Source organism: Heloderma suspectum, chromosome 5 (genome assembly GCF_057233095.1).
Source record: "Heloderma suspectum isolate Gila_16-S chromosome 5, 16-S_ref, whole genome shotgun sequence".
NCBI lineage: Eukaryota > Metazoa > Chordata > Lepidosauria > Squamata > Helodermatidae > Heloderma > Heloderma suspectum.
Genome location: NC_139462.1, coordinates 89,658,270 through 89,730,358, shown reverse-complemented (window position 1 = coordinate 89,730,358; position 72,089 = coordinate 89,658,270). Strand labels below are relative to the sequence as shown.

The 72,089-nt window shown below is 46.4% G+C and overlaps 1 long non-coding RNA gene across 1 annotated transcript; it reads left to right on the top strand.

Moving 5' to 3' along the window:
• The first annotated feature begins 29,326 nt into the window (after nucleotides 1-29,326).
• On the top strand, nucleotides 29,327-50,029 carry LOC146344107 (uncharacterized). Its single transcript, XR_014792582.1, has 4 exons — nucleotides 29,327-29,630; nucleotides 30,813-30,999; nucleotides 43,447-43,536; nucleotides 46,717-50,029. It is a non-coding gene; the product is annotated as an uncharacterized LOC146344107 (long non-coding RNA).
• Nucleotides 50,030-72,089: the final 22,060 nt, after the last annotated feature.

The following is a 72,089-nucleotide window of genomic DNA, read 5'->3' as shown; positions in this document are numbered from 1 at the left end:
TTCTGCCAGTTCCTTTATTACTCTAGGGTGCAGTTCATCTGGCCCTGGAGATTTGAACTCATTCAAAGTAATTAGGTGTTCCTTGACCATATTCCTATCGATCTCAAGCTACAATCCTGCCCCTTCAGCCTGTATTTCGCCTTTGCCAGGGGGGTCATAGACCCTCGTTTGGGAGAAGACCGAGCCAAAGTAGGAATTGAGCACTTCTGCCTTTTCTTTGTCATCTGTTATCATTTTGCCATCCTTATTTAATAGATGAACCACCATTTCTTTCCTCTGCCTTTTATTATGCACATAGCTGAAGAAAGCCTTTTTGTTGCTTTTAGCATTCCTTGCTAACCTCAGCTCGTTCTCAGCTTTAGCCTTCCTAACGCCATCCCTGCAATTCTGTGCTACCTGCCTGCACTCTTCCTTTGTTGCTTGGCCTTCTTTCCACTTCCTATGTGTGTCCTTTTTTGTTTTCAGGTCATCTCTAAGCTTTTTGTGAAGCCACATTGGCTTCTTCTGTTGTCTTCCACCTTTTCTTCTTGTTGAAATTGTTTGTAATTGTGCCTTGAGAATTTCCTTTTTTAAACACTCCCACCCATCTTGGACTCCTTTTCTCATTAGAGTCACTTGCCATGGGACCTTACTTATCATTGTTCTGTGTTTATTAAAATCAGCTTTCCTAAAATCCAGGGTACATGTTTGACTGCACTTCTCTTTTGCTTCCCTTAGAACCAAGAACTCAAGTATAACATGGTCGCTTTCCCCCAAAGTTCCTGCAACTGTTACTTTATCCACTAAGTCATCTTTGTTGGTTAGGATCAAGTCAAGGATAGCCAATCCTCTAGTTCCGTCCTCTACTTTCTGTAGGAGGAAGTTATCTGCCATACAAGTCAGGAATTTCCTGGAGGGGCCATGTTTTGTAGAATTTGTCTCCCAACAAATATTGGGGAAATTGAAGTCCCCCATTACTACTACATCCTGCTTCCTTGAAACATTGGCTATTTGCTTTTCAAAAGTTTCATCCTCGTCTTCTCCTTGATTGGGTGGCCGGTAGTAGACTCTGACCACCATGTTCCTTTTATTCTTTGCTCCATTTATTTTGATCTAGATGCTCTTGATGGGGCTACCAAGCTCATCCTCCTGTATTTCTGTGCAGAGATATGTATTTTTAACATATAGTGCCACCCTACCTCCCTGTCTGTTTCTCCTGTTCTTTTTGAAGAAGTTATATCCTTCAATTGCTGTATTCCAGTCATGAGAGTCATCCCACCAAGTCTCAGTTACACCTATCAAGTCATAATTTCCCCTTTGTATTATGAGTTCAAGTTCATTCTGTTTGTTTCCCATATTCTAGGCATTAGTATATAGACATGGAAGACGATGTGCTTCATGGTCTGGCTTTCTTCCTACATGTTTGTGAAGACTATTATTGGGCACTATTAGAGCTGTTCTCTCTGTTGCGGTGCATGAGCCTTCATCCATTGTTACCCCCAACTTTACATTTCGCTTCCCTGTAGGATTCAGTTTAAAGCTATCCTGATGAAGTTCTTCATGCTGTGGCCAAACACATTCTTCCCATCTCTTGTGAGGTACAATCCGTCCCTTGCCAACAGCCCATCTTCCATGAAGTATAGCCCGTGATCCCAGAATCCAAATCTCCTGCTCCAGCACTACCTTTGTAGCCAGTCATTCACCCGGAGTATTTTTCTTTCCCTTTCTATCCCTCTTCTGACTACTGGAAGGATGGATGAGAAAATTATCTGGGCCCCAAAGTTTTTGAGTTTCCTTCCCAAAGCTTCAAAGTCGGACGTGATTTCTTCGTAGCTCCTCTTGGCAGTATCATTTGTTCCCACATGGATGAGAAGAAAGGGATACCTGTCAGTGGGCTTTATGCGTGCAAGCAACCTTGCAGTCATGTCCCTAATCCGTCCTCTCGGGAGACAACATACCTGGCAAGTCCATGTGCCTTTGTAACGTACTTATGTTGCAATCCTATCCAGGCTTACTCTCAGGTCAATCTTTTTGAACATACAGGGACATATCTATACATCTATACACATCTACTCAGTTAATGGCTTGTGTTTTGTTTTTTAGTTTGCATTCTTATTTTTTTCAGAACACTGTAATCATAAATTGCCTTTTTGAACCAGAGACATTCAATGATAAAAAAATTCATGTGAGTTCAAGACCAAGTTAATGCTACCTTACACTGGCTTAAGGTCCACAAAGGCAAGATATGAGAAACTAAGGCCTTACCAGATGTATCACGTCATCAGTGATGCTGTTGTGTAATGTGACAAAGTATACTGTTTACAAGCAACAAATAGGTGTTATCAACTCACAGGAGGATTCCTCCAGCAATACAATAAGGCTCATATGCTTCATAAGGCAATACAGAACCAGGGTGGCATGGCCAGCAAAAGTTGGTATGTCTTTGTGTCAGACTGATTGTTAGGATTTTCTGCTTGAGGAAACCCCTCCACAAAGAATCAGGACTAGGATGGAAAATGAGCAAGGCTATAATATTTTCCATTTCCATGTGTGCAAGTTAAGTAGCATTCATGGAGGCCAGCCTGGCTGGTCTCACAGCCATTTCTCCTCACTCATAAGAGTGGCACAAGGCAACTACATGCTACATCTTGGAGTGCAGAAAGTGATGAAGTACGTTTTGGATGCAATCCTATACATGTTTAGACATGAAAAATCCTACAACTCCCAGGGCTGGCCCTAACATTAGACAGAGTGAGGTGGCTTCCTGAGGTGCAGATGCTAGGGCATGGAAAGTTGTGTTGGAGGATAGAGCTGTTTGTGCTACAAGCCCCCTAATATGGTGCCCCCTAAGTTAGCCCATGGTGGATGATGCTGATCCACTGCCAGTGTTGAAGTAAATTTCTCTCGCTAGTCCAGTCCAGTTGGGGAAATCAGCAAAACTAGAGCTTGTTGAGGTTCTCCAAATTTCATCATGAAGCTCAATTGAACTCATGTCTGTCAAATTCCAAGGTTGTTGTTTTGTGTGTGTGAAAATCATGAAATACCTGGGTTTGTACTTGTCTTGGGTGCACATCCAAAAGTATGCAATCTTTTCCCATTTATTAAAGCATGTTTGTGTGCACTTCTTTAAAAGTATGCATTTTTTTCATATGTATTTTTCTAATGTATGCCTTTTTCAAACACATCCCCCCCACACACACACACACCATCCCTCGGAGCAGTACTGCAAGCCTGGCAATGTATGAGTTTTGACTACCAATTGTGTGCACATTTGGGAGGTGTGAACAGAGTAAAGTCTGGTCATAAACAAATTGAAACAAACTTCTCATACATATATACATGTGGAGAGGGATGCCATATTGTTCTTTGGCTCAAGGAGCAAAATGCCTTGGGACAGCCCTGGTAATAATGTATGGTTACACTTAAGAGTGGTGCAAGCATCACCTCATATCTGAATCTCTGCCATTAGTCCACCTCATTTAGTATTGTCAACCTCAACTGGTGGCAGGCATTTTCTAAGGCCAAGGATTTGTCTTGCCTTGCAAAATGAGTTCCTTTTCACGAAAATGCCTAGGACTGAATGAGGGAACTTCTGCATACGAAGCAGAGTTATGCCTCCTTCTCCTTAGGGGAACGGTTCTCCTTGAAGAGCCCAAGGGATTATTTCAGCAGAGCACAGCTGAGCGCATTCTCATCCCTGTGGCGATACTTCATAGTAAACAGATTTATTATATCTCATTTTGTCCTTTTTGTCCTATTATGCAGTATATGCCATGAGTATCAGAAACCAGAAGAACCTCAATGAATTTCCTCATGGTTAGCTTTGAAATCCCAGCTAACATACACAACACATCCAAATGTTAAAATAAAGCATACTTATTCATTGTCAGACAAGATATATCTTACGCTGAGCTAATCAAGTAAATAGAAAATTATCTGTTTCTTGCCCTGCCTAGCAATTTATATAAAGATTCCTATAAGAAATGAGATATAGATGTATAACAATATAGCAACACAAGACTTAATATAAATAGCAATAATAATTCGATGTGTTCAGATTAGATCAAAGAACAATGCAATGTTTGGGAAACAGTCATGCATCAATACAGTAAGATTTATCATCATCTTAAAGAAACATGAATTTTGAAGAGTTCCTCCTGATACAAATAGAATTTAGTATTCTGTTTATAAAGCTTCAGCTGCCTTGGTTTCTGTGTGAATGTTTAGATTTACAAAATCCTAGACTGTCTTTAGCAGCAATGCAGAATTTATTACATGGACTGCAGAACATTTTATTTGTTTTCATTTGGGTTTCACTAGATTGGGCTTTCTAGATTCTACGATATCCCCAAGGGGTCAAGGGTGACTGGAGGGACCAAGTTTTTTACCATGGTTTTCCAGATATCAGCATTCCTTACAGATGTAGTTTGCATGCACAATTATCATTCTTATAGCAACTCTAACCTCTGTAAATGATTTTGTGCTGCATGCAAACACCAACAGTATTAATCAAAGTGACAGATACACTTCCCCGACGTTCCAATTCCATTTTTAAAAGAAATGTCACTTCTGTGTTTTTTTAATGTAATTTTAAAAGTCAGAGAGATGTACATACAAGTCTTGCTTAAAGGGTAAGATGACTCGGCCTCTGTATGTAGAAGAGACACTAGTGATCAGAGGATCCTTCTCTCTCTCTCTCTCTCTCTCTCTCCTTCTTACTCAGAGGGAGGACTGGCTTTCAGGCTCTAGAGATGGAATATGCATCCCCTGTACAAATTTTCTACATAACTCCCACCATAATACTGAAACCATTTTTCCATGTGGATTACCCCCACCAAGATGTGAATAGTTAACTTCCTCCAACACTCCCCAGGAAAGTAGAACAAATAGTTACAATAGGCCTGTTCAGTCGTGCATGGAAAGAGGGTGGTGAGGGTAACTGCAGGGGGGGGTGTTAGCGAAACCACAACATGTGCACCCATCACATGACTAGGAACCACATGCTATGACGTGGTTTCCATAACCACCCCCCTCTGTAGTTACCTTAACCATCCTCCACCCACTGCCGCTAGTGATCCAGCGACCCTCGTGCTGTGAAAATGTGTGCACTGCCCACTCCATCTGTCGCAACGCACTGGCAACCACAGAGAAAGTCCACAGTGGCTTCAGTGCTGCCAGAACACTCCAGGCTGCTGTCTTTATGGTCACAGCACAGAAACCACCTGGAGCCTATTTTAACCACTGGGGAGCATGACAGATGTAATGGTCCTTAACCCTGCTGCACAGGGATGGTTAGCCATGGTGGTTTCACCATTTCAGAAAAAGAGTTAGTGGGTTTTTCTCCCCCATATGGCATGCTAAGCCACTGTGGTTTGCACAAATTTCCTAACCATCATTGGCTTTGCATGACTTCTGAACAGGCCCAATGTGATTAGGAGAGTCCATATGGCAAGAGCTTTTAAACCAGGGCTGGGCAACACCAGATGTTTTGGCCCACAACTCCCAACTGCACTAGCCAGTATAGCCAATGGTATAGCCAATGGTGAGGGATGATGGGAGTTGCAGGCCAAAACATCTGGAGGGCCACAAGTTGGTTGCCCTCCCCTGGTTTGAACATTACAGTGGGGACACTGGCGTCATCACCCTGTGGCAAGAGTAGCATGCACACCAGCTCAGTGCTATGTGCTACAACATTAATATTCCATTTTCTGCTGATGATTGGTCAGTGGACAGACAATATGAAAGGATGAGCCCACCAGGTAGAGCTCTGTGAGATAAAGAGACCTTCCCACTCCCAATTATGCTAAAAAGTTCAAATGTTAAAAAATGCTTGTGACATCACTGCAAATAGTTCTTTCAAACAACAAGCCAACAGTTAACTGCTTTTCAGCAACCCATGGTAGGAAGGTGTTTTTCCTTAACTTTCTGCTTATTTCCATTGTGATGAAAGGTAGCAAGGCTTATTCTTGATGGTCCATAGCAGCATCCTTCAAGGCTGTTGTTTGGCCTGGCCAGTGGTGTGGCAGTCCACCCCAGGCTATGGCATGGTTGTACTGCAATCCTTGTTCAGTCAGAGGTCTGGCCCACAATCTTTTGCTGCCTGAGGAAAAGGAGAAGACGGTGCCCCCTCTTTCCATGTACATAAGCTGACCAGACTGGCAGTTGAATATTACTTCAACACTGGCAACAAGATAGTGTCCATCACTATACCTGACGTCAGCAGGGTAACTTAGGGAACACAGGACAGGTTGCATGGCATGCACAGCTCTGACCTCCAACACCTTGCCACCTCACCCTGCCTAATGGAGGGGTGCAGAAACTCAGGCCCAGGGCCAAATTTGGCCCTCTGGGGTTCCCTATATGGGCATGCCCCTTTCCCCTGGCCATATCCCCTTCCCCCTGACCACAATTGTTGGGTGGTTTCCCACTTTTGTCCAGTGTTTCCCCATTCTCAAAGGTTGAAACATCTCTCCTGAGGCTTAGTTATTGGTAGTAAAACTTTAAGTTAAAATATGCTGGTATTTTGGGGGCCACCCGTTTTGCCTTGGGCCCTGCCCACCACTTGAATCCAGCCCCAGAGAGCTTCTCAAAAATGTAATTCAGCCCTCAGGCTGAAAAAGGCTCAGCACCTCTGGCCTAACAATAGGCCTGGCCCTGGTGTGAGCTGTGACTGTGAAAGTTTGCATCCTAGCCAGACTCACTGGAAGTCCTATCTGGACTGGTTAGCATTTTTCCTTCTAGGTGCAATTCAAAGTGCTGGTGTTGACTTCTGAACTCCTAAACAGCCTGAGCCCAGGGTATCTGAGGGCGAAGCTCCTCCCATATGCCCCCTTGTCCCTTAAGATTGTCAGATGAACCGCTTTGTCTGCACCCATGATCAGAGGTTCAGGGTGCAGCAACTAGATTTCCATGCTATTTATAGGACAGCCTGAGTAGAAGTCCATACAAAAGCATACAAGTCCATACAAAAGCATTAAGAAAAATAAAATTACAAATAACATGTAGCGCTCTTATAAATAACATTGTTTTGTATCCCTCTAAGCTCCATGGCCCCTTCATGGATCACTGGCTTGTTGTGGAGAAGGGGCTTGCATAACTCAGTGAAGCCATCAGCTATGCCGTGCAGGGCCACCCAAGACGGACAGGTCATGGTGGAGAGTTCTGACAAAATGTGGTCCACTGGAGAAGGAAATGGCAACCCACTCCAGTATTCTTGCCAAGAAAACCCCATGGAACGTATCACAAGGCTAAAAGAGATGACGCCGGAAGATAAGCCCCTTAGGTCGGAAGGTGTCCAATATACTACTGGGGAAGAGCAGAGGGAATTTCCAAGTAGCGCCAGCAACCTGGCGTGAAGTCCCGAGGTGCTCCTGTGAGGATGGCCTCCGAATGTACGTTGAAGTCCCCCAACACCAGTAAGTTAGGGGACTGTACACGCACATCAGAGACCACCTCAAGCACCTCGGCCAGGGAGTCAGTCGTGCAGCGGGGTGGATGGTACACGAGCAGAATCCCCAGATTGCCCTTCGGGCCCAACCTCCAGTACATGCACTCAACAACCTTGGTCTCCCGGAGAGGGGGTCTGGTGAAGACCAAGGACTCTCGGTAGATAACAGCCACTCCCCCTCCCCGATCCCCAGCCCTCGGCTGCTGTGCATACGAAAATCCAGCTGGACACATGGCTGCAAGGGTTGGAGCAGCAGCCTCTGCCAGCCAGGTCTCCGTAATACATGCCAGGTCTGCACCCTCATCCAGGATCATGTCATGGATGAGGGAGGTTTTCTGGGTAACAGACCTGGCATTGCAGAGCAGCAAACCAAGGCCAGAAGATGGGGTCACGCCTCCCCCAGTCATCCTTTGGCTCTGGACAGGCCCGGAGCAGGGGACAGATACTACACATCTCTCCCTTGTTCCCCTTACCTGGCATGGCCTGCCCCTAGCGCTCCGCCAGCGCCTGCCGCCCAGCCTCGGTATGTTCTGGCCCCCAACACTCCCCCCACTGCCTCCATCAGGTGGACACATGCCCCCTCGCTCCCGCCTATCAGGCAGGCTACCCACCCCTAAAACCACAACAAAATCCCCCAGGAAAAATAAAACACACACACACACACACACACCAATTAAAAATCCCCTTAAAAATAATGCCAGGGCAGAGTCCACAGGGAAGGCCAGGTGGTGGTAGTGGCAGCGGCGGTAGCGGCGGCGGCAGCAGCAGCAGCCGTCGCCGCAGGCCCAGCAGCAGCAGGCGCGCCTCTTCCCCGGTGATGGTGGTGGCCTCTCCTGCAGGCTCTGGCTCTCCCAGGCCACCTCAGCCAGCCAGCTTATGTCGCCCCTCCAGGGAGGGCAGGTGGAGCAGCACAGCTGGCTTAGTACCTGGGGGCCTGGTCCTGCAGGGACTGGTGGTCTGCCAGGCAGAAGTCTCCAGGGAAGGCCTGGTGGTGGTGGTGGTAGTGGTGGTGGTGGCGGCGGCGGCGGCAGCAGCAGCAGGCCCAGCAGCAGCAGGCCCGCCTCTTCCCCAGTGGTGGTGGTGGCCTGTCCTGCAGGCCCTGGCTCTCCCAAGCCACCTCAGCCAGCCAGCTTTAGGGATGGTGGAGAATTTCTCCCCGAAACTTCGGGGGGCCGAGCGCCAATGTGTTCGGCCCCCCGAACAAGTTTAGGGGAGAAATTCTCTGCACCCCCCTGCCCCCCCCAGGACGGGACCTACCTTTGCCGAATGTCCCTCCCGGCGGCGGGTCCGGCCGGCGGTTCGGCGGGTGTTCGTGCAGGGCGGGAGCGGCAGCCGGTCTTTCGACTGGCTGCCGCCGCTGCCATTCCAATCAAAGAAAAAAAAAAAACCCGTGATAGGCGACGTGACGATTAACGTAGCCTATCATGGCTAGATTTGCAAAGTCAGCCATGATAGGCTATGTGAATCGTCATGTAGCCTTTCACGGGTGACTTAAAAAAAAAAAACGCATTGCCTTTTTGCGTTGCCCTTATTTTCGCCGTAGTCTACGTAAAGATTTACGTAGACTACAGCGACCAAATAAGGAACGGGAATGGCGGCTCCCTATGGGGGCCGCCATTATCCGTACACACTTTTTTTAAAAAAAATAAAAGTCACCCGTGATAGGCTACGTGATGATTCACGTAGCCTATCACGGCTGACTTTGCAAATCTAGCCGTTATAGGCTACGTGAATCATCACGTAGCCTATCAGGGGGTGTTTTTTTTTTCTTTCATGGCAATGGCGGCGGCGGCAGCCGGTCGAAAGAGCGGCTGCCGCTCCCGCCTCGCTCGAACACCCGCCGAACCGCCGGCCGGACCAGCCACCGGGAGGGACATTCGGTGAAGGTAAGTCTCGTCCCGGGGGGGGTGCGGGGTGTGGGGGGGGTGCGGAGGATTTCTCCCCGAAACTTGTTCGGGGGGCCGAACATGTTGGCGCTCGGCCCCCCGAAGTTTCGGGGAGAAATTCTCCGCCATCCCTAACGTAGACTATGGCGAAAATAAGGGCAACGCTATTTGCGTTGCTCTTATTTTCACCGTAGTCTACATAAAGATTTTCGTAGACTACAGCTACCAAATAAGGAACGTGAATGGCGGCTCCCTATGGGGCCACCATTCGCGTACGCGTTTTTTTTTTTTAAAGTCACCCGTGATAGGCTACATGACGATTAACGTAGCCTATCATGGCTAGATCTGCAAAGTCAGCCATGATAGGCTACGTTAATCGTCATGTAGCTTATCACGGGGGCGTTTTTTTTTTTTAAACTTTGGAGTTCGCGGCCGGGCGAGGCGAGGCGCCTCCTCCCCTGCCTGAATTTCAGCCGGGAGAGGCGGGAATCCTCCCCCCCGGCCTGAATTTTGGCCGGGCGAGGCGGGAAGCCTCCCCCCCGGCCTGAACTTCGCGGGGGGAGCAGCGAAGCGCCTCTCCCCCACCACGAACAAGCTTCGACGACAGGTAAGGGACTTTCGTCCACCCCTAGCCAGCTTATGTAGCCCCTCCAGGGAGGGCAGGTGGAGCAGCACAGCTGGCTCGGTACCTGGGGGCCTGGTCCTGCAGGGACTGGCGGTCTGCCAGGCAGACGTCTCCAGGGAAGGCCTGGAGGTGGTGGCAGTGGCAGCGGTGGCGGCAGCAGCAGCAGGCCCAACAGCAGCAGGCCCGCCTCTTCCCTGGTGGTGGTGGTGGCCTCTCCTGCAGGCCCTGGCTCTCTATTCTATAAATCTATTCCTCACCTCCACTGTATATCCATTAGGGATATGATTTAGGTCATACCTGAATGGTTTGGTGGTTTTCCCTACATTCTTCAATTTAAGCTGAAATTTTGCGATAAGAAGCTCATGATCTGAGCTACAGTCAGCTCCAGGTCTTGTTTTTACTGACTGTATAGAGCTTCTCCATCTTTGGCTGCAAAGGACATATTCAATCTGATTTTGATATTGACCATCTGGTGATGTCCATGTGTAGAGTCGCCTCTTGTGCTGTTGGAAAAGAGTGTTTGCTATGATCAGTGTGTTCTCTTGGCAAAACTCTATTAGCCTTTGTCCTGCTTCATTTTGTACACCAAGGCCATGCTTGCCTGTTATCCTGGTGATTTCTTGACTTCCTACTTTAGCATTCCAATCCCCTATGATGAAGAGGACATCTTTTTTTGGTGTTAGTTCTAGAAGGTGTTGTAGCTCTTCATAGAACCAATAAACCTCAGCTTCTTCGGCCTCAGTGCTTGGGGCATAGGCTTGAATTACTGTGATGTTGAATGGTTTGCCTTGGGTTCTTACTGAGATCATTCTATCATTTTTGAGATTGTACCCCAGTACTGCTTTTCCCACCCTTTTGTTGACTATGGGTGCTACTCCATTTCTTCTAAGGGATTCTTGCCCACAGTAGTAGATATGATGGTCACCTGAATTAAATTCGCCCATGCCTGTCCATTTTAGTTCACTGATTCTGAAGATGTTGATGTTCAGTCTTGCCATCTCATGTTTGACCACCTCCAGCTTACCTTGATTCATTGATCTGACATTCCAGGTTCCTAAACAATATTGTTCTTTACAGCATTGGACTTTCTTTTCACCATCAGACATATCCACAGCTGAGTGCCCTTTCGACTTTGGCCCAGCCGCTTCACTCTTTCTGGCGCTACATGGAAATACTCTCTCCTCTTGCCCAGTAGTATATTGGACACCTTCTGACCTGAGGGATTCATCTTCCAGCCTCATATATTTTAGCCTTGTGATACGTTCCATGGGGTTTTCTTGGCAAGAATACTGGAGTGGGTTGCCATTTCCTTCTCCAGTGGACCGCATTTTGTCAGAAGAAGTCTCCACCATGACCTGTCCATCTTGGGTGGCCCTGTACAGCATAGCTTATAGCTTCACTGAGTTACACGAGCCCCTGCGCCACAACAAGGCAGTGATCCATGAAGGGGTGATTCCTTCTATCACCATGTAAAATGTTGTGTTCCATTACCAGGAACACAAAATAATTTGCTTTTTAAAAATAAATACATTCCCAGGGGTTGGTCTTTCGAACCTGACTCAGAAGTCCAGTGGTCATTTCTGACACAAATTAGCATCTACCTATTGGACTGTGAGCATCTACTTGGTATCTATGACTGTCCCGAGAAACCAGATGATCCCACGCTTTTGAAGGGGAATGTGACTTCATGTTCCAGGATCTTATAGCTTTCCTCATGTAATACATACTGGCTTACAAATGGTGTTTTTTTTTCCTCTTCCTTTCACTTTCCCCCCTGTTAAAATGAATTTTGTGAGGATTATTCCCTCAACTCCACAACCCACCTGTTTTTATTTCTTCTCTGTGATTTATTACCATATTGGTCCAGAAGGCTTAACTCTGCTGTTTTCTCTACGTTATCTCCTTAATAACTCTTTAAGCTAGCTTAATGTTCTGCCTACCTGATACCCTTGGCTAACTTATTCTCACTGATAGCTTTTATAAAAGCAGTATGACTTCTGAAAAATTGCTGAATGTTTTCAAGAATGATATTTTTTATTGCGTTGAAGTGCACTACACAAGTTTCACTCCATGAAGTTTTAATGGAGGCGTTTCTTCACTTTTAAAAACCTGTTGAGAGATAAAAATGGAAAATATATGATTAAAGATTGAATTTGGTATACATGAATTATTTGTTTGAGGTGGTTGTCAATCCACACTTGGCTGGGATCCAGTGTCATCTTGCAGGAGTTTGCAGGTGGAAGCGGGACCTAGGACCCAGGGGAGCCCAACGTATTTCCTGATTTGGAGAGGGCAGGGCATGCAGGAGTAGGAATAGGCGGGTGTCCCCTGTCAGGGTTCTCTGGGTACCCACCCTCCTCCTGCCCCTGCTCACATGCACCCGGACCTGTGCGCTAGGTCCCCACACCCACCTGGGTGGCCTTGTCAAGCTCTATGATTGCCATTTTTTGAAAAATAAAATGGTAATCACAGAAATCTAGGGGGGGAAGGAACTCACCTTCCTCACCTTCGAGTCCGCCGGAGGAGTCCAGGGGGGGAGGCAATCTGGTCCTCCCCCCAGAATCCTGCCCAGCTGGCTCCGCTCCACGGCGAATCTGCAGAGCCGCCGGCCGGGTCTGACTGCTGCTAGGGGTGGACAAAAGTCACTTACCTTTTCTCGCAGCTTGTTCGCGGTGGGGGGGAGCGCTTCGCTGCTCCCCCCGCAAAATTCAGGCCGGGGGGGAGGCTTCCCACCCTCGCCCGGCCGAAATTCAGGCCGGGGAGGAGGCGCCTCGCCTCGCCCGGCCGCGAACGCGAAAGTAAAACAAAAAACAAAAAAACGCCCCCTGATAGGCTACGTGATGATTCATGTAGCCTATCACGGCTAGATCTGCAAAGTCAGCTGTGATAGGCTACGTTAATCGTCACGTAGCCTATCACGGGTGACTTAAAAAAAAAAAAAGCGCGTACGTGAATGGCGGCCCCCATAGGGAGCCGCCATTCGCGTTCCTTATTTAGTTGCTGTAGTCTACGAAAATGTTTACGTAGACTACGGCGAAAATAAGGGCAACGCAAATAGCGTTGCCCTTATTTTCGCCGTAGTCTACGTAAACATTTGCGTAGACTACAGCGACCAAATAAGGAACGGGAATGGCGGCTCCCTATGGGGGCCACCATTATCCGTACACACTTTTTTTTTTTTTTTAAGTCACCCGTGATAGGCTACGTGACGATTCACGTAGCCTATCATGGCTGACTTTGCAGATCTAGCCATGATAGGCTACGTGAATCGTCACGTAGCCTATCAGGGGACTTTTTTTTTTTTCTTTGATTGCAATGGCCGCGGCGGCAGCCGGTCGAAAGACCGGCTGCCGCTCCCACCCCGCTCGAACACCCGACAAACCGCCAGCCGGACCCGCCACCGGGAGGGACATTCAGGGAAGGTAAGTCCCATCCCGGGGGGTGCGGGGTGGGGTGGGGAGGATTTCTCCCCGAAACTTGTTCGGGGGGCCGAACACGTTGGTGCTCGGCCCCCCGAAGTTTCGGGGAGAAATTCTCCACCATCCATAACTGCTGCCACCCTGTCTGTCTTTGGACACAAATGGCATCCAGCATAGCAGATGCTGTGATAGCAGATGCTGTTTGCCATGATAGGCTATGTAAATCTTTACGTAGCCCATCACAGCAAAGAGCAGGGACACAAATGGTGCCCGCTACGCCATTTGGGTCCCTGCCTTTTGCCGTGATAGGCCACGTAAATCTTTATGCCGTAAATCTTTACATAGCCTATCACGGCAAATGGCAGGGACGCAAATGGCATAGCGGGTGCCATTTTGGTCCCTGCTCTTTGCTGCGATAGGCTACGTAAATCTTTACGTAGCCTCTCACAGCAAAGAGCAGGGACGCAAATGGCGCCCACCATGCCGGATGCCATCTGCATCCAAAGACAGGCAGGAGCAGATAGGACAGGCGGCAGCAGCCGGCCAGCAGAAGGTAGGATTCCCCCGGGTGGCAGAGGTTAGTCTTTTGTTCCGCTGCGGACTCCGGGGGACCGGATTCTTAGAATCCGGATTCTTAGAATTCTCCGCCATCCCTACAGAAATCTGCCATCTGTCAGTAGGGATGTCAGAGAATTCCACCACGGATCTCGGTGAGGCTGAATGCCAGTGCATTCGGCCCCCCGAAATCTGTGGCAGAACAAAGCCCCGTGCCCCCTCATCCCACGAAAGGCGCAGAAAATGGAGTACTTACCTGCTGCCATCTGTGTTGATTTGCGAATGGCGGCCACATCTGCGGCCGCCATTCCCTTCCTCATTATAGCCTTGATAGGCTACGTAAATAATTATGTAACCTATCATGGCTAACGCAGGGACGCCATTTGCGTCCCTGCAGAGGCTGTGATAGGCTACGTAAGTATTTACGTAGCCTATCATGGCAAACCCCCCCAAAACAAACAGTGAACGCAAATGGCGGCGGCCACGGCGGCCGCCATTTGCGTTCCCTTTTTTTACCGTTTTAGCCTACGTAAATATTTATGTAGGCTATTACGGTGAAAAAAAAGGGAACGCAAATGGCGTAGTGGCAATTGCGGATCTCAACACCACTGCCTGGGTGAGTGTGGGCAGCTCAGTGAGCACTGGCAGGGGGTAACCAGGCAGGAGGGGCTCCGCCAGATTTCCAGATGGAATCGGGTACCCGCACCATCCCTATGCAGGAGCTCTGGCACCAGATATAAGGGCTGATGTTTGCTTGGGAGGGAGAGCTCTTATTAAAGGCCCTGCAGGCAGCAAGAGGGAGGAATGAAACAACTTCTGCTCCTTCCCAGTACAGCAGCAGAGGGCAACCCCCAGCCTGTGCTGGGGACCAACCAAGCCCATGGTGGGCTGACCACCCTTGGTGGGCCCTGCCCTCCCCAAGCTCCACCTCCTGTCCCTGTGGGGAGAGGAATCCCCACCAGAGGACAAGTGGTGCAAAGGGGAAACCCTTTTTTTAACCTCAGATCAAAGATTAGATCAGAGATAAGATGGGTATTCCCCACACCACTCAGCCAGGCCTATAGGTGTCTGTTCCTGCGAGCATCAGCCGAGTTCCTTCTCATGCTGCTTGCACCCTGGCTGGGACGTCAGCAGCATGGGAAGGAGCAGCCTTAGCCGACTCCTGCAAGTTCTGGCCAAGTTCCTTTCTCCATGCAGAGAGAGGCACAGAGCTCCATGCCTCTATCTGCATGAAGAAAAAAAAAGTGGGCAGGGTAAAAGTTGTCACTGGAGGCGGCAGGGCTTCAGGGTGGGCACCAGCCACCCCTTTACTGTCATCCAGCCTGCCAGTTTAGTTCAAGGACTGTAATCCAGTCCTCAGCCAAAAGTGTCAGTCTCAGCATTAGAACACTTAAGGGGCAAAAAATCCAATGGGAAGTCAACAAACAGGCAAAAGATCAAGCACAGTGGTATCAGTCCAGGAAGAGTGCAGTTCAAGGCAGGAGTGGTCAGTAAAAAGGCAATGGTCAAAGGCCCAGTATTAGCAGGCAAGAGGGAGAGTTCCAAGAAACAGGCCTGAGGTGCAGTCAAGGTCCAAACACTGGTAAGCACTCAGATACAAATGCAGTCCAAGAAGCAAAGTCAAATAGGGGTCAAAAGGTTAGAAGGAGGAAGGTTCAGGCACAGAGCAAAGTCAGAGAAACAAGGATTCAAGGCATTGGAAGCTGAGGTAAGCAGTTGTTCCACTGAGAGCTTATATGCTGGTGCTTCCAGAGCCCCATCCTGCTGTATCATGTGAGAAGCTTGTGTAAGAAGTCCTCCTCATGAGGAGGGCCCTCCTTTGCTCATGAGGAGCTCTCTTGAGCAAGTGGTTACTCCTTTGCCTGGCCACTGTCCTAGCCTGAATCTTACAGCACCAGCATTTTTGAGGGCTAGGTAGTGGCTCAGCAACCCCTCTGCCTCAGATGCTGAGCTCTCTGCCTCTCAAGGAGGTAGATCAGAAGGCATCACTCCTGATGGTCCAGGTCCCTCTTGGGTAGTGCCAGCGTTCTCTGAGATGACCTCTTCCTTGGGGACATGTGTCTCTGAAGGTCCCAGTGCTACAACCATTTCCCTCATTGCCCAAAAGAGGAGTAAGGCAGCAGGAAGCTCAAAATTTTCACAGCTGGATCCTGCTGAAAGAAAGCAATGTTCTTTCTGGTAGTGTGTCCATTTGTAAAAGTAGTTCATTTTAGTAGCAAGACCATTGTCATAATGGCATTTATGTATTATTTTTATATAAACATTTATACCCTGGCTTTTCCCTTCCAAAGAGGAGTAGCTCAAAGTGGTTTACAAATATGAAAACAGACATAAAAATAATAACAATCCATTGTTAAAACATGATGACCAAACTAAAAGCAACATCAAAACTAAAACATAAAGAGACCAACTAACAATCAACAAATTACATTTGTCTACAGCAGAAAGCTTGTTTAATGAGAAATGTCTTCAAGTGCTTAGGGACAGAGAGTTCCACGTACAGGGTGCCACTGCAGAGAAAGCCCGCTCATGCACCACCACAAACCATGCTTCAGAAGGCAATGGCACACACAAGAGGGGTGAAATAACTGAAAGGATGGGCAGATTCAGATAGGAAGAGACAGTCTTTCAAACAGTCTGGTCCCAAGTTATTTAGGGCTTTGAAGTAGGGCTGTGCGCCGCTTTGGCCCAAGGCCCCAAGGCCAAGTCAAAGCAGGTCACTTGGAACCCTTACGAGGTGAAGCAGAGGGGGCATGAAGCGACCTGAAGCAGGTTGTGGGCTCTCCAAAGTGTTTTGGTATGCTTCGGGGCTTCGGCACCCCGGCCCAGTTGCACCAGTGCCTCCAGTTCCTTACCTGAGCCATCACAGGAGGAGTCACCACTGTCATCACTGCCACTGCCATCGCTGCCACCACCTCTGCCTCCACCTCCTCTGTTGCTGCTGCCGCCACCACCATCACTGCTGCCACCCACTGCTGCCAGCTCCTGGGTCCTGGATGCACACTGGCTCTTGTTGCAGGGAGTCGCCATTTTTAAAATTTGTTGCAGGGAGTTGATGGCCGCATGTTGGTGGTGGGCAGGGCCAAAGCCAGCCGTGGGCAGGGTCAGATCAAAAAGTGGGTGCGCCATCCCTTTTCTCTTTCTCCCACTTGCTTTTTCTTTCTCCATCTTCCTTCCCACCCAGCAGGTGGGCAGGAAGGGACAACCTGCCCTTGCCAAAGTCTGACCTGATCGCACATGGAGGCCTTTTGAAATTAGGCAGAAGGCCACATGAAATTTGGCTGAACTCACTCGTGCTCTAACACAGAAATGTTGAAATATTCTGTTTGCCCCCCCCCCTTTTTTTTTTAACTCGGGTCAGGAGATTCTGGGTCTAGTGCCGGACAGGGGAAATACATTCTGTTTGGTAAATATGCTGGGTTTTTTAAGAGATTAATCTTGGAAAGCTGAATAAGGTGGAACACATTTAAGAACAGACACATTGACTGTGGGGCAGCAAACGGTCAGGTGCAGTTGTTGGTAATATGAAAGATGGTTTATGTATGAAGGGCTTCTCCAAGTGAGATAAAAGCTCAATTCTAGCTATGGTTCCTGCTTGCATGGAGGAGCCTTAAACACCTATATCCATACATGCGTAGGCCCCTTTCACACTTCCACCAAATTCATGGTTTCTAGGTGTGTGGCCAGAGACACATTGGCATCAGAAGGCATAGCTAGCAGGTGTAATCCAACTCTCCCATCACCTCTTCCTTGAATGCATGGGGTGCTAATGTACTTTTGAAACTGATCTTCTACAAATGTTATATTCTGTTAAAATACTTATTATAATGCCTCTTTATATGACATTTTTCAACTTCAGCATGGACATTTGGTCCAGATAAAATATTAAAATGTCGATCAATATGGCAGGAGAAGATTGAATGTTGATAATACCGAATAATATTCTAATTGTGCGTTTCTTGAGATAAAACAAAAACAGTTCTTGTGACTTTAGAAGTAGCCTCATAAATGTTCAGTCACTGGGAAAGGTATTTTTATGTTTTAAAAAAAGGCAGCCTTCTGGATAATCACACTGATTAGTCAAGAGGCACAATCCTAAATTTGTATTTAGTGTCTTAATCATGCTAAAGCAAGATAATCAAGGTGAATATCCTTCAGTAGACTCTAAATCACCATTCCCAAATTAATAATAATAAATGCTGATGACCTTGAATGTAGGGGTGCACGAAAGTCACTTACCTGGTCTCGCAGCTTTTCGCGGTGGGGGGGAGGCGCTTCGCTGCTCTCCCCGCGAAGTTCAGGCCGGGGGGGGGAGGCTTCCGGCCTCGCCCGGCCAAAATTCATGCCGGGGGGGAGGATTCCCGCCTCGCCCGGCCGAAATTCAGGCCGGGGAGGAGGCGCCTGACCTCGCCCGGCTGCGAAATTAAAAGTTAAAAAAACACACGCCCCCGTGATAGGCTATGTGACGATTAATGTAGCCTATCACGGCTAGATCTGCAAAGCCAGCCGGGATAGGCTACGTAAATCATCACGTAGCCTATCACGGGTGACTTTAAAAATTTTTTTAAAAAGCACGTACGCAAATGGCAGCCCCCATAGGGAGCCGCCATTCGCATTCCTTATTTGGTCGCCGTAGTCTACGTAATCTTTACACGTTGGCGCTCGGCCCTCTGAAGTTTCGTGGAGAAATTCTCCGCCATCCCTACTGAATGTCAGACAGTTTAGACACAAGATTGGTATACTCTTTGGCCAAAATACATATCAAGAGGTCTTACCACCATGTAATCCTATGCATGTTTAGACAGAAAAGAAGTCCTACACCTCCAAGCATGGCTGGTGTTACAGGACTTGTTTTTGTTTAAACATGCATAGAATTGCACTCTTGATTAATTAATTTTAGTTGATTAACCATCTAACCTTTAACTGATTGATTAATCAATTAAATTTAAATAAATTTGCATATTATGAGAGAGTTGATATAGATGGTTTAAACACATATTACTGAAGGAACTTACAGGTAATTTATAATTTAGGAAACAAAGCTACCATTCATTGTTAGGAGGAAATGACATCTTTAATATTTGCATTTTCATTCCTTGCAAAATGAATAATAATCGCTACTGTACTGTTGGTCCCTGAATTGTACCTATGTTGTTGTTCAGCCATTCAGTTGTGTCCGACTCTTTGTGATCCCATGAACCATAGCATGCCAGGCCTTCCTGTCCTCCACTGTCTCCCTGAGTGTGCTCAAGGTCATATTCATTGCATCGGTGATGCTATCTAGCCATCTCATCCTCTGCTGTCCCCTTCTCCTTTTGCCTTCAATCTTTCCCAGCATTAGGGTCTTTTCCAGGGAGTTTTCTCTTCGCATTAGGTGGCCAAAATATTGGAGCTTCAGCTTCAATATCTGTCCTTCCAATGAGCACTCAGGGTTGATTTCCTTTAGGATGGACTGATTGGACCTCCTTGCAGTCCAGGGGACTCATAAGAGTCTTCTCCAGCACCACAGTTCGAAAGCATCAATTCTTCAGCACTCAGCCTTCCTTATAGTCCAGCTCTCACAGCCATACATTACTACTGGGAAAACCATAGCTTTGATTATATGGACCTTTGCGGGCAAGGTGATGTGTCTGCTTCTTACTATGTTGTAAGATCATGCCAGATGCCATGATCTTAGTTTTTTTAATGTTGAGTTTCAAACCAGCTTTTGCACTCTCCACTTTCACCCTCAACAAGAGGCTCTTTAGATCCTCTTCACTTTCTCCCATTAGGGTGGTATTGTCTGCATATCCGAGGTTGTTGATAATTCTCCCGGCAATCTTAATTCCGACCTCTGATTCATCCAACCCGGTGTTTCTCGTGATGTACTCTGCATATGAGTTAAATAAGCAGGGCAACAATATACAGCCTTGTCGTACTCCTTTCCCAATTTTGAACCACTCAGTTGTTCCATGTCTGGTTCTTACTGTTGCTTCTTGACCCTCATACAGGTTTCTCAGGAGACAGGTAAGGTGGTCTGGTACTCCCATCTCTTTCAGAATTTGCCAGAGTTTGTTGTGATCCACACAATCAAAGGCTTTAGCATAGTCAATGAAGCAGAAATAGATGCTTTTCTGGAATTATCTTGCTTTCTCCATGATGCAGCGAATGTTGGCGATTTGATCTCTAGTTCCTCTGCCTCTTCGAAACCCAACTTGTACTTCCGGTAGTTCTCGGTTAGGGATGTACGAAAGGCACTTACCTGGTCCCACAGCTTGCTTCGCGGTGGGGGGGAGGGGCTTCGGTTTTCCCCCCAAAGTTCAGGCTGGGGGGGGGAGGCGCCCCGCCTCGCCCGGCCAAAATTTAGGCTGGGGAGAAGCGCCCCGTCTCCCCGGCAGCGAAATAAAAAAGTAGGGGAAAAAAAACCCACCCGTGATAGGCTACGTAACGATTAACGTAGCCTATCACGGCTAGATTTCCAAAGTCAGCTGTGATAGGCTACGTAAATCGTTACGTAGCCTATCACGGCTGACTTTGAAAAAAAAAAAGCGCGTATGCAAATGGCGGCGCCCATGGGTGCCATCATTTGCGTTCCTTATTTGGTCCCGGTAGTTGACGTAAAGATTTACGTAGACTATGGCGAAAATAAGGGCAACGCTTATTTTCTCCAACAATTTCTCCAACAATTATTTTCTCCAAAATTTCTCCAACAATTTTGGGGGGCCGAATGCATTGGCATTCGGCCTCCCCGAGATTCATGGAGAAATTCTCCACCATCCCTATTCTCGGTTCACATACTGCTGAATCCTAGCTTGTAGGATTTTGAGCATAACCTTGCTGGCATGTGAAATGAGCACCATTGTACAGTAGTCTGAACACTCTTTGGCATTGCCCTTCTTTGGAATTGGAATGTAAACTGACCCTTTCCAGTCTTGTGGCCACTATTGAGTGTTCCAAATGTGTTGGCATATTGAATGCAGCACTTTAACAGTGTCATCTTTTAGGATCTTAAATAGCTCAGCTGGAATACTCTCATCTCCACTAGCTTTGTTGTTAGGAATGCTTCCTAAGGCCCACTTGACTTCACTCTCTAGGCTGTCCGGCTCACGTTCAGTGACTGCACTATCATGGCTATCAGGAATATTCAGATCTTTCCTGTATAGTTCTTCTGTGTATTCTTTCCACCTCTTCTTAATCTCACCTGCTTCTGTTAGGTCCCTGCCTTCTTTGTCCTTTATCATACCCACCTTTGCACAAAACTTTCCCTTGAGATCTCTGATTTTCTTGAAAAGATCTCTACTCTTTCCCATTCTATTGTTTTCCTCGATTTCTTTTCATTGTTCATTTAAGAAGGCTTTCTTGTCTCTCCTTGCTATTCTCTGGAACTCTGCATTCAGTTGGATTTATCTTCCCCTTTCTCCCTTGCTTTTCGCTTCCCTTCTTTCCTCAGCTACTTGTAAAGCCTCCTCAGACAGCCACTTGGCTTTCTTGCATTTCTTTTTCTTTGGGATGGATTGAGTTGCTGCCTCTGTCCTGAACAATGTTACAGACCTCCGTCCATAGTTCCTCAGGCACTCTGTCTATCAGGTCTAATCCCTTAAATCTATTCGTCACCTGCACTGTATATTCATAAGGGATATGATTTAGGTCATACCTGAATGGGAATTGTACCTATGTATGTAGGGTAAAAACAAGAATGTAACAAGAAAACATAGCTCTTTCCCAAAACAGGTGGGAAAGACTAAAGCTTTTTGAAGACTAAAAATAAAAAGTGCAGTAATTTTTTTTTATGTTGATGTGTTTGTTGTCATTTTTTGTAGTACTTAGAAGAATATGCATTCTATAATAAACAAAATTATGATGAGGGGTATAATTTAACTGTTGTGTGTCATGTTTCATGTAAATGTTAATTTAGTTTTGTAGAGGAATATAGCATATAGAGGAAAAATGCATGCTTTTTTTAATAACTAAAAGCCACTTGGCAAACATTTTAAAACTGGCCAATTGGAGGGTTGAACTACTGAGAGAGCATGTGGTTTGTCCCCCACGACCTATAATCTCACCACATTAACCTACATCACGAGCAATCACAATTTGTGGCAAGTCGATGAGAACTTGAGGCTTTTACTTATTTATTTGTAACTTGCCTTTCACCAAGAAAATGGAGCTCAAAGTGGCTAACAATCGTAAGTTAAAAAAATACAATAAAAACTTGGTTGAAGCAATAATAAAACATATACATTTAAAACACACAACAATAACAGACTAAAACAGCAATTTCTTTTCTATCAAATTGATTGAGAATGGTAAAAAAAAAATACGTGGAACAAATTTTCGGCACAGCACTACTATCACCAATGATCTGTCCCGGGTCACGCATGTGCAGCAGCCTGATACTCTGCATATTTGAGTCAGGGGTTTTATGTATCTATGAAGTCCCAAGGGAAATTTCATATATTTATAATCTCTTCTATAATCTTTTAGCTTTTTGTTATTGCGAGTCAGTTTTCCTGCTCTGTCTCTGGTTTTTAGCATTAGCTTTATTTTTCTTCCTATTAGAGGAACTTCAAGGTATTGCATAAAAGAACATGTCACATATTCTACCCATGGATTTGGATTACATTCCGGGTTGGAGTTTTTGCTTGCTTGTTCATTACTTGTAAGAAAGGACAACGTGCATAGAATTTGTATTATTATTTTGCAAATCAATGTTTTGTATTTATGGAGCTTTTAAGGTACCTTGGACAAGATCTTATGGATTAGCTGGCCTGGCGTGCTATGGTCCATGGGGTCACGAAGAGTCGGACACGACTGAACAACTGAACAACAACAACAACAGCTCATGGAAATGAATTCCATTTTAACAATATTGTTTCACTGCTGGATTTGCAAAATAGAAAATCAAATCTGAAAAAAACACACACCTGCATCCTTAGGTTGAAAATGGAAAAAGAAAATCATGTATGAGATGAGTTAGCTTTTATAAATAGATGCAACAGACCTCTGCTTTAGTAGGTCTGTACTATGACACCTACCTGTATAATTTCCCCTATGCAGAAACTCCAGAAAAGCCACTAGAAGTCTTCTAAGCTATCATTATCCAAGTCTAGCTGACATGATCATAGTAGAAGTGGGATAGAAAGGACAAAGGAATGCCACTCTTCATTCACTTGAATGGGTGCTAGCTTATTCTCCAGCAATTGCATCATGACCCAGGTCAGCTGGAGCCAATTCATGTTGATGAAAACCTTCCAAACCTTGTCCATTCATCATTTTGCAAATGTTTCTCTTCTGTCCATGTATCAGTGATATGAATAAATGGAGTTAATGGAGTTCATGGTAGCGCAACAAACAAATCATAAAATGAATACAGGCAAAGTCATAACCGTATGCTGTGTTGCAAATTATTTTCAAATATCTTCCAAATAAATTAACAGCTGCTAAAATAGCCCTCATAAAGAACTGAAGAATCTCCAGTAGTCCTTCTTGGGGTGAGCAGATGTATATGATCACTGATATTACCCAGATAATGAAACCTATGGGTTATATTAAAATTAGAGATGGAAAATCTATGGACTCTTTTATCAAATGCCAGACTTTTATCAGTTTTTTTACACATACAAATATGGAAATAATTCTCTGTTCTTTTTCAGTTTTACTGGATAAATTATTACAAAATTACTAGATGTGTCAGAATATATACATTCACCAATTCCTTGTTCTACATGTTGTTGTTGTTGTTGTTCAGTCGTTCAGTCGTGTCCGACTCTTCGTGACCCCATGGACCATAGCACGCCAGGCCTTCCTGTCCTGCGCTCTCTCCCGGAGCGTGCTCAAGTTCATATTCATTGCATCCGTGATGCTATCTATCTATCTATTTATTTATTTATTTATTTCTATACCGCCCAATAGTCGAAGCTCTCTGGGCGGTTCACAAAAACTAAAACCAAACAACACACAATAAAACAATTTAAAATATATAGAACATTAAAACCACAATATAACAATACAACCACAATAAAACCTAGCAGCAGTACAGGAGTTTAAAATACAGATTTAAACCAGCAAAGATAAAAATTTAGAAAGCTAAAATGCCTGGGAAAATAAAAAGGTCTTCACCTGGCGCCGAAAGGAGTACAATGTAGGCGCCAGGCGAACCTCACTAGAGAGCTCATTCCAGAGCCGGAATCTAGCCATCTCATCCTCTGCCGTCCCCTTCTCCTTTTGCCTTCAGTCTTTCCCAGCATCAGGGTCTTTTCCAGGGAGTTTTCTCTTCGCATTAGGTGGCCAAAATATTGGAGCTTCAGCTTCATTATCTGTCCTTCCAATGAGCACTCAGGGTTGATTTCCTTTAGGATGGACTGATTTGACCTCCTTGCAGTCCAGGGGACTCGTAAGAGTCTTCTCCAGCACCACAGTTCGAAAGCATCAATTCTTCGGCGCTCAGCCTTCCTTATAGTCCAGCTCTCACAGCCATACATTACTACTGGGAAAACCATAGCTTTGATTAGACGGACCTTTGTCGGCAAGGTGATGTCTCTGCTTCTGACTATGCTGTCTAGGTTTGCCATAGCTTTCCTCCCAAGGAGCAAGCGTCTTTTAATTTCAGGGCTACAGTCACCGTCTGCGGTGACCTTGGAGCCCAAGAAAGTAAAATCTGTCACTGCTTCCATTTCTTCCCCTTCTATATGCCAGGAAGTGATGGGGCCAGATGCCATGATCTTAGTTTTTTTAATGTTGAGTTTCAAACCAGCTTTTGCACTCTCCTCTTTCACCCTCAACAAGAGGCTCTTGAGATCCTCTTTGCTTTCTGCCATTAGGGTGGTATCGTCTGCATATCGGAGGTTGTTGATAATTCTCCCAGCAATCTTAATTCCGACCTCTGATTCATCCAACCCGGCATTTCTCATGATGTACTCTGCATATAAGTTAAATAAGCAGGGTGACAATATGCAGCCTTGTCGTACTCCTTTCCCAATTTTGAACCACTCGGTTGTTCCATGTCTGGTTCTTACTGTTGCTTCTTGACCCTCGTACAGGTTTCTCAGGAGACAGGTCAGGTGGTCTGGTACTCCCATCACTTTAAGAATTTGCCACAGTTTGTTGTGATCCACACAATCAAAGGCTTTAGCGTAGTCAATGAAGCAGAAATAGACGTTTTTCTGGAATTCTCTTGCTTTCTCCATGATGCAGCGAATGTTGGCGATTTGATCTCTAGTTCCTCTGCCTCTTCTAAACCCAGCTTGTACTTCCGGTAGTTCTCGGTTCGCATACTACTGAAGCCTAGCTTGTAGGATTTTGAGCATCACCTTGCTGGCATGTGAAATGAGCGCAATTGTGCAGTAGTTTGAACACTCTTTGGCGTTGCCCTTCTTTGGAATTGGAATGTAAACTGACCTTTTCCAGTCTTGTGGCCACTGTTGAGTGTTCCAGATTTGTTGGCATATTGAATGCAGCACTTTAACAGCATCATCTTTTAGGATTTTAAATAGCTCGGCTGGAATACTGTCATCTCCGCTAGCTTTGTTGTTACTAATGCTTCCTAAGGCCCACTTGACTTCACTCTCGAGGATGTCCGGATCAAGTTCAGTGACCGCACTCTCATGGCTATCAGGGACATTCAGATCTTTCCTGTATAGTTCTTCTGTGTATTCTTGCCACCTCTTCTTAATCTCATCTGCTTCTGTTAGGTCCCTGCCTTCTTTGTCCTTTATCATGCCCGTCTTTGCACAAAACGTTCCCTTGAGATCACCAATTTTCTTGAAGAGATCTCTAGTCTGATGATACCCAGCTGTATCTCTCTTTTTCAATGCAAAGAAAGGTGGTGGATGTCCTGAACCATTATCTGGATGCGTTCATAGATCAGATTTGTGCTAACAAGTTGAGGCTCAGCCTCAGTCCAGACAAGACAGAGGCTCTGTTTGGTCAGTAGACAAGCCAATCTGGGACTGTGAGTATAACATGTTCTGCATCAGGTTTCAGTCTCTCTGAAGAACTAGATTTGCAGCTGATGGGTACTGGGGAATGCCCACTCTTCCCAGCACCATCCAAGTCCCTTTCTCCATGCTGAGAGCCAAACTACACATTATACTAATAGTGTCAGTGTAGCTGACACTGCTATTTTTCTTTACCTTTGTGTAAGCATGTAATCTGACCTGGATTGGAACCCTGGCAGTTTGGGAGAGGAGCGTTTAACCCATATTTCCTGAAATTCCACACATACACATCCAGGGAGGGGGCATTAAAAAGGGAGAGGAGAAATCTCCAAAATGGATGGGGTCATGATGGCAGTGGGTGTGGCCATGTTCCCTGATGTTATCCAGCCCAAAACAGTCCTGGTGGGAGGCATTTCATCCTCCCCCCCCCCATTCTGAATATCCAAAAGACTACCTCTTCCCGTATGAACTGCCCGTAACAGAGAGGTTAGGTTGGGGGTGGTACAGGACAGAGCCTTTTCTGGGGCACTGCCCCAATTATGGAACTCCCTCCCTGAGGAGGTCAAATTAGCCCAACCTTGGTCTAGCTTTAGGTAGGCTGTCAAGACTACTTTGATTTGGCTGGCTTTTGATGGGTTTTCATTCTGCTCTCTGGATGCTATGAAGATAGTTTGTGTTGTTCTTCATTTGATGGTTTGATTGTGAGAAGGTTTCAAAAGTTGTATATCACCTTGGGAGCCCCTTTGGACAGAAAGGTGATTAATTAATTAAGTAATAGGTTATCACTGGTCCAACACTAAATATCCCCAGTAATTTGGGAGACTGATAAACAAGCTGCAAAAGCTGGTGGGTTTGAAGGTTTGAAAGCTTTTCTCCTTTACATTTAATCTTGGAAGTCTTACCTTTTTAAACTTGGAGGCATGAAACCTATCCCTGTACAATCAGATCCCTTCCCAGCTTTCAAGAGCATTTGCTAATAAAGCTTACACATTTACTGACTTGGTGTTTTGACATCCATCCATCATGATGGCTGAAGAGGAAATGCCATGGTTAACTTGAAACTTCCTGGCTGTTGTTGGATCCCTTCAGAACCTTAATGCTGTTTTAAACACTAAGAACTTTATCTCCTATTTAACTGTACTCTTCCACACGCCAGTGCCTTAAGACACTATGCTCCACTGCCAAATGTTGAGGTATGATTGGATTATATATTGTCATCAAGTCTCGATATTAAGATTTAGGAGCATTAAAAAGTGCCAATTACATCATTCAGCTCTCCTCTGGGTATGCATCTGCTGTTGCTTTGCGTAATCTCTGTCTTGGCATTCAAAAGCCGATATGTCTGCATCTGCCAGGAGAGTAGCTCATGGCCTGGTTGTTTCAATACTTCAGTAGAGGCATGCTCCGGCTGTTAGGTCCCCCCCCCCCAACCCCTTCACTATTTGGAAACAAGACTAGGACAACCCATATCATCCTGAACTGAGATTAACCTCAGATCAATACAGCTTTTCCCCAGCCTAATTCAATTTATTCCCATGTAGAAAATAATCATCACGTTTTACATTAGACATTTCTAATTTCAATGTTCATACCATATAATTATTCAGGATAATCAGGCATAACTGCTGGTTAGTTACTTTGCGCTGCTGAACGTATGTGTTGCCAGGGAACCTGGCATTTAAGTATTTATATGAAACGGGGGGAAACGTGCCGACTCATAATTGTAGAAATTTGAAAAATGTATAATTTCTGCAATCAGCTGCAGTGAGTAAAGGATTTGCTTAAGCAAACCAGCAAAATAATCCTATAACTACTAAATTTAGGTTTAATGTGCAGTTATCAGCTGAAGTGTAGGCGTGGACCTCAGTTCAATTTAAAAGCGCAGTTTTGAGTTCAGGTTTTTAAAAATTAGAGGGCAAGTTTAGAAAAGTGCATGTTGAGGCAGGGCTAGAGGTTCAAACTGCCCACAACCTCTCTTTAATTCACCACTCACTGTCCACCCTACTGAGAAAAATCGCAATTCCCAGCAGACCTCAATCTGATGATAGCAATCCAGATCCACCCTCAGTTACTTTAGATGAAAAAAACCACACATTTACACAAGTACTAAGTAGGTGAACAATGCCACAACTGGATTGGCCTTCTTAGCCATGCAACTCAGTGAATAGTTTTTGGCAAAATCACTCTTGGTCTAACTAGCTACGAGGGACATATGAGAATTTTGCTTTTGCTCACAGAACATGCAACCATGCCCCATATGAAGCTCTGAACATGAGCACGTGTCCACTGACGAAATCTGCAAATTGTCAAACGTGTGTTTGTGTTCATCTCATTCCCAATTCCCAGTTCAATTTGCACAGATTTCCTAATTTGCACAACTTTCCTCCATAGACTGAATCTGCCCCACTTTAGCCTATGGAGGAAAGTTGAGCAAGTTTGGAAATTTGTGCAAATTCAGGGAAACTTGGACAAATCCACATTTGATCTCTGCATGATTTGCACAAGTTTCCTGCCTGTGAACTTTGGCAGATGTGCCAGGGCTCCAAGGAAATCTGCAGGGTCCCAAGTGGCCAGGATTGCACCATGGGGGACTTGCCACCCAGCTAAGACATTGGGGGGTTTGCCCATCCCTAATTTTAATGGACAATTGTTGTAACTGTATTAAATGTTGTATGTTTTAATTCTACTGTAAGTCACCTTGAGTATATATATATATATATATATATATATATATTTTAAAGAAAGGCATCCAAGAAATCTAAATCTGGTGCCTGGCCAGATGGGTGATTAAGAAATTTAATTAAATAAATAGTTAAATAAATAATAACAACTCCTATCATCACTGACCATTGACCATGTTGACTGGGACTGATGGGAGTTGGAGTCAAACAACCACTAGTCCCCCACCTCAGACTTAGAGGGTACATTAATGCATCTCAATTCCATTTTTTTTTTAACTGAAATGCTACAACTGAGGTTTTTATCATAGTTTTTTTTTAAATTGACATGGTGCATCAACATATTTTAAAAACAGTGTCAGCAAACAAGCAAGTTAAGCACCTGTGCAAGGGGAAAATAAGTGAAATTACTTAATTATCTATTAAATTACCTCAGTTAATCATTTATAATTCAGAAATAGCAGCTGACGCCAAAACAGGGACACAGCAAAGGGAGCTAAATCCCAGAGGAGTAACCCTTACAAACTTACAGTAGAAACCTAAATACCAAGGGGAGGGGTGGGAATCAAGCAAGAAGTTACAGGTCTTGCAGCTTTGCAATAAGAAGGATACTTGAGTGGTTGAAAAGAACCTCAGCCACATATTTAACTAATCCCAAACTTAAAAGGGTGAAATAAAATCAACATAGAGCTAAATATAGATGGGGGGCGGGATCCAGCAAGAATTTACAGGTCTTGCAGCATTGCACTAACAAAGATTCCTGAGTGGCTGAAAATAACCCCAGCCACATGTTTTAAGTAAACCCAAGTAAACCCAAGCTCAGAAAGAGGGAATAAAAGCGATGCATAGCTCTGTATTGAAAAGAGCAACTGCATAGGACCAACTAGTGGAAGAGTGTGCTTACAAACAGAAAAAGGGCAGGCTAGCTTCAGTTTGGCCTCAGTTTAGGCTCAGGTTTTAGGCCTTAAAGAGTAGCTCATTAAATAAAGCAAGTTTGCAGGCTGAGACGGGGAGTGTTTTCCCTGTCAGTGCTATCCACAGCATCATCGACAGTGGCTTCCCCAGCAGCACCAGTGGCAGTGGTGGCTCCCCTGGTGGCAGTAGTCCCCCCGGAACAATGGCCCAGGTAAGGAGCTGGGGGCTGGGTGGCATATTGACCCCAGGCCTGTAGTTTTAGAGGGGCTTAGAGATCCATAATGCTTTCTGACTGTAGTTCATCAGCTGCAGTTTTCCTGCTAGTGGGCCTCATGGCTGGTAAGATGAGTCAAAGGTCGATATCGCCGCCTCAGCACATTCCATGCTAACGAGCTACCATTATCTTATTGGGGACTAGGAAGCACCTGAAAAGTGAGGCTCTGTTTAGGCCGAGCTACAGGTGTCTGTGCTGGGAAAGCTCTGACTGTTTTCCCTCTGACCAAGCACTGTTAGCCTATGCTGGGAAAGTTGCAGATGAATGCCAATTAATGTTTGCTGCTGTCGTGCTGCCTCACTGCTGACATGTATGGTATAAACCCATTGTACCCCATGGCTTTGGGTTCAGAGAAGCTGTGCTGTAAGTACTCAACAAAGTCTCCTTGTAAGCAACCTGAATCTGGAGTATCATTATCTCGGCACCTCCAAACCTTAGCAGTCCACAGCTGGGGCATACAAGGGGGGGGGGCAAAGTGGGATTTGGATGTCTGAATCCCGCTTTGGCTTTGTAGGCTGAGGCAGGTTGGGGGGCTGAATCAGCCCAAGCCAAATCAGGGCCGCCTTAGAAGCCCGAATGGCTTCTGAGTTGGATCGGGGGGTCCATGCACAGCCCTAGTGATGACCACCAATTTGGATGGCTTTAAAAGGGGGTAAGACAAATTCCTGGAGGAGAAGTCTATCAATGGCTATTAGCCCTGATGGCTATTTGTAGGGATGTACGAAAGTCACTTACCATTTTGCGGATCTGCTTCATGGTGGGGGGGAGGCGCTCCGTCCCTCCCCCCAGAATCCTCGACAGGGGGGAGGTGCTCTGTCCCTCCCCCCGGAATCTTGCCCGGCCGGCTCCGCTCTGCCGCCATTTCCAAGTAAAAACAAAAACAAAAACAACAAACGTGATAGGCTACATAAAGATTTACGTAGCCTATCTCGGCTGACTTTGAAAAAAGAAAAGAAAAGCGCGTACACAAATGGCGGCGCCCATGGGCACTGCCATTTGTGTTCCTTATTTTGGCACGGGTAGTCTATGTAAAGATTTACGTAGACTATGGCGAAAATAAGGGCAACGCTATCTTTACGTAGCCTATCACTTTTTTTTTTTTTTACTTCTTCCCGGCAGAAGAACTTTCGCGGCCGGAGAGGCAGGGCGCTCCCCTCCGGCCATGATTTCAGTGGGGAGGGATGGGACACCTCCCCCCCAGCCAGAATTTCGGCAGAGAGGGACAGGGCGCCTCCCCACCTGCCAAGAATTTAGGGGGGAGAAATGGAGCGCCTCCCCCCCACCGCGAAGCAAGCTGCGGGACCAGGTAAGGGACTTTCGTCCATCCCTAGCCTGCCGCTGTTCGCTTCCCTGTACTTAACCGTGATAGCCTATGTAAATATTTATGTAGCCTATCACGGCAAAGTAAAAAAAAAGTGTATGCAAATGGCGGCCACCGTAGCTGCCACCATTTGTGTACGCTATGCCCAGCCACGGCCGGCCAGGAGACCAGCCGCCCCCGCCCCCACCCCCGCCGCTGCTGCCCCCACCCCTGCCACCCCCACCACCCCTGCCGCCCCTACCACCGCCACACCTGCTGCCCCCCCACCGCCGCACCTGCCACTGTCGCCACCGCACCTGCGCCCCCGCCGCACCTGCTGCCCCTGCTGCCGCCCCCGCCTCTGCCGCCCCTTCCGCCGTCACTGCACCTGCCACCCCCGCTGCCACCGCCCCCACTGCCACCGCCCCTTCCGCCACTGCCCCTTCCGCCACCCCTGCCCCTTCCGCCGCCACCTCCGCATCCACCACATCCGCCCCAGGTAATTGCCGTCCCAGGGTTCCGCGGGGCAGGAGGGGGGGCAGGAGGCTGTTCTGCAACAGGTTCCAGGGGGAGCGAATGCCAGTGCATTTGGCCTCACTGGAATCTGTGGCGGAATTCTCCGCCATCCCTAGCTATATGCTACCACCAGTACCAGAAGCAGTATGCCTATGTATACAAGTTGCTGGAGACCATGGGTGGGAGGGTACTGTTGCACTTGTGTCCTGCTTGTGGGTTCCCAGTTGACAGTTGACTGGCCACCATGTGAACAGAATGCTGGACTAGATTGTCTGTTCCAGCACAGCTCTTTTTATGTCTTTAACAATGAGCAGCCATTACTTATATGCATCACTTGTCACAAACGTGATCCTTTTGCATCACTTGTTCCAGTCAATAACTCAATCAATGTCTTACTTCATGACTGACTGAATATATTTTGTAAGAATTTTTGTTGAAAAATGAAAAGGACATGTCTAATAACCTGAGCCATTTACTGACTATTAAGAAGGGTTTTTGGGAACCTACATTACATACGGTTCTCCACTGGAGTTCTTTTCCTCAATGAGCATTGCTGGGAGAAGCAAATGTGCTTAAAATCTACCAGCATGTTTTATACAATACAATTTTGCTGGCTTAAGAGAACTATTACCACAAGCTACAGAACTTGTGACTCACTGGGCTGAACGCAATCTTCCAGCCGTGTATGGCACCCCAGTAGGGGATCAATAAAATGTCTGTTTTTCCCTGCCTGCCTGGGACACCAGAAACAGGCCGCCTGGCAGGCAGCCAGCAAGCCACAATACATGCCTGGTGGGCTATTTGCAGCTTATGGGTCACACGTTGTTCTAGCCTGAACTATCACGACGCAGGCTACAATAATAATATAAAAAGGGATTAAAACTCGGAAAGATTCAGAAGACTTCTCCTCCTGCTCTATGCTGACTGCTCAGCTGAATGAGGAAAATCACCACCACCATATCATTCAACGCATTCTTTGGGGGCTAGTCTGCATTCCTTCCAGCATTCAGTCCTGAGCACCGCATCAACACCAAACCCTTGTGCTCACACTCACAGTGCCCATTTAATAGGCTCTTAATCCTGGTCAGAGCTGGATAAATTTTCTTTCAGCCTAGTCAAGCACCATCTCTTCCAACTGCTCCTTCAGTGGAAATGCCTTTCTTTACTTGTTGCTGTTGCAACATAGAAAAGAAGAAAATTGGGAAAGCAGGATTAGGCGATTACAGATTGGCGGGTGCTATTCTTCTCTCTTAGCTAGGTCTGACATCGGGGGTGGGGGGTGCAGGAGGAATCTCCCCTGTCAGGTCTCCTGTGCCTTTTTTCACCTATATCACATAGAATTTCAGCAGGTTAAGCTTTTGCCATCACTGGATCTCCATGGAATGACTTCATTAGTTGCACTGAGCTGTCCTCAAAGCCTCAGAAGCCCATTTAATAAGGAAACAACACTTCTGAAAGCTATTTGAGATCGTGCTTTCTTCCTTATCAGTCAGCCTGGCCACTGAGGTCAATGGATGAGGCACTTCTAGTGGTTCTGCATGGACCTGAGGTCCACTTTGGGTCCACTCAGAGTAGAGCTTTTAGTGTACTGGTTCCCTCTCTGTTGAATTCCCTCACAGTTGATATCAGGTGGGCACCAACTTTGCTTTGCTTTCAGTATCCACTAAAGACATTTTATTTAAGCAAGCTTTTCCTGAATGGCCAGCCACAATTTTATTGGTATAATTGATTTTAAATATTTTTATTTGTTCGTATTTTGATTCTTCTTCTTTTTCACTATTGCTCACTGCTCAGGAATCTTCTTTAGATATAGACTGGTTTATGTATTTTGTATATAAAATAAAATAAATAAATCTTGGTGGCCCATTGAAAGATCATGGCAAATAAGCAATCTGTCTGAACAGCTCTCAGAGGACTAGGTGAAATAGTTTATGCAGGAGGAAGAAACAAGCAAGTGTTTCTGGAATCTAGCATGATAAGTCTGTCCCATGGCTATTCATCCCATCCAGCATTTGTAGATAGGATAGTAGGAATTCTTGTAAAGGGACCTGCAGACTGCAGTAAGGATGGGGTAAAGGGCCAACCACACAAGTGTCTTGGCTGGAACTGTGGGTTATGGTAGGTGCGGAAGCATTCTAGGTCTAGCCCAGGCCTCATGGATTTCTGGTGAGTTATGACCTTGTTCTGTAAATAAACGGAGGCTTCCAGTTTTTTTCCTTCACCATTCTGCCTTGACTACCATGAGACATGCAAAGTAAAGGTGTAGAGCAGCCTGGAAACACCGTTAGGTTGCACTGACTCACTAGATCTTTGCCTTGGCTTCTAGCGTAGAAAAGGGTGATCAACACACCACCTTGATTTCACGGCAGAGGCAACAAGCATGAAATGTGAGGTCTTAGCACATTTGCTAAGCACATGGTCTTTATCCATATCTGAAGGTCTCAGATGAAGAAAGGTCAGTAAACACCACTTGCCTCCTTAATGTACTGAAGATCTTTGGAGGCAGGTTCTAGCCGAGGGGTGGGCAACTTGTAGTCCAAAACATCTGAAGGCCACAATTCCCATTATTCTTAACCATTGTCTATAATGGCTAGGCTGATGGGAGTTGTAGGCCAAAACATCTGGAAGGTCACCAATTGCCCACTCCCTCTCTAGCTTGATGTGCATGGGCTATACATCCCAATGGTCCTTCAGTACAGCCAGGGTGTGGTGCTTTCACCTAAGCTTTGCTCTGTCTAGGGGTGTATGAAACCCCGCTTACCTGGCTCCGCTGGGTTCCGCTGGGGGGGGAGGGGCTCCGTCCCTCCCCCTGGAATCCTCGCTGGGGGGGAGATGATCCGGTCCTCCCCTCCAGAATCCTCGAAAGCCAGCTGTGCTCGCGGCAGCTCCACAGAGCAGCCGGCCAGGCCCAGGCCAGGGCCGTCCGCAGGCAGATTTCTGGCCATGGAGGGCTCTGGGTAAGGGGAAAAAAATGCGTACGCAAATGGCGGTGGCTACGGCTGCCACCATTTGCGTTCCTTATTTTTCTTCATTTTTTTTTTACAGGGACGTGATAGGCTACATAAAAACCTACGTAGCCTATCACGTCTCTGTAAAAAAAAAGAAGAAAAAAAGACAAGACTGCAAATGGCGGTGGCGGCAGCCGGTCGGAAGACCAGCCGCTGCTGCCGCTGCCACCACCGCCAAAGCCGCCGCCAGAGCCACCGCCACCCGGATCATCCGCCCCAGGTAAGTCTCGTCCCGGGGGGGATCCACGGGGGGGCAGGGGGGGCAGGCCGTTCCGCTACGAGGTTCAGGGGGCCGAATGCACTGGCATTCAGCTTCACCAAGATCCGTGGCGGAATTCTCTGACATCCCTAGCTCTGTCATAAAAAGTGGCACATGCATTAGTGCCTTGGCCATCCTAGAGCTTTTTGTGCATGTCCAGAATGAAATGATGCAGGCTTTCACAATTCACTCTGGAATTTGGATGGACTGAAATGATTTCATTTGCTACCAACCCAGACTCTGTGAAGCAGAATCGTGTGGTTCTGCTCATCCGTAGTCAGAATGTAGACAGGGTATGTTTGACTGACTGTGTGGAAAAGCCCACAAGAAAAGCAGCAGAAGTGCCTAATAGAAACTGAATAGATCTGAACTTCCTTAGCTACCCATCATGATAATGTTCTCTTAGCAGAGTCTCTTAATGTAATTTCAAATTAATTTCAGGTGCATCCTGCATTTTGCTATGCTATGTCGCATTGACTGTATTTTTTTTTATTCATGAGCCAGATGTAGACAATTTAATCTGCTCAGCGTCATATTGATAATTTCTAAAGTAAAGCCTTATGAATTAGGAATAGTTTGAATTTATAATTCAGATGCAGTCAATACTGGATTTTTGTACATCATGTAAATAAGTGTTTAGTAAAGGGATTTTAAGATGTTAGGCAAAAACTAGCCCTGTGTTAATAATGGCAGAGTGAAGCTGAATATACAATAGAATGAGAGAGAGAGAGAGAAAGAGAGAGAGAGAAAGAGAGAGAGAGAATATTACACAAGGGTTGCCAGGTGCTTGCTCTTTCAATCTCTCTTCAAACGATATCAAATAAATAAAGGAATATTTGGAGGGAGGTGAATCCTATGCATGTTTAGACAAAAAAAGTCCTACAATTCCCAGCATGACTCAGCCAGTATAGGATTGTGTCATTAGGGAATGAGCTAGGAAAACTAGCAGCTTTACTATGATAACATAGCGGTGAACAAAAATTAAATTCTGTCAGTGGAGAGCCTCACTTTCTCTGTTTAAACCCAGGAGAGATGGAAGATACAGATCATAAATAATATCTGAAATATTTGCTGTACATGAAATTGCAATAATTAGCGTGACAAGGCATCTACCTTTTAGGGTTGCACTTGTATATTTCTCATTTAAATTAATGGTCTCTGGTGGCTGGCGCATGTATTAGTGAGGCCCTTAGTGCAATAGGACATGTAATAGATGAACTCTAAGAAAATACAATCTCATGTGGCTCCACCATCCTGGATGTGATCAAGTCAAAATGCTCAACTGATTAATGGGCTTGGGCAGCTCAGATGAACCAGTATCAAATAGAAACAAATAGATCTTCAAGCATGGCATGGCTGTGAAAGAAGGAGAGTGAAACAAGCTGTGTGAAGTAGAGGCTGTAATCTGGGGGGAAAATATCTAATATGCATAAAAAGTCAATAAAACACCTTGGGGTGATGAACACTAAAGATAATCAGACCTTTTGTAAAGATGTTTTACTGTCTGGTTACTTTTTTTGGTACTTTGTATTGCTATATTTTATATTTTTGTATTGCTATATTTCATATAGTACTGTATTTTGTAATGGCCTTTGTGCTATAGACAAAAATCCCATTCAATTCAAGCAGCTAGCAACTAGGGATGTATGAAACACCTACCTGGCTCCGCACCGGGCAATCCGCAGTGGGGGGGAGGTGCTCCATCCCTCCCCCCGGAATCCTTGACGGGGGGGAGGCACTCCATCCCTCCCCCCGGAAACCTGCCCGGCCAGCTCTGCTCCACGGCAAAGCTGCAGAGCTGCCAGCCGGCTCTGGCCGCCTGCAGCTGGACATCCGGCTGCTGGGCAGCCCTGCAAGGATGCAAATGGCGGCTGTCGTAGCCGCCACCATTTGCATCCCTGTATTGAGCCATGATAGGCTACGTAAATATTTACGTAGCCTATCATGGCAGGGGGAAAAACCCCAGCGTATGCAAATGGCGGTAGCTGCCACCATTTGCGTACGCTGGGTTTCCCCCCCCCCCGCTGTGATAGGCTATGTAAATACTTACGTAGCCTATCACGGCCTCCACAGGGACACAAATGGCATCCCTGCGTTAGCTGTGATAGGCTACATAAGTATTTACGTAGCCTAACATGGCTATGAAGAGGAGGAAGCGAATGGCAGCTGCAGGACGGCCGCCATTCGCAAAGCAGCGCAGATGGGAGCAGGTAAGTGCTCCGTTTCGTGCGCCTTTCGTGGGTTGGGGGGGCAGGGGCTTCATTCTGTGATGGATTTCGGGGGGCTGAATGCACTGGCATTTGGCCTCACCGAGATCCGTTGTGGAATTCTCTGACATCCCTACTAGCAACCCACAGGTAGGGATGGGCGAGCTTACCCTTCCCATGCCGCATGTGGGACACCTGCCAGCCACCTGACCTTGTTTGCTGTGCACATCAAGCCGCCAGACAGTTCGCAGATGGCCAGCAAGTGGTGCAAGGTGTCCTGCTGCTCTAGTGGCCAGCATTTTGCACAAAATGGCAGCAAGGCTTTTTCCATAAATTGCCATTGTGGGCAAAATGTTGGCCGTAAGTAGGGCCATTTACACAAAATTACAGCTGTAAAAGGTCTAATTTTGTGCAAAAGGGTGATTTACGGGAAAGGCGCAAAATGGAGGCTCACAGGAGTCCCCATAGCTGCCTGTCAACACCTTGTGCTCTCCTTCCTTGCAAGGAGAGTGCAGAGTGCCAACAGTCCCCATCGCATGGCCTGCCAACCCCTTGTTCTCTTCTTGCAAGGAGAGAATGAGGGGTTGGCGGATGGTGACGGGGACTCCTGTTGCCGCCGCCTGCCAACCCCTCATGCTCTCCCCCTCACAAGGCAGGCAGTGGAAAACCATGAGCTTGCCTGATTTATTGCATGCAGAGTCAAGCAAGCTCGGGGATGCACAAACCGGAGTTCAGGGGGCTAAGCTGGCAACAGCTTGCTGAGCTCTACCCCAAACTGGATCCCTTCCTCTGACTTCCCTACACATGGGTTGGATTCCCAGATTGGTAACCCAGACACTCTTTCTGGCTTTGGAATTCTGGCATGGCTAATGGGACATGGAACAGGATGAAGTAGGATTTGGCCGCTGCTGCTGGGTAGTAACTGAAGAGGCAGGATCTCTACAACCCTTCAGAGGAAAAGGATTGTGGCTGAAAGGAGGGCAAGTGCGCATGCATGGAGACTAAGCTGCAAGAGAACACAGCATACGAACAAAGGATGCTGCCTTACACGGAGTCAGACCGTTGGTCCGTCTAGCCCAGTATTTTTGACACTGGCTGGCAGCGGCTCTCCAGGGTTTCAGGCAGGGCTTTTACCAGCCCTACCTGGAGATGCTAGAGATCAAACCTGGGACTTTCTGCATGCAAAACAGGTGCTCTACCACTGAGCCATGACCTTTCCTTTCACTACATGTGAAACTGTGGAATATATTTACTTCTTACATGGCACAGAATTAAGGCAGGCACCTTGGCTTCTTGGTGCCTTGACTCTTCTCTTAACTTGATTTAAAAAAAATAAAAAAAATCCTAGAATAAAACTTCACCTACCCTGTACGTCTGGAAAGGGAATGACAAGAAACTGGCAAAGGCAGCACTATGATTAATTGCTGTGAACCACCAGGGATGTTAGAGAATTCTGCCATGGACCCCAAGGAGGCTGGATTCTTTAGAATTCCCTCAGAGTGGGAATTCTAAAGAATGGCAGAATTCCCTCGGAGTCTGTGGCGGAACGGACCACCCACCTCCGCCACCACGCGAAGTTGCCGCGGAACAGTTCCTACCTGCCACCGGCCGGGATGGTCTGTCCACTGCTGTCCTGCGGACAAAAATGGTGTCTGGCGTAGCAGACGCCAGTTGTGTCCCTGTTCTTGGCAGTAATAGCTACGTAAAGATTTATGCAGCCTATCACGGCAAAGAGCAGGGACGCAAATGGTGTCCACTACACCATTTGTGCCCCTGCTCTTTGCCGTGATAGGCTACGTAAATCTTTTTACGTAGGATACGTAAATCTGGGTGGTTCATAGGGATGTGTGAAACTCCCTTACCTAGAGTCTGCGGGAGTCCGCGAGGGGGGGGGAGGTGATCCGTCCCTCCACCCCCGGAATCCTTGCTGGCCTGCTCCGCTCTGCAGTGACCCCGCGGAGCTGCCAGCCGGCTCCGGCTGCTGGCGGACTTCCAGCTGCTGGGACGCAAATGGTGTCTGGCATAGCAGATGCCATTTGCATCCCTTCTCTTTGCCGTGATAGGCTACGTAAAGATTTATGTAGCCTATCACCAAAAAGACCAGGCCAGGGACGCAAATGATGTCCCCTATGCTGGATGCCATTTGAGGCCACAGCCTGGCTGCGGGCGGGCCCAGCCGGCGGCTCCGCAGACTCACTGTGGAGCGGAGCTGGCTGGGCAGGATTCTGTCAAGGGCTCCTTGGAGGGCTCTCAGTCTAATCCAGTAGCCAAGTCCAGACACAGACAAAGGGATTCTTTTCAAAGCTTTATTCTTCTTTTACAACTTAACAGCTCTACAGGTAGCAACTAGATCTGAGCAGCAGCATCCCTATGCCCTAAGTTGGAACAGTTGGTCCCCGTTTGAAAAGCAATTACTGGCAGACCCCTGAATATAAGGACTAGGGAGAATCCCTCCCCTTTTCCCTTGGATCCTCTGGGCGCAACTGTTCTTTGAGTGCCAACCGGGCTCTACGCCTCCTTTCCGCGCTCTCCATTTGGTGCCGCTCTCTGCGTCTGCGCCGCGCATCCACCCAGTCTGCTATTGGTGCTGGGTCACTCCCTGGACTGCTTTCTAATCTAGGAATGTTGGTGGGAGGAATCTCTGTCAGCTGCGGGCCCTGGGAAAAAGGGGCGTGCTCCTCTCCCAGGAGCGACTGCTCTTCCTCCGAATCAGAACTACTCTGGGATTCTATGGGCTCAGCGTCCACCCTGACAGATTCTAGGGGGAGGGACGGATTGCCTCACCTCTCCATGGATGCCCGGACTGGAACGGGGTGAGTATTCTGTACAGCCCTACCCCCTATTCCTGAATGGCTGGGATCTCACCCGGCAGGCTCCTCCATGGACTCAGGCCCTTGTTGTGGTGCGGGCCCTGCCAGGAACTGGGCATCTTCTTCTGTTGGGGCCTTTAACTCTTCCTTGGAGGAGGAGGAGGAGTTGTCCAATGGGGCCATGACACCACCCCCTACCTCACTTCACCCTGTTAATGTTATGGAACCATGTTTACGTCCCCCAAATGAGCCTGGAACTACATGAGGGGGAAGAGCAGTGAGAAAAGGTGTTTCATTCAGAGGGAAACTGCAGGTGGGGACAGGGTTATGCACTCCCATCCCTCTGCCCCTTCTCTACACCCCCCCTCCATGGGAGCTATTTGTGTAAACACCCACGACACATCCTCAAAATTCTAAATGCACCCACTAACCCAGAAATGGTGTGTGTGTGTGTGGGGGGAGGGATTAGTGGCTCCTAAGATGCCTTGCATCTCCATTTTCTTCTTTTTCCTCTCAATTTTACATTTTCCTCCTTTTTATATTGATTTTTTTTTCCCTTTTAGAGGAATGGAGAAAGAGGAAATGGTGAATAGTAGGAGACTGTAGAAGGAAGAGAGAGAGAGAGAGAGAGAGAGGAAAGAAGAGAAAAGCAAAAATTACAGTGGACTTCATGTTGCGGATTGGGTTAGAGAGGGGACCGAGGTCTGAAAATGTTGACAAGCACTATGTATAGTTGATTACATGGTCAAGACCACTGAAATGATTTCCATTGTATTTTATTGATCTCACAGTATTGTATTTCATCTTGGCATCTCTCAGCATGCAAACCATGTATTTGGTGTAACGTAAGTCCCCGTCCAAATCTGACAATATCGTCGGTTTTGCTGACTTTGGGCAAGGCACATCAGTGGTGTAAAAGCCCAATGCTAAATCCTATTGGATGCCTCCTATATGCTATTCACAAATGACCCACAACATTGACTCACATGTGCTTAGCTTAGCTAATCGGCTCCACTGTGCCCTGACAATCCTTGACTCAAGAGGGAGAACTTAATTAAAGTTCAGCTTGACAAATGGTTAAGAAGCCATTGTTTATTTGAATAATAAGGAGAATCAGCTAAAAGGATGGTAGAAGAAATGCAGACTAAAGGGAAAGAACTGAACCCCATTAGCAAGGTTGTCATTCACAAAGTGGTTATAAAGAGATACGTACACTAAAGTCAGTGGGGTATAGAAAAAGAAATCAAGCCAACTTTTTGCATGAGAGGGCTCCTGTGCTAACAGAAAGAAATATAGCAGATGATGTTAGTTCCATCACTTCATTTCCATGGTAGCAAAAGCTTCATCCTTCCTGTTAAATTTCTGTCCTGGAGCTGTTAAAAGTCATAGGGGCTCTTAGGGATGTACGAAACACCTACCTGGCTCTGCGCTGGGCAATCCGTGGTGGGGGGGAGGCGCTACATCCTTCCCCCCAGAATCCTTGATGGGGGGGGAGGCGCTGCATCCCTCCCCCCGGAATTTTGCCTGGCCGCCTGCAGCCAGACATCCACCCGCTGGGCAGCCCTGCAGGGACGCAAATGACGCCTGTCATAGCTGCCGCCATTTGCATCCCTGTATTGAGCCATAATAGGCTATGTAAATATTTATGTAGCCTATCACGGCAGGGGGAAAAACCCCAGCGTATGCAAATGGCGGTAGCCGCCGCCATTTGCATACACTGGGTTTTTTTCCCCCCTGCCGTGACAGGCTACCTAAATACTTACGTAGTCTATCACGGCCTCCGCAGGGACGCAAATGGCGTCCCTGCATTAGCCGTGATAGGCTATGTAAGTATTTACATAGCCTATCATGGCTATGAAGAGGAGGAAGTGAATGGTGGCCGCAGGATGGCTGCCATTCGCAAAGCAGTGCGGACAGGAGCAGGTTAGTGCTCCATTTCATGTGCCTTTCGTGGGGTGGGGGCGGTGGGGACTTCGTCCTGTGCACCTTTCGTGGGTTGGGGGGGTGGGGGCTTCATTCCACGATGGATTCCAGGGGGCCGAATGCACTGGCATTCAGCCTCACTGAGATCCGTCGTGGAATTCTCTGACATCCATAGGGGCTCTGCCAGGAAAATGGGCAGCCTTAATTTCAAGGAGTGCTACTGCCAATTAAACTTGCTAAACCCAGTGCATACATCATTGCAAATTCAAGTACTGCAGCTTAACTTCCTCGTACGACCATGATGCAGCCCCTTTCCCCCCCCAGCTCAAAATGTATGGAAAGACTACGATTTGCTTTTTTTGGCGGAACTGGTTGCTATTAATTAACCTTCCCTGAAATGAAGATCATTAGGAAAGCAAGCATTCTAAGCCAACTCCTCCAATTTCCCTTTCTTTATCCAAGTACACTATTCCCCATGGAAGCAAGTTTGACATATTGCATTTGCGTATTCAGCCGAGACATGTGTTGCCTGCAGTAGGATCTGCCAGGCTCCATAATGCTTGTTATTTCGATCATAGAATACGCACAGCATTAGGTTCCTAATGAGAACACAGGTTTAATAAAAATGATCAAGTAGATTTGCATGGGAAGATGAAATTGGAGGCCTCTGCACATAAATCCCAGGGAGATATACAGGGTCAGAAGGTTCAGAATCCACAAGGCAATGTAAAAGACCCTGAAGAGCTGAACTAGAGATTTGGAAACATCAGGGATCCCAGCACCAATTAGGGAAGTAGGAGAATTAGGGATGTAGGAGAATTTCATGGGTACTGTGTATGTGTGTGTGTGAAATCCTGTTGGATTTTTCCGGTTTGGTCCTACAAATAGGGATGGTGCAGGCGCCCATCTCAGTCCAGGATTCTGGCAGACTGCCCATGACCCCAAGCGACTCTCGCTGAGCCCCTGCTCCACTTGACACTCCTCCCATGATTGCTGAGCCACCCGCAACTTACCCGTCCTCTTCCACTGTGATTGTTATGTTTTGAAAAAACATGGCGATTGCAGTACTATGCACATAGACTAATATGCAAAATAGTGCCGTGAATTGCCAAATGCACAAGATTCACGGAACCATTTTTCATATAACTCTATGTACACAATATTGCAATTCCAAACATGGTGATCACAGCAGACATGGACAGGGTACATGTGGGCAGCTTGGTGAGTGGCCGTGGGACTCGAGCACGGGTCTGGGGATGCGCGAACAGGGGCAGGGGCTGGGTGGAGAACCCAGATGGGGGGGCATCCATCCCTACCTGCAGATTTCATTCTGTTTTCCCCTGCTGATGTTGAGTCAAGCCAATACACAGATTCCTCTATTTATTTCAATGGAAGCAATTTCCATTAAAATGGGGCGGATCTTGACATTTGTGTGAATGTTATAGTAATTAGTTTTAAAAAAATAAATAAATATTGGCAATCCTGTGCAAGTGTGTATGATTGCAAGTCTGTTGGTCCATTATCCTCACAGAGGCATATTCCCCTCTTGTCAATACCCTCACCAGTTTCATCCTCTCCACACACTACTTCATTTAGCCCAGCAGAGCCATATTCCATGATTATTAAAGAATTTGTCAGTTCTTTAACTTGTCAGTGAGGTTTTGGCTGAAACATCATCAGAACACAGATGATACTCAGCTCTACCTTTCGTTTCCATCTGCACATCCCAGGGAGGCTGTGGAACTCTTGAACCAGTGTCCGGAAGCTGTTTGGGATGGATGAAGGAGAACAAGCTGAAACTTAATCCAGACAAGATGGAGGTACTGTGGGTTGGGAAACCAGCTGCTTTGGATGGAGGTTTACAACTGGTCTTAGATGTGGTTGCACACACCCTGAAAGACAAAGTGCACAGTTTGGGTGTCCTGGACTCTGAGCTAACTGGGGGAGCCCAGGTAGGGATGTACGAAAGTCACTTACCTGGTCTCGCAGCTTGCTTCGTGGTGGGGGTGAGGTGCTTCACTTCTCCCCCCGAAGTTCAGGCCGAGGAGGGAGGCTTCCTGCCTCGCCCGGCCGAAATTCAGGCCGGGGGGGAGGCTTCCCACCTCGCCCGGCCGAAATTCAGGCCGGGGAGAAGCGCCCCGTCTCCCCGGCCGCGAACTTCAAAAGAAAAAAAAAAAAGCCCCGTGATAGGCTACGTAGCGATTTACATAGCCTATCATGGCTAGATCTGCAAAGTCAGCCATGATAGGCTACGTTAATCGTCATGTAGCCTATCATGGGTGACTTTGAAAAAAAAAAAAGTGCGTACGCAAATGGCGGCCCCCATAGGAAGCCGCCATTTGCGTTCCTTATTTGGTCCCTGTAGTCTACGTAAAGATTTATGTAGACTACGGCAAAAATAAGGGCAACGCTATTTGCATTGCCCTTATTTTCACCGTAGTCTACGTAAATCTTTACGTAGACTACAGGGACTAAATAAGGAACGCGAATGGCAGCTCCCTATGGGGGCCGCCATTTGTGTACGCGCTTTTTTTTTTTCCAAAGTCACCCGTGATAAGCTACGTGACGATTAACGTAGCCTATCACAGCTGACTTTGCAAATCTAGCCGTGATAGGCTACGTTAATCGTTACGTAGCCTATCACAGGGGAGTTTGTTTTTTTTTTTACTTTTGTTGTAATGGCGGCAGTGGCAGCTGGTCGAAAGACCGGCTGCCGACCCCGCCCCTGACAAAGACCTGCCGAACCGCCGCTGGGACCCGCCGCCCCGTGAAAGGTAAGTCCCATCCCGGGGGGGGTGGGGGGGGTGGAGAATTTCTCCCCGAACCTTCAGAGGACCGAATGCGTTGGCACTCGGCCCCCCGAAGTTTCGGGGAGAAATTCTCCCCCATCCCTAAGCCCAGGTGGCTGTGGTGTCCAGGAGTGCTTTTACCAGCTTAGGCTGTTATGCCAGATGCAGCCCTATCTGGAGAGGATGGACATTGCCTCAGTTATCCACACACTAGTCATGTCCAGGCTGGACTACTGTAATGTGCTATACGTGGGGCTGCCATTGAAGACAGTTCAGAAACTCCAGCTTGTGCAGAATGTGGCTGCCTGAGTATTGGTGGAGGCAATTTGATTCGATCATATAATACTTATACTGCGCCAGCTGCACTGGTTACTGGTGCATTTCCGAGCCCAGTTCAAAGTGCTGGTTTTGACCTTTCAAGGCTTAAATGGTTTGGGACCAAGTTATTTGAAGGACAGCCTACACCCATACCAGCCTGCCTGTACTTTAAGATCAGAAAGAGAGGCCCTTCTCATTTGCCCACCCATGAGAGCAGTCAGGTTGGTGAACACACATGAGAGGGCCTTCTCTGCAGTGGCCCCACATCTTTGGAACAAGCTGCCATCAGAGGTCCACCATGCTCCCTCATTGCAGACTTTTAAGAAGGCCTTTCAAACATATTATTTTACATTATTGGCCTTCTACTGATATGACTGCTACTGTTGTTGTTGCTGTTGTTAGCATCATTGTTGATTTTATTGTTGGTTTTAACTGTTGTTTTTACTGTTGGCTTTTATTGTTGTTTTTATTGTTTTTATGTTTTTATCACTTTTAATATTTTAACTGCTTCTATGTATTTTATTGTTGTAAGCCACCTTGGGAGGGCTTCTGCCCGGAAAGGCAGTCAAGAAATACTTTAAATAAAATAAATAAATAAAATTCCCACCCCTCTACCCCTTCCCTTGGGAAGTGCCAAAGTGGAGGATGAAACCGACAAGTTCTTTGACAAGTATGGAATATGGCTTTACTGGGCTACACAAAGTAGTGTGTGGAGTGGATGAACCTGACAAGGATATTGAGAAGAAGGAAATATGCCTCTGTGTGGCTACACACCAGAAAGGTGGACTTGTATTTGTGTGCCCTTGCACAAGATCACCATTTTTTCTTTAAAAACTATCTGTGCAAATTTCAAGATCCCCCCAAAAGAATTTGCACAAATTACAACTTGTGCAAATTTCAGGACCCCCCCCCCCCGAAATCTTTCTGGAATGGGAAAAAAACTGTGCTACAGTTCACTACCACTTACCTGAATGGAAATACCAGGGAATCCCATTGGGCTGAAATGGAATGGAATTCCCAGCATTGCTACATCCCTACATCCCTAATAAGAATTTCATTTCAGTTCACAAATCATGAGAATGTGCCTCATTTGCAATCCTGAATGTGGGACCGCATTTTTCAAAACATGCGTGGATTTTCCCAAGCTTTCAATCACATTTGGGAAATACATATTTTTTAAAAAATATATGCATACTTTAAAATGCACATTTTTGAAGAGAGATGCATTTTCACTCTTTAGTCAATGGGGGGAGTGTGCGCTTTAAAAAAAATGCACACAGTTTGAAATGTACACTTTCCCCATTTGAATGAAAAGAAAACAGGTCACAAACGAAGACAGGGTTGATGGGAACTGAGCTTCAAAGTGGAATTCAGATAACTTGGGTGAACTCGAGCAACTTGATTCTCCCATCCCTATGATAAATATATCCTCTGTAAATGGTTGCATTACTACATGCAGGCTTTTGAGTCTAGTGTCAAATGTCCCTCTTTCAAGGACAGTAAATGACAAATATTCCAAGCTTAAGGGAGATCCCACCTTTATAATCAGAATACCATTCCTGTTTTTAGTTTATGACTCTGAGTTAAATGCTAATCTCTGTCTGTTGGGGCGGGGGGAAGCCAGGGTATGATTAAAGAGCTCTCATCTCCATAGCAGACACCAGCCCTGGCCACTGTGGCAAGCATGCTCAAGTATTCTATAAATAATTTATGAAATGCTCTGAAACCTGGCAGTGGGAGATATTCACCTTTCTATGCGCTCAGCCTCATTCATCATAACTGAGAACTATGCATGCTCTTCTGTTTTAGAACTGGGGAATAATAATAATAATAATAATAAACATGACAACAATGATAACAACTAATCATTAATATTGTTTGTTCTCATATGAGGCATAGGAATCAATTGACTGGGAAGCTGTGCTACACCATCCCATCCCTGTAGAAATGAATGAGAACTTCAGAGGAGTATTGCCGTGGAATTTCCCCCTGGATCACTTCCATAACATCTGACCAGTTGCAAGCTGAACCTTTACCATATTGGCCAGCACAAGGAGACAAGCATGGGAGCTTTTGAAAATATATTATTTCATTCATGGATGTTTGTTAGAGAGTACAGTGAGACAAGTTTAGGGATGGGCAGGGCAAACAAGCGATGTTCGTGTTTGCCCAGATTCTGCAAGCATCAACTTGATGCTTGTCTCTCCTTTGATTCCTGTGAGTGCTTGTGATTACTGTTAGATTTGTGTGAATGGGAAAATTGCACACAAATTTGAGTATTTTTCAAGGCTGCATAAATTTCCCCCATAGCCTGAAGTGTGACAACTGTGCAATTTCAAACTGCTTTTTCTCTGAAATTAGCACAATTTTTAAAGCGAGCACATGCTCAAGAATTTGCTAATATTTTTGGAGAACATGGTCATGATCTGAGACATCTGCTCATGTCTGAGATTGTGAACAGGGCATGCTTGGCTGTTTTGCGAGTGCAAACAAAATTCTCATACATCCCTAGAAAAGTTACCTGGGCTGGAGATTGCAAAAGAAATTGGTGACTCCCAAAAATCTTTCTAGAACGATCCATTGTTGACATTTCATTTTTGCTTGGGCCTCATCTATCAGTTCCACATCCTGATTTGGGAATTCTTTGCATATTTATCCATTAGCATCTAAATCAGAAACTCTCTTTTGTATCCCAAAAGTTGATTTAAGACAGCCTTCCTCCGCCTGATGTCCTCCAGATGTTTTTTACTTCAACTTCCATTGGCCCCAGCCAGCTAATGCTCAGGAATCCTGGGAGTTGTAGTCCAAAACATCTGGATAGCACCAGGTGGGGAAAGGCTGATCTAAGATATGTATGCTGCAATAATGTACTCCAATATGATCATATACCATTGATTCTTAACCATACTATAATGATATATTATTGACTATGAACTAGCATTAGTAACCTCAGTCAGTGAGGCTACTTGGGAGAATGCATCGTAACAGCTGTATTCAGGGCCAGCTTTCAGGTAAAGTACCAACTCTGCTTTTTAAAATGCATTCCAAGGCTGGCCCAACCATTGGGCAGAGTGAGGCAGTTGCTTCAGGTGGTAAATACTGGGTGGTGGGGTAAAATGGTAGTGAACTGTTGACGAAGAGAATTGGGTGTGCTCAGAATGTCCTGTGCTCCATGAGCTAGCCTGCTGTTTTTGAGTACTGTGATGGAAGCTGTCCCATTGCCAGTGTTGAAGTAACATTTAACCAGCAGTCCGGTCAGCTTCTGTACGTGGAATTGTGGGAGGGCACCGTTGTGTTCTTTGCCTCAGGCAGCAAAATGTCTTGGACCTGCCCTCCCTGCATCTTTCTCACCTTGCGATGCTTCATCCCTTATTGACCTCCTCAGACATTAAGATTGTCTGATGTAGTCCTGCTCTTGGTGCCTTCCCCTGGCCGAGGTAGGATGACATCCACAAGGATCAGAGGGAAACAGGGAATTCTGGAGGCATTCCAGGGGCATGTTGGGGCAGCTGAGGATCTGCAGCATCCTAAGCCCCCTTGTTCCACCAAGACACCCCCTTTCTCACACACACACAAATACACACACAAAGAGAATCCTCAGCCACGGCAGTCATGGCATAGTTAATTCTTTCCCATTGGCTGAAATGGGAAAGGATTTTTTCTTTTTAATGGAGATGGAGAAGTGAAAGAAACACCCCCACCACCTCCCAACCTGGCTGTAGGAAATGGCAGCACATCTGCTATGGAACCTCACCATCACCACTACCATGAGATTGTTCTGACCATCACCTTCAGGATCCCTTTGGATGGTCATAAAGTAAATGAATAAAAATCAAAAGTAGAGATATAGGTGTTCCTCTACAATGAGTACAGAACATATGTGATGTTTTAATTCATTTCTAAATTTGAAAGAGTAATTGTTATGTATCAAAGCTGGGCAACTTGTGGTCCACCAAATATCTTGTCCTACAACTCCCATCAGCCCTAGCCAGCATAGCCAGTGGTGAAAGATGATGGGAGTTATAGGCTAAAACTTCTGGAAGGCCACAGTTTGCAATCCCTGTTACACAGAATGGACAAATGAGGTATACTCCAACAGCTTGGAACTTCCAAAGTTCCCCTTTTGGAGAAGATATGGAAACTAGTCACTTGGATGAATTTGAATCTGTTAAAACATCAAAGAAAACCTAAATTGTTTGTCCATAGCAAACCCTACAGATTTCCATATTTTCTTTAAAATTTCCTTCTCAGCCTGTTTTGTATCATAGATAGTACAATTCCTTTCAAGCAAGCCACACAGCTTGTCTACTTAGGGGTAAGTGCTATTGAGTTTGAACATAGTTAAAGCCCATCGTGTGTGTGTGTGTGTGTGTGTGTGTGTGTGTGTATATATACACACACACAGAGGGAGAGGGAGAGAGAAGGGGTCCCCCACATTCTGGGGGGCACATTTGGGGGCTGCAGGGGCTGCATGTTGCCCATCCCTGCTGTAAAGGCTTGCAGCTTTATTCCTTTTCCCTCCTTAAGTGGCACCACGCTACTGATGGTTGTAATCTTCTGATTCGATCTTCTTATCTCTTTCTTGACTGCTATTCAGGCCTTCATTTTATCTGTTTGAGCACCTTTAGTCATTATCACCCAAATTACTTTGCCCCTTCCTCCCCTTCTAGAGTTGTATTTTTCTCCTACAGCCTCTCACTCTTTATTGTAAAGTACACTCAGATAACAACAAACATTAGCTTTAAATCAGGAAGATTTAAATTGGGCTTTTGAGAAACAAAGCTTCCACTCTGGCCTTAATTCACCCTTCTGTGCATAGAATTGCAGGAATCTTATTGTTGAGGTTGATAATGTCTGCTAAGATGAGACACAATTGAGTCATTTCAGGACCATCTGAGCTTGTAATTGCCTGATATGGGTTTTATAAGAATGAGCTGGTAGTATCCTGTTAATTGCCCTAAAGCAATATAATTGTTTTCCTTGTTTTGAAACTTGAATAAACAGGAATTATTGAGAACATTCTGCATGAAGAATATCTTGAAAATTAGCTTGCAAGTATAGCACAGTGAAGCACACTGGCTTTTACCATTCGTATTGTAACTTTTCTTTATTTAGATTTAGGAGATTTACAGGCTGCCTTGGGAAATAATTTTTCTCAATTTGACATACAGAAATAATAGAATCAGTTAAAATCCAAATCAACATTAAAAAATAATAAATATAACAAATACAATCAAGAAGAGGGAACAGCAATAAAGAGCAATAAAATCGTATCATTTTAGCCAGCCACTCCAGCATAGGATTAAAAAATGGAGCTACTAAGAACATCAGTAAAATCCTACCCTACGTTCTCAATTAAAAGCAATCTGAAACAAACAAACAAAAAATGTTTTCAGAGCGCACCTAAAAGAAAATAGGGAGGGCCTAAATATATTGCCAGTGGGAAGAAGTTCCATATCTCAGGGCCACCAAAAAAGGCCCTTTCTCACGTGTGTGCCAGCCTAACCACCCCTCCTGGTAAACACACAAGCAGGGTCTTTGCAGCTGATCTCACTGCCTGGACAGGTTCATATGGGTGTAGGCATTCCATGAACTTGGTCTTGAAGCACTTAAGGTTTTAAAGGTTAATACCAGCATTTTAAACTGGGCCTGGAAAGAATATGCAGCCCAGGTAGTTAGTACAGAATTGGTATAATATGGTCTGGAAGTTTGGCCCCTACCAGCAACTGGGCCACTGGCATTCTGCACCAGCCAAAGCTTCTGAAGTGTCTTCAACTGCACGTGCAGTTCCATGTGGAGTGTACTGTAGTAGTCTACTGGATGTAACCAGGCCACGAATAATTGAGTCAAAATCTGACTTACTCAGATAGCAAGTGTATCAGTCTAAGCCAATAAAAGGCCACCATTGTCACCTGTGCTTCCATGAGTGATGCCCATGAGGATCCCCAGCCTAAGAACTTGGTCTTTCAGAGGAAGTACAAATCAGAACTAGGGATGTCTGGACTGTGTAAAATCCACTCCATCAGTGTTTTGCAGATTGTCAGGCGCCTTTTATTCTCACAGACAGATGCAGTTTTTTTATCATGCAGAAAAATATGCAAATAATTACATAAGAGGTTTCATAACAAGTTACATAATTTCCTTTAGTATGTAACATTTAGCGTATCCCCCCCCCCATTCCATTCTCCTCAGCTGAAACTTGTGTATTCTCCTACGAATAAATAAGAACATATTTGGGGAAAGTAAAAAAAACACATCGGAAAGTCTATGGACTCTGTGGGGCCTGAGGGGGTCACCCCACAGTGGATTCCACAGGCTGGATTCTTAGAAGCTCATTTTAGTCCATCTTGAATTTCTCCAGCATCCCTAATCAGAACCCGATGAATACCTCCATCTGAAATAAATGGCTTCCCCACTCAAAGTACCCCCATCTTTTCTAGGTTACATTTCAACTTGTTCACTCTCAAACATATCAAAATTGTCTTCAAGTGTTCCATCACTTTCCTTGGATTTGTAGATGGAAACTACAGGTGGAGTTGTCAGCCATTCGCATATTGATGGCACTGCAAGTTAAACCTCTGGATGACTTCCGTCTCCCCCGGCAGCTTCTAGGGATGTATGAAAGGCACTTACCTTTCGCAGATTATGTTGATGGGGGGGAGGTGCTCCGTCCCTCCCCCTGGAATTCTGGACGGGGGGGAGGCGCGGAGCGCCTCCCCCCCCCAGAATGCTGGGCAGCTGGCTGTGCTCCGCAGGGATTCTGCGGAGCCGCCGGCCGGCTCTGCCAGTGGCTGGACATCCGGCCGCTGGCTAGCAGGGACGCAAATGGCGGTGGCTGTAGCCGCCACCGTTTGCGTCCCTGCAGTCAGCCGTGATAGGCTACGTAAATGTTTATGTAGCCTATCACGGCTGACTTAAAAAAACAAACAAACACGCGCTTACGCAAATGGCAGCAGCCACGGCTGCCACCATTTGCATTCCTTATTTTGGCACGTCTTAGTCTATGTCAAGATTTACGTAGACTAAGACGGCGAAAATAAAGGGAATGTAAATAGCGTAGCAGACGCTACACTATTTGCGTTCCCCTTGTTTTCACCGTCTTAGTCTACGTAAATCTTGATGTAGACTAAGACGTGCCAAAATAAGGAATGCAAATGGCGGCAGCCATGGCCACCGCCATTTGCATACGCACATTTGTTTGTGTTTTTTTAAGTCAGCCGTGATAGGCTACGTAAACATTTACGTAGCCTATCACGTTTTTTTTTAAACCTAGCCGTGATAGGCTACGTAAATCTTTACATAGCCTATCATGTCTTTTTTTTTTTTTTTTAACTGGAAATGGCAGCAGCGGCAGCCCGTCAGAAGACCGGCCGCCGCAGCCGTTGCTGCTGAACCACCGCCGGAGCCGCCGCCGGAGCCACCGCCACCAGGAAGATCCGCCCCAGGTAAGTCTTGTCCCGGGGGGGGGGCAGACCGTTCCGCCACCGATTTCGGAGGGCCGAATGCGCTGGCATTCGGCCTCCCCGAGATCCGTGGCAGAATTCTCTGACATCCCTAGCAGCTTTATCTAAATGTTGTAGTACAGAACAGAATCATGCGACATCCTGAAGGCCAAAAGGTATGAGATGGAGTATAAGTCTTCCAGCACAATTGACTATGTGCTGGCTGGAAAGACTGAACCCCCAAAGACAAAACTATCCCTTCTAAGCCCACCCCGACAAGATGACCCAGAAGGCCACTGAGAGGTCCAGGAAAACCAGCAAGGTTGGAATCTCCCCCACCATCCACTCCTCAGTGTAAGTCATCCACCAGGTTGACCAAGGTTGTTTCCATCCCACAAACTGTGCTAGGGCTCTGTTCAGAAAATTAGACCCTTACTTCCACCTTCAGCTGGGTGGCCATCTATCCTACTTGTATTGCCCCTGCAGTGGCATTGAACTCTTAGGTTAGAGGTGCCAAGATAGTGATAAATCAGACTCAAAAGGTTTACTTACAAGGATACTTCATTGGATAACTTACAGCACACAGGCGTACCCAATGGTTGGATCAGACAGCTTCTCTGAACCACAAGCCATGGGGTACAACGGGTCTTTTACTCCACAGGTGCTAACCAGTTACTAATAAGCAGCGTAACAGCAGCACACGCCCCTAGCGTTCATTCTCAGCATAAACTAACAGCACTTGGTTCTCAAGCATAGCCACCTGTAGCTTTAAGGTAAACAAACTCTGCTTCTCAGGAACATCAGAGATAAAGACTCTCCTCATTAGCAAGGAATGCATCAAGAAGGCTGTTATCGGCCTTCTGACTCATCTGCACATGCTCAGAGGCTTACTAGCATGGGAACTGCACCAATAATGAACTTAAGCAAGCATTAGTGTTAGAGGGATCTCTAGGCCCCTCTAACACTATAAATGACTTGCTACGTTCCTGGGGCCAATACACTACTACACAAGGGGAAAGTCCTCTATTTTGGAAAGCTGGCAGAGGATAGTCCTTTATTTGAAGATGTCCTCTATTTGAAGAGGTCCAAGTCTGATTGAAAATCGAAGAACTGAAAGGAGGGAGAGCAGGAACAGGAATGGAATTCGATCATCAACACTTAGCTAGGGATGTCAGAGGAATCCATTCAGAGGGCAGAGCTCAGTGTGCTTTGCCAGCTCGACCCCACCCCCCTCTGGACTCCAGTCGGACATCCAGCAGCTGGCTCGACTCAGTCCTCACCAAGTCCAGTGCTGCAACAGTGAGGGTAGGAGTGAGAGGGGAGCCCCTCTCATGCATCCTCCCGCCCTCGTTTTGCCACTGCCACCACCACAGTAGCAGGGAGAGGAAGATGGGAGGGGAGCACCACGCCTCTCCTCCTCCCATCCCTGCTACTACAGCAGCAGCAGTGGCAGGACAGGAAGAGGATGAGAGGGGAGTGGCGCTCCCCTCTCTTCCTCCTGCCATCCCAGTGGCTGCCACTGCAGTAGCAGGTACAGGAGGATGAGAGGAGAGCCCTGCTCCCCTCTACTTTTCCCATCCCCTCTATCACAGCAGCAGTGATGGGACATGAGGAGGTGGGTGAGAGGGAGCATCGCTCCCCTCTCCTCCTCCATTTTGTGCACAGTGGGTTTGCTGTGTGAAAATCTTTCATTTTTCCTTCTGGGGTCAAGAGGGAGAATGAAAGACTTGTGCACAGTGACCCTGGACTGTGCACTACTGGCTCCTTCTCCCCATCCTGGGAGTGGGAGAAGGAGCCAGTTGTGCACAGCAGGAGAGGTTTTTGTTAAAAATGGTGGCAGGTAGCACTGGGGCTCCTGCTGCCACTACCCACCACCATTTTGTGCAGAAAACTCTTGGCGAAGTTCCCAAGTTTTGGAAAATTTAGCATGGCTTGGCCCACTGATGCAGGCTGAGCTGACTCCATTGTGGGGATCTATTGGGGCCCCAAAGGGACAGATTTCCCTGCCACAGGCAACCCTACAATTAGCACCTGGACAGCAGACTGAGTGAGCACAGAGGTCACTGGGCACAGTCTTCCCTGCTATCCTGAGGTGCCTTGTATTTGTCTTTAGATGATGATGATGACGATGACGATGATTTCTATATTTGCACCTCTACATATACATTTGCACATGTGAATGCTATGCAGATTGGTGCCATCTTTTGTCTTATTTTTTGATGATGCAATTACTCTTTCTGGCAATGTGTTGGTGGCCACCATTCTTCCAGCAAAATTGGTGGTGTGAAGAAGGTGGCTGGGCAAGGGGGTGGAGCAAGGGAGAAATGACAGATTATCATCAGTGAAAACAGTAAGGGCAAGCTTAAGGCATTTAGTCACCTTCCTTCATCTGGCAACTATGGCGACCAATAAGATCATAGGAGGCTAAGAAAGTAACTACTATTTAATGGGCCAATTCTGCCTTTGCTAAATGTAGAAGGGAAGCCTAGAAGAAATGGATGTATAAAAAAATATTGAGAGGGTGGGGAGAATAAAAAGAACACATATACACACACACGATGCCAGTGCCACCACCATCACGGGTTAAGGTAAGCATCCTCCAGGGGGTGAAAATTGAAAGAATTTATTCTTCCTTCTGAGAACATTGCTGAAAATGCTGTCTCACTACAGCCTGCAAATGGAGTACGCAAAAATAGCATAGTGGGCGCTATTTCCATTCCGTTTTTTTCGCCGTAATAGCCTATGTAAATATTTATGTAGGCTAAAACGGGGGGGGGGGGACGCAAATGGCGCTCACTATGCAATTTGCATTCCCCTTCTTTTTCGCCATAATAGCCTATGTAAATATTTACGTAGGCTAAAATGGCTAAAAGTAGGGAACGCAAATGGCCGCTGCCGTAGCCGCCGCCATTTGCGTATGCTGTTTTTTTGGGTTTTTTGGCTTGCCATGATAGGCTATGTAAATACTTAAATAGCCTGTCATGGCAGCTTTGCAGGACACAAATGGTGGCCACTATGGCAGCTGCCATTTGCGTCTGCAGCAGCCCATCCGCGGCCGGAACTCCGGATGCGGACGGCCCTGGCCGGCGGCTCCACGGAGCTGCTGCGGAGCTTGTGATCTACAACAACAATTCCAAGATCCTTCTCACTTGTAGTGTTGTTGAGCCACGTATCCCCCATCTCATAAATGTGCATTTGGCTTCTTTTTCCTAGGTGCAGAACTTGGCATTCATCCCTATTAAATTTCATTCTGTTGTTTTCTGCCCAGTGCTCCAGTCTATCAAGATCACTTTGAATTTTGTTTCTGTCTTCCAAGTTATTAGCTATCCCGCCCAATTTTGTGTCATCTGTAAATTTGACCATCATTCCCTGCACCTCCTCCTCCAAGTCATTAATACAAATGTTGAAGAGCACTGGGCCCAGGACTGAGCCCTGCGGTACCCCGCTCATTACTTCTCCCCAGCTTGAAAAAATCCCATTGATAAGCACTCTTTGAGTCCGATTCTGTAGCCAACTGTAGATCCACCAGATCGTTGTTTCATCTAGCCCACTTTTAGCTAGTTTGCTCTTGAGGATATCATGGGGCACTTCGTGGAAAGCTTTGCTGAAGTCGAAGTATATTATGTCCACAGCATTCCCACAGTCCACAAGGGAGGTTACCTGATCAAAAAATGAGATCAGATTCGTCTGGCAGGATTTGTTCTTGACAAATCCATGTTGGCTTCGAGTAATCACTGTATTGTTTTCAATAAGGAGGACGAAAGTCACTTACCTTTCTGTGGATTATGTTGATGGTGGGGGGGAGGCATTCTGTCCCTCCCCCCGGAGTCCTCGATGCGGGGAGGCAATCCATTCTTCCCCCCTGGAATCCTCCATGGCTGGCTGTGCTCTGCGGCAGCTCTGCGGAGCAGCCAGCCCGGCCCAGCCCAGAGCCATCCGCAGCCGGATTTCCAGCCGCAGAGGGCTCTGGGTAAACAACAACAACAACAACAACCTGCATACACAAATGGCAGCAGCTACGGCCGCCACCATTTGCATTCCTTATTTTTGGCCATCTTAGTCTACGTAAATATTTACGTAGACTATGATGGCAAAAATAAAGGGGAACGCAAATAGCGTAGTGGGCACTATTTGCATCCCTTTTTGATTCACCATTTTAGCCTACGTAAATATTTACGTAAGCTAAAACGGTGAATCAAAAAAGGACGCAAATAGCGCCCGCTACGCTATTTGCGTTCCCCTTTATTTTTGTCATCTTAGTCTACATAAATATTTATGTAGACTAAGACAGCCAAAAATAAGGAACACCAATGGCGGCAGCCGTAGCCGCCGCCGTTTGCGTACACAGTTTTGTTTGTTTGTTTGTTTACCCAGCCATGATAGGCTACGTAAATCTTTACGCAGCCTATCACGTCTTATAAAAAAACCCAAAAAGCTCCGACAAGACTGTAAATGGCGGCCAATTTACGTGGACTAAGATGGCCAAAAAGAAGGAACACAAATGGTGGCGGCTGTAGCTGCCGCCACTTGCGTATGTGTTCTTTTTTAAAAAAAACTCACCCCCAACCATGATAGGCTACGTAAAGATTTACGTAGCCTATCACGTCTTTTTTTTCCTTTTTTTAAAACCTAGCCATGATAGGCTACATAAATCTTTATGTAGCCTATCACAACTTTTTTTTTTTTTCACAAGCCTGGAAATGGTGGTGGCGGCAGCCGGTTGGAAGACCGGCCGCCGCCCGGAAGATCCACCCCAGGTAAGTCTCGTCCCGGGGGGGAACCGTGCAGGGGCGGGGGGGTGGCAGGCCGTTCTGCCACAGATTTTGGGGGGCTGAATGCACTGGCATTTGGCCTCACCAAGATCTGTGGTGGAATTCTCTGACATCCCTACTCCAGAGGATTCCGGGGGGGAGGAACAGATCATCTCCCTGCTGGGCAGATTCCCCCACAGACCGGAAGGTAGGTAATCTGCCCCTCCCTATTAGGAAGTGGGGGAAGGGGCCTGGAGACCTGTCCCCCATTCCATTCAACATTTCCTCAGCAGAAACATATGTATTTTTCTATAGATTTATATGTGAAAATTTTGAGAAAGTAAAAAAAAATCATCTGAAAGTCCACAGATTCTGCATGGCTTGAGGGGGGTGCTCCACAGTAGATTCTGCAGGTCAGATTCCTAGAAATCTGAGCTCATTTTAATCTGTCTCGAATTTCTCCAGCATCCCTATTGGTAGGTAGCTGAGTATAGGGATGTACGAAAGTTCCGCCATGAATCTCGGGGAGGACGAATGTCAGCGCATTCGGCCCCCCAAAATCAGGGGCGGATCAGCCCCCCACCCCCTGCCCCCCCGGGACACGACTTACCTTAGGCGGAAACTCCTGGCGGCGGTGGCTCTGGCAGAGGCTCTGGTGGCAGTTCGGCGACAGCGGGTGAGGTGGCCAGTCTTCCGACCGGCTGCCGCCGCCGCCATTTCCAGGTAAAAAAAAAAAAATGTGAAAGGCTACGTAAAGATTTACGTAGCCTATCATGGCTAGATTTTAAAAAAACACCGTGATAGGCTACGTAAATGTTTACGTAGCCTATCACGGCTGATTTAAAAACAAAAAAACAAAAAACGTGCATATGCAAATGGCGGCGCCCATGGGTGCTGCCATTTGCGTTCCTTATTTTGGCACGTCTTAGTCTACGTAAACATTTACGTAGACTAAGACGGCGAAAATAAGGGGAATGCAAATAGCGTAGTGTCTACTGGCCAGTGGAGAATCCCTGCGGGACGGAGCCGGCCAGCCAGGATTCCGGGGGGGAGGAACGGAGTGCCTCCCCCGCCGGCCAGGATTCCGGGGGGAGGGACGGAATGCCTCCCCCCCAGCATCAGCATAATTCGCGGAAAGGTAAGTACTTTTCATACATCCCTAGCTGAGTAAAGCAGCTTCCGCAGTCTCCTCCCCGCCCCAGCCCCAGGACCACCCCCTTTTCCCTGTCTCCTCCTCACTACATTTCTGAGCATGGAGATGAAGCTGGTGTGGAGAGGTCCGCACCAGGTACAAGGGGGCATGGGAGGGGCTGGGCAGTGTGGTTTCTGGGAACCAAAGTCAGAGCCCTGCCTCCGACAAAGTGCCCCATGATATCCTCAAGAGCAAACTAGCTCAAAGTGGGCTAGATGAAACAATGATCCGGTGGATCCACAGTTGGCTACAGAATTGGACTCAAAGAGTGCTTATCAATGGGACCTTCTCAAACTGGGGAGAGATAACAAGTGGGGTACCGCAGGGCTCAGTCCTGGGCCCAGTGCTCTTCAACATTTTTATTAATGACTTGGAGGAGGAGGTGCAGGGAATGCTGATCAGATTTGCAGATGACACAAAATTGGGTGGGATAACTAATGCTTTGGAAGACAGAAACAAAACTCAAAGTGATCTGGATAGACTGGAGTGCTGGGCAGCAAACAACAGAATGACATTTAACAGGGATAAATGCCAAGTTCTGCACCTAGGAAAAAGAAACCAAATGCACAGTTACAAGATGGGGGTTACGTGGCTCAACAACACGACAAGCGAGAAGAATCTTGGAATTGTTGTCGATCACAAGCTGAATATGAGCCAACAATGTGATGTGGGCATGTGGCTGCAAAAAAGGTAAATGCTCTTTTGGTCTGCATTAATAGAAGCAGAGCTTCCAAATCCCGGGAAGTACTAGTTCCCCTCTTCTCAGCACTGGTTAGGCCTCATCTGGAGTACTGTGTCCAGTTCTGGGCAGCACACTTTAAGAAGGATGCAGACAAACTGGAGAGGGTTCAGAGGAGGGCAACAAAGATGATCAGGGGACTGGAAACAAAGCCCTATGAAGAGAGACTGAAAGAACTGGGCCTGTTTAGCCTTGAGAAGAGAAGACTGAAGCGAGATAGGATAGCTCTCTTCAAGTACTGGAAAGGTTGTCACAGAGAGGAAGGCCAGCATCTCTTCTTGATCATCCCAGAGTGCAGGACACGGAAGAATGGGCTCAAGTTACAGAAAGCCAGATTCTGGCTGAACATCAGGAAAAACTTCCTGAGTGTCAGAGCAATACGACAATGGAACCAATTACCTAGGGAGGTGGTGGACTCTCCCACACTGGAGGCGTTCAAGACGAGGCTGGACAGCCACCTGTCAGGGATGCTCTGACTTGGATTCCTGCATTGAGCAGGAGGTTGGACTCGATGGCCTTGTAGGCCCCTTCCAAGCCTACTATTCTATGATTCTTTGATTCTATGATTCTATGACCTTGGTTCCCAGAAACTGAACAATCCTGTAGCCCTCTAGACAGTGTCTAGTGGCCATAGGATTTCTCCCTTTGTGTATTTATTTCTGCATTCACTAGTAGTTAAGCTGGATCCTTCATTTTCTCATTTGGACAAAGGAAGCATGAAACCATTTTTCTAAAAATGTCTCTTTCTTTGAAAAAGAATGTGTATGTGGTAGCATTTTCCCATAAGAATATCAGACCTTTAAAGCATTAAGTAAATAAAAGCTGTAAGTACATATGGGAGACTAAATAAACCACACTTAATAATAAAGTACTCTCTGCAGTAAACTTGGGAAGGCATAATGTTTAGTGACATTGAAAATGCTGGAAACTAGGCATCTTACAATGTACTTCTTTATTTGGATTTTTTTCTGATGGTACAATGGTAATTTTGCTCCAATAAATGAATCCCAGAGGAATGCAATAATGGCTACATTTTCAGTAGAACAGGTTTTTTATTAGGTTGAAATCCACTTCCCATTGCAAGACGCATCAGTCAAATGTTTATGCATCTTGGCTATATCAAAAACTGATGGCACTCCTTATCCACTAGCTGTGTAGTTAAAAACATTGTTCCCCACTGTGAACTAAACGAAGATCCTCCTAATAAGCTTTATCTTTGAGAATTAAAGCGACCTACTTACATTGCATTTCAGTGTGGTAATTTTGTTTCCTAAGTGGGTATTCGTAAATATTCTGGTTATATAGCATTGGCTGTTACCAGCCAAGTGTGGCTTTTTCTTCTGAGTTTTCTGGGACCTCTTGCTCTGGTATCATAGAGTATGGTATTGCATTCCAGTTCAAGGTGCTTGCTGTGATCAGGACAGTCCTACATGCCCTTCAGCCCTGAGGAACTGCCTATTCTTCTGTGTTTACCCACATTAGGGATGTCAGAGAATTCGGTCCAGGAGGTGAAGTCCGCTGTGCATTCCTCAACTCCCCACCCCGAATCCGACTCCCCAGCCTGTGAGCTGGCCTGACGTGATCTGTGTGAGTCGGGCCAGCTCATGGATTTCCGCTTTATTTTTTCTCTAAAATGGCAAGTTATGAAAATTGCAGCACAATTTGCGTAACTTGGGAAAATCACAGCTGTAATTAGTGTAATTTGTGCAAATTGCAGCTGTTAAGTGCTTAGTTATGAGCAAATTGCAGCTGCAAATTTGCACATGACTAAGCACTTTACAAGCACAATTTGCACAAATCACACTAATTGCAGCCATAATTTGCTCAAGTTACGCAAATAGCACCCTCGATTTGTGTAACTTGCCAATTTTGGAGAAAAAATAAATAAATCTGTGGCCTGCAGTGAGGGACAAGAATCAAAGCCCTGTGCCCTCCATGTTAGGATCCCAATCCAGATTCTCTCACAGCTGGCAATTTGTAACCCCACCCCACCCCCCAAAATGCTTGCACTCAAGGACAGAACTAAGCAGAAAAAGTTATGAGTAGTTTGGCCCTATATCTGCAATCTCATGCACACTTACCTAGGAGACCTCATTGAAACCAGTGGGATTTACTTCTGAGTAAACATTAGATATACTTGTAGGATTCAATGTTTGAGAATTCTGATACAAATTGATCTAACCTGAATCACCCAGATGAATGTGCATATCAGAACTTAGTCATCCACCAGCTTTTGCGCTTCCCAGATGTTCTGACCTAGTTCTCTGCTCCAAAAATGTATTAAAGTATGTTTTAAGAAGCCTTTTTTGTGTGAAAAGAAAACAAGTTTAAAATTTGTTTATATCATTTACATACATATTTAAATGGCATGGACTGGAAATAGACCAATTCGTTCATCCCTAGTGGACATGTTTCATATATTTCTGAAAACAATGGAAATCAAGTTAGTCATAAGAAACATGTTGAACTGTTTTCAGTAGGAAAAAGGTTTAATTTTCACTTACTGAAGCAATAAATAGGGATAGGTGAGACATTCATTGGGTTCACATTTTAATGTGTGATTACCCAGTTTGACCTCCTGGAACAAAACACAGATTCAAATGCAATTTGCTCTTAGAAATATATACATTTCCACACTTGAAATTGCATTTCATACAACAAAATCAGCATGCATTTGACAACACGCATATTTGAAAAATGTGCAAGGAAAAATGCATACTTTTCTAAAATGCACACATTTTTTTATTTATTAATTAAATTTATTAATTGTCCATCTGGCTGGTCACCCAGCCACTCTGGGCAATGTACAACAATGAAAACAGTTTTTACAATAAAATTCTACATTAAAAACATCACATTTCTAAAATTACCCTAGACCACCCTAAATGCCTGCCTGAACAACCATGTTTTTAATGCATGGCAGAAGCTCATTAAAGAGGGGGTATGGTGGAGTTCCCTAGGGAGGGAGTTCCACAGAGTGGGGGCCACCACAGAGAAGTCCTTGTCCTCACCAGCCTAGCTGTTCTGGCTGATGGGACAGAGAGAAGGCCATCCGAGGCTGATCTTGTTGAGTGGCCTATCTGGTGTTGCTGGAGGTGCTCCTTGAGATAGGCTGGGCCAGAACCATATAGGGTTTTAAAGGTCAAAACCAACACCTTGAATTTGGCCTGGAAAACAACTGGTAGCCAGTGCAGCTCCTTCAGCACTTGAGTGATGTGATCTCACCGGCGGCTGCCTTTAATCAGGCAAGCCACTGAGTTCTGCACCAGCTGCAGCTTCCAAACTGTCTTCAAGGGTAACCCCACGTAGAGCGCACTACAGTAGTCTAGATGAAAGGAGACCAGGGCATGTACTACCAATGGGAGCAGATGGTCAGGAAGGTAGGGGCGCAGCTGCCGTATCAGATGGAGTTGGTACAGCGCTGTCTGGCTCACAGCTGACACCTGAGCCTCCATGGACAGCTGGGAGTCTAAGATGACCCCCAAGCTGTGGACCTGGTCTTTCAAGGGTAACCATACCCCATTCAACACCAGGTCAACATCCCCCAGCCTCCCCTTGTCTCCCTCCAAAAGTACCTCAGTCTTGTCAGGGTTCAGCTTCAGCTTGTTCCGCCCCATCCAGCCACTCACCGTCTCCAGACATTTGGACAGGGATTCCATGGCCAACCTTGGTGAAGATTTGAACAAGAGGTAGAGCTGCATGTCACCCATATACTGATGACACCATACCCCAAACCTCCTGATGATAGCCCCCAGCGACTTCACATAGATGTTAAATAGCATCGGGGAGAGGATGGAACCCTGTGGCACCCAACAAGTGAGTGGCCACAGGTCCGAAACCTCCTCTCCCAGTGCTACCCTCTGGTGCCTGCTGGAGATGAAGGACCAGAACCACTGCAATACGGTGTCTCCAATGCCCAACCCCTCCAGGTGGTCCAGGAGGATCCTGTGGTCAACAGTATCAAAAGCTGCTGAGAGGTCAAGGAGAACAAGAAAGGAGCATTTGCCCCTATCCAGAGCCCTCCTCATATCATCCATCAAGGCGACCAAGGCCGTTTCTGTCCCATGCCTAGGGATGGCGGTGAATTTCTCCATGAATCTCTGGGAGGCCGAATGCCAATGCATTCGGCCCCCCGAAATTGGTGGTGAAATTCTCTGCCCCCTGTCCCCCCTGGGATGGGACTTACCTCTGTCAAATGTCCCTCTCGGCGGTGGGTAACGGTGGCATTTTGGCGGCGTTTCAGTGGTGGCGGGGGCAGTGGCTGGTCTTCCGACCAGCTGCCGCCGCCACCATTTCCCAATAAAGTAAAAAAAAAGAAAAAAAAAGTGATAGGGTATGAAACGATTTACGTAGCCTATCATGGCTAGATTTTCAAAGTCAGCTGTGATAGGCTATGTAAATCTTTACGTAGCCTATCACGGCTGACTTTGGAAAAAAAAGCGCATACACAAATTTGCATTCCTTATTTGGGCATGGGTAGTCTACATAAAGATTTACGTAGACTACGGCGAAAATAAGGGCAATGCTATTTGCATTGCCCTTATTTTTGCCGTAGTCTATGTAAATGTTTATGTAGACTACCCGTGCCTAAATAAGGAACACAAATTTGCATACGCGCTTTTTTTTTTTCAAAGTCAGCCGTGATAGGCTACATAAATCTTTACGTAGCCTATCACGGCTGACTTTGAAAAAAAAAAAAAGCGCATACGCAAATTTGCATTCCTTATTTGGGCATGGGTAGTCTACATAAAGATTTACGTAGACTATGGCAAAAATAAGGGCAATGCTATTTGCATTGCCCTTATTTTTGCCGTAGTCTATGTAAATGTTTATGTAGACTACCCGTGCCTAAATAAGGAACACAAATTTGCGTACGCGCTTTTTTTTTTTCAAAGTCAGCCGTGATAGGCTACGTAAAGATTTATGTAGCCTATCATTGCTGACTTTGAAAATCTAGCCGTGATAGGCTACGTAAATCGTTACGTAGCCTATCACGTTTTTTTTCCCCAATTTACTTTTTTATTTCGCTGCCGGGGAGACGGGGCGTTCCCCCCCGGCCTGAATTTCGGCGGCGAGGGATGGGGCACCTCCCCCCTGGCCTGAATTTCGGGGGGAGAAACGAAGTGCCTCTCCCCCCACCGAACACAGCTGCGGGACCAGGTAAGGGACTTTCATCCATCCTTACCCATGCCCAGGCCTGAAGCCTGACTGAAATGGATCTAGATAATCGGCTTCTTCCAAGTGTGCCTTCAACTGCATCACCACCACCCGCTCAATCACATTGCCCAAAAAAGCCAGATTCAAGACTGGGTGAAAGTTGTTCAGAACTTGGGGATCCAAGGAGGGCTTTTTTTAAAAGCGGTCTTATCACTGCCTCCTTGAGGGCTGATGGCATCACTCCCTCCTGAAGGGAGGCGTTCACCAACACCTAGGGATGTACAAAAGTTCCACCACAGATCTCGGGAGGCTGAATGACAGCGCGTTCGGCCCCCCGAAATCGGTGGCCGAACAGCCCCCTGCCCCCTGCCCCCCCCAGGATGGGACTTACCTTAGTCGGATATTCCTGGCGGCGGCTGCTCCGGTGGTGGCTCCGGCAGCAGTTAGGCGGCAGCGGCGGCCGGTCTTCCGACCGGCTGCCACCGCCGCCATTTCCAGGTAAAAAAACAAAACGAAACAAAAAAACGTGATAGGCCACGTAAAGATTTACGTAGCCTATCACGGCTAGATTTTAAAAAAACACCGTGATAGGCTACGTACATGTTTACGTAGCCTATCACGGCTGATTTTTTTTAAAAAACAACAACGCGTGTACGCAAATCACGGCTGATTTAAAAAACAACAACAAAAAACGCACGTACGCAAATGGCGGCGCCCATGGGCTAAAAAGATTTTAAAAGATTTAATTAGACTACCGGGACCAAATAAGGAATGCAAATGGCGGTGCCCATAGGCCGCCGCCATTTGCGTACGAGCTTTTTTTTCCCCAAAGTCACCCATGATAGGCTACGTAAATCATTACGTAGCCTATCACGGTTTGTTTTTTTTTAGACTTTGTTTCACGGCCGGGGAGACTGGGCACTTCTCCCCAGCCTGAATTTCAGCCGGGCGAAGCGGGAAGCCTCCCCCTCCAGCCTGAATTTCGGCTGGGCGAGGCGGGATGGCTCCCCCCCCTCACCTGAGCTTCGGGGGGAGAAGCGAAGTGACTCCCCCCCCACCGCGAAGCACCCTTGCGAAAAGGTAAGTGACTTTCGTACATCCCTACCATGCATTCAAGAATGTGCACAAACATATTATGTATTTCTGTTCAGGGTTGTGGGGGGGAATCTCACATGGAACAAGGACGGAACGAGCCTAGTGGTGGAAAACTGAGAACCTGAACAAGACCAAGTTTGACATTCACTCATCTTTAGTAGTATATCCTGACCTTTGTCTGGGTTGTGCTATGCAGGTGGGGGCTCACGTGATTGAATGATATTCCATACAATCCCTGTCCCCAAACCATCCACATGGAAAACCAGCATGTCAGGAAGACAACCCAGCTAGAACTCTCCCCTCTGACATGATGGTAATGATTTGGATGAAGGAGCATTCCATCAGGTGAAGTGATACAGACTAGATACAGGTTTACTCACTCAAAGCACAATCCTATGCATGTTTAGACAGAAAAAGTCCCACAACTCCCAGCATTCTCCAGCCAGCCATGCTAGCTGAGGAATGCTGGGAGTTGTAGGACATTTTTCTGTCTAAACATGCATAGGATTGCTCCCTCAGTTTGTGAAAACTAGACCTGAAGGTCAAAAAATACATGTTACTTTAAAGATGATTTTAAAATAATAGATCCTTTGTGGAAATCCAGACTGCAATGCTCAGGGGGCAGTTCCAGATTTGGACTTGCGCTCCTTTCACATGCCAGCAAGGTTATGCTCAAAATCCTACAAGCTAGGCTTCAGCAGTATGCGAACTGAGAACTACCGGAAGTACAAGCTGGGTTCTGAAGAGGCAGAGGAACTAGAGATCAAATCGCCAACATTCGCTGCATCATGGAGAAAGCAAGAGAATTCCAGAAAAATGTCTATTTCTGCTTCATTGACTATGCAAAAGCCTTTGATTGTGTGGATCACAACAAACTGTGGCAAATTCTTCAAGAGATGGGAGTACCAGACCACCTTACCTGTCTCCTGAGAAACCTGTACGAGGGTCAAGAAGCAACAGTAAGAACCAGACATGGAACAACCGATGTATATAACAAGGCTGTATATTGTTGCCCTGCTTATTTAACTTATATGCAGAGTACATCATGAGAAACGCTGGGTTGGATGAATCACAGGTCAGAATTACGATTGCGGGGAGAATTATCAACAACCTCAGATACGCAGATGATACCACCCTAATGGCAGAAAGCGAAGAGGATCTAAAGAGCCTCTCATTGAGGGTGAAAGTGGAGAGTGCAAAAGCTGGTTTGAAACACAACATTAAAAAAACGAAGATCATGGCATCTGGCCCCATCACTTCCTGGCATATAGAAGGGGAAGAAATGGAAGCAGTGACAGATTTTTTTGGGGGGGGGACTCCAAGATCACTGCAGACGGTGACTGCAGCCATGGAATTAAAAGTCACTTGCTCATTGGGAGGAAAGCTATGGCAAACCTAGACAGCATAGTAAGAAGCAGACACATCACCTTGCCCACAAAGGTCCATCTAATCAAAGCTATGGTTTTCCCAGTAGTAACGTATGGCTGTGAGAGCTGGACTATAAGGAAGGCTGAGCGCTGAAGAATCGATACTTTCGAACTGTGGTGCTGGAGAAGACTCTTACGAGTCCCCTGGACTGCAAGGAGGTCAAATCAGTCCATCCTAAAGGAAATCAACCCTGACTGCTCATTGGAAGGACAGATACTGAAGCTGAAGCTCAAATCTTTTGGCCACCAAATGTGAAGAGAAAAGTCACTGGAAAAGACCCTGATGCTGGGAAAGACTGAAGGCAAAAGGAGAAGGGGACGGCAGAGGATGAGATGGCTAGATAGCATCACCGATGCAATGAATATGAACTTGAGCATGCTCCAGGATAGAGCGCAGAACAGGAAGGCCTGGCGTGCTATGGTCCATGGGGTCACGAAGAGTCGGACATGACTGAACTACTGAACAACAACAACAGAGGGAGTTCAACATCCACCTTGCTCTCTGATGGTAGGATCCTGATATGGAGTATGGGGGGGGGAGTATTAGCTACATCTTCAAAGTAATGCTTAGTTTGACCTTTGGGTTACAACTAACTTTAGTTGGATCTGGAGTACTTTGGACAATTCCATCACAAACTAAATCAGCGTTGCACAATCTGTTTCCCTCCCGATGTTTTGGACTTCAGCTCTGATTAGCCCAAACAAGAATGGCCAATGGTTGGGCATTCTGGGAACTGTAGTCCAAAACACCAGATTAGGGAAGGCTGAACAGATTAGGAAGGGCACCAGATTAGGGAATCTGGAGTAAATATTTTAACAGGGTTTGGGGGGGTCGGTAGATTCTGTGTCTAGGATAAATTATACAAATAAAGGTTTTTTCCTACTTTTTATAATTTTTCCTACCTCATTTCCTCTTTCTCTGCCTGTGCCCCCCCCCCCCCGAATTTGGAAGGACTGAGATAGGAAGTAAAGGGCCAGAATAGAAAAGAGACCACATGGTAAATGGGCATAAGGGCAGGAAACCAGGGAATACAAAACATATAGGGAAGACCGGAAGCTTAACATATGCCCCCTAGAGTCAGTCCAGAAACATTCTGGTTTATGAACTCTCAACAGGAAATGACAATGCTTTACCAAGATTACCCCCATTACCCAGAAGAGTGAAGACGTGCACTTCGGGGGGCGGGGAAGTGTTGGTATTTCAAAGGTGCTAAATTCTGTGACAGAGCAAAAGAATCTGTTCTTGTGCTGAGCCACTGCAAATGAAAATAATGTAAGTTCTGGTCTATCATTTCTTTGTAATCATACCTAGGAGCAGACCAGATAGGGTGTAGGAATTCTGTGAATATGATTTCTTGATGTTTTCATTTTTGCTTCAAAAAAAAAAAAGCTGTGGTGAGTAGAGGGGAAATGCTATGAATCTGATCAGAGTAGTGGCACTGGGCAGGGTTTTTGGATCCCCGAACTCTCTGCAGCTATTAGCCTTGCGGATGAAAATATGTTGTTGCTTGGTTTTGTTTGCTGCTGCGTTTAGCCTGTCATGTGTTTTATGGATTAGTTCTTGATTTTATGTTTTCCCACTTGGTAAGCTGCTTTGAGTGACTCCCTTTTTGAAGTGGAGTAAATATTACTTAAATAAATAAATATAAATAATGAGAGTTAAGCTGCCCACTCCATCACTCCGATCAAACATGGAGTCCTGTAGCTGCTCTTTATTAAAAATGAAAACATCAGGAGATCTGATCACGGAAGCCCTTCTGACCATCACCACTGACTGAGCCAAAGTGAGAGCCAGGTGAACAAGCAAGTTGCAATTAGGGATGTACGAAAGTCACTTACCTTTTCCCAGGGGTGCTTCGCGGTGGGGGGGAGGCGCTTCGCTTCTCCCCCCGAAGCTCAGGCAGGGGGGGAGGTGTCCCGCCTTGCCTGGCCGAAATTCAGGCAGGGGAGAAGCGCCCCGTCTCCCCGGCCGCGAAACAAAAAGTAAAACAAAACAAAACAAAACCCCGTGATAGGCTACGTAACGATTAACGTAGCCTATCATGGCTAGATTTCCAAAGTCAGCTGTGATAGGCTACGTTAATCATTACATAGCCTATCACGGCTGACTTTGAAAAAAAAAAAAGTGCGTACGCAAATGGCGGCGCCCTATGGGGACCGCCATTTGCGTTCCTTATTTGGTCCCAGTAGTCTACATAAAGATTTACGTAAATCTTTACGTAGACTACTGGGACCAAATAAGGAACGCAAATGGCGGCGCCCATAGGGCGCCGCCATTTGCGTATGTGTTTTTTTTTTTCAAAGTCACCTGTGATAGGCCACGTAACGATTTATGTAGCCTATCACGGCTGACTTTGGAAATCTAGCCGTGATAGGCTACGTTAATCGTTACGAAGCCTATCACGGGGTTTGTTTGTTTTTTACACTTTACTTTGTAATGGCGGCGGCAGCAGCCGGTCGGAAGACTGGCTGCCGCCCCCGCCCCCGACGAAAGGCCGACGAACCACCGCCGGGACCCGCCATCGGGAGGGACATTCGACAAAGGTAAGTCCCATCCCGGGGGGGGCGGTGGGGAGGGAATTTCTCCGCCGATTTCAGGGGGCCAAATGCGTTGGCGCTCGGCCCCCCGAAGATTCGGGGAGAAATTCTCCACCATCCCTAGTTGCAGTGGTGAAGAGGAGAAGCAACTCCAGGGGCTTTTGTCACTGGGACACTGCTGGGATGTGTCTACTTGGTAGGTGCCCAACCATGCTTACCCTGGCACCCCTGCTTTATAATAACATTGGTGAGTATTATTTGCATCCCCATAAGGCTGAGAAATAGCGGCTTTGGTTCACAGCTCAATATTAGCTAAGGATGGACGAAGGTCCCTTACCTGGTCCCGCAGCTGTTTTCAGTGTGGGGGGGAGGCGCTTCGGTTCTCTCCCAGAAATTCTTGGCAGAGGGGAGGCACCCTGCCCCTCCCGGCCGAAATTCAGGCTGGGGGGGAGGCGCCCCATCCCTCGCCACAGAAATTCTGGCTGGAGGGGAGCGCCCCATCTACCCGGCCATGAAATAAAAAAGTTTTTTTAAAAAAAGAAGTGATAGGCTACGTAAAGATTTACGTAGCCTATCACATTTTTTTTGGAAAAAAAACTTTATTGGGAAATGGCGGTGGCGGCAGCCAGTTGGAAGACCGGCCGCTGCCCCGCCCCAGCCAAAATGCCGCCAAAACGCTGCTGGGACCCGCCGCTGAGAGGGACATTCAACAGAGGTAAGTCCCATCCAGGGGGTGGCGGGGGGGTGGCGGAGAATTTCCCTCCCGGAGATTCATGGAGAAATTCTCCGCCATCCCTAATATTAGCCACTATGGTACACCAGTTCTGAATTATAATCTTCCTTTTGAGTACATGGCTTTGTAAAGGACCTAATTCTGTCACGGCAGTGATGGTTATGTTAAAGTCCATCAGAAAATGATAATATCGTGCTCAAAATATGGTAGAGAAACTATATAATTTTGCCAGCAACCAAGAACCTTTTATCAAGGTTCCCTCTTGAGCAGTTTCACAATTATGAGAAAGTGGAAGTGAGTCATGCTTCTGGGGTAATGTTCACCTAACTCCTATGTGGTGACACTCATGTGTTTCTGCTTCATGCGTTACTCTGGAAGTGCAACTCTCTTGCCAACTGGTCAATGTGCAAATCTCTATTTTATTCTGCACACTGAGCTAACAATGCATTGCATATACAATTCATGATAAGGACTATACTGAATGTTTTTCTGTTTTGATTTTCACAACAAAAGTAATGCTTTCAGCAAGGCAGAAATATTTCTCAGAAAAGATAGATCAATTTTTGTGGCTATTCACCTTCCTTTTATCCTGTTCCTGTTTCCTCTATGTGTTGGTGCATCAGTGTTGTCATTGTTTCCTTTATAATTATCTTCTTCCTAGTAGGAATAGTCACATGGGATCTCAGCTGGGAACATCAGAGAAATTTGTAATGAATTCAAATGAACTTGGATTTCTGTTAGGGATGTACGAAAGTTCTGCCACGGATCTCAGGGAGGCCGAATGCCAGCTCATTCGGCCCCCTGAAATCGGTGGCAGAACAGCCCACCCCCCACCCCCCCGGGACGAGACTTACCTTGGGCGGATCTTCCTGGAGGCGGCGGCTCCGGCGGCGGCTCCGGTGGCGGTTCGGCGGCGGCGGCCGGTCTTCTGACCGGCTGCCGCCGCCGCCATTTCCAGGTTAAAAAAAACAAAACAAAACAAAAAACGTGATAGGCTACATAAAGATTTACATAGCCTATCATGGCTAGATTTTAAAAAAACATCGTGATAGGCTATGTAAATGTTTACGTAGCCTATCACGGCTGATTTTAAAAAAAAAGTGCGTGCGTACGCAAATGGCGGCTATGCTATTTGCGTTCCCCTTATTTTTGTCGTCTTAGTCTATGTAAATGTTTACGTAGACTAAGACATGCCAAAATAAGGAATGCAAATGGCGGCAGCCATGGCCGCCGCCATTTGCGTACAGGCATTGTTTTTTTTTTTTAAATCAGCCGTGATAGGCTACGTAAACATTTACATAGCCTATCATGGCTGACTGCAGGGACGCAAACAGCGGCAGCTACGGCCGCTGCCATTTGCGTACCTGCTAGCCAGTGGCCGGATGTCCGGCTCCTGGTGGAGCCGGCCGGCGGCTCCGCAGAATCACTGCGGAGCACAGCCGGCTGGCCAGGTTTCCGGGGGGGGAGGAACGGAGCGCCTCCCCCCTGGCCAGGATTCCGGCGGGAGGGATGGAACACCTCCCCCCCACCATCAACATAATCCGCGGAAAGGTAAGTCACTTTCGTACATCCCTAATTTCTGTGAATCCCAGCTGCAGATTCCATAGTGAACCATCTTTTTTCAAGTTGTTCAGATTCTGCAGACATGTTGATGTGAACTGTTTTGTTTTTTAACTTTGTGGGGGGATTTGCAGAAATATGCATTTGCCAGCTCATACAATTCTTGAACAAAAAATCCAATTCCATCAATGAATGGACAATAGAATGAAAGACACCTGATAATCTGTGAAACAGAGATGGAATGAATTTAACAAAATCCATATCTCCCTAATCTCAGCTAAATGGAATGCATTTAGTGGACAATTGGGAAGCACAGAGTGAATGGGCTGATATCACAATTGATGTACCCAATCCGTTTTGGCTATGTGATAACGACACTAATAACAAATGAAGCCAATTCAGAGCAAGAGCAATGACAGCAAAACTTATGAACATTTGCAATCCATTCACAGCAATCACCATAAAATGTAAGTGGTTTTTATAACTGCCACAAACATTTGTGCCCCCCTTTCAGTTTAGCCCTGTTAATATACATTTGATGGTACCAGTGGCAATTAACTGAGGTCCTTTAAAAGACACAGGAGAAGAAATAAATATTGGCTGAAGTGAAAACAAATATATCAAGGAGATTA